The sequence below is a fragment of the Ambystoma mexicanum genome, chromosome 2q (genome assembly GCF_040938575.1).
Source record: "Ambystoma mexicanum isolate Mex_15411 chromosome 2q, UKY_AmexF1_1, whole genome shotgun sequence".
Classification (NCBI taxonomy): Eukaryota; Metazoa; Chordata; class Amphibia; order Caudata; family Ambystomatidae; genus Ambystoma; species Ambystoma mexicanum.
In genome coordinates, this window is record NC_090924.1 from 1265667370 (window position 1) to 1265739458 (window position 72089).

Sequence of the window (72089 nt, forward strand, 5' to 3'; positions counted from 1 at the left end):
GGAATAATAGGGCGCTTGAACTGGGGTGGAGAGGGCTGAACCCCCCCAGCCAGAGCAGACGGGGGCTCAGGGTCTGGGAACCCCATATAATGGGACACCTGAAGAAGAACATCTGCTGTGGCTTCCTTGTCCAGGTACTTGCCCTTGAAGTCAGTCGACTGCAAGGAATCGCACAGGCTGTAGGAAGAGGCATCTGAGCAGGAGGAGTTGGAGTAGGGGACATCCCCCTGCTATGATGAGCCTCGATCCCCTCCTCCTTCAGGGCCTTCTTAAAAATGCACAGGAGCCTGTCCTCTGGCATCCTACTCTCCCTCTTCCTCTTAGGATGGGTAGGGGAACTGGAAGAAGAGGAAAAAGACGGCAAAGGAGAGCAAGTCTCCACATGCCTAGACTTGGGACGTGCGCTTCCCCAGGGTCACCAAGAAGCCGTGGTCCAGACAGAAATAACACCAAAGGCCTACTGTGCCTGACATTAAGCGTGGAAAAAACTGGTTGCCTAGCCCTGGAGGCCAGTTGCACCTAATAACCACAGCGAGGAGGAAAGGAGAGACTGCATTCAGCGCCCCCCCTACTTACTTCCACCAGGGGTGTGATCACCCCGGCCGAGTGTAGACCTGCAGGGCGAATTACTGTGCGATGTCCCCGACTGGGGCGGGATTCCTCTACCACCAACCCTGGCTTTTCCGGTGGCAGTAGGTGGGTCTGGCCCCCCCCGCCTGACACCTCAGCAGGGACCCCTCTGGAAAATGCTCAGCAAGTGGCTCTGGAGGCAGCAGGAAAACAGAACAAATCCCCCCCCCCCCCACACACCCACCCACTATGCCGAGGGTGGGGGCAGAAGCGCACAGAGTACCTGCCCAAAGGTAGGAAAAAAAAACTTTTGGATCTTTGGGAAGGCAGACAGTTATGCCTGGAGGCGGGAGGTGGAGGGGCAGGGCCAGAAGCAATTAGAAGTAGAAAGAGTGTTCTTGTGTAGAGGTGGGACACCTCATTGATAAGTGCTGGGACGAGGAAGAGTGGACGTGGAGGTAGTGCCAGTTACTGTTCCAATGTAATTAGTGATGTCATCAGTGATGTGATCTGTGATGCCATCCTGCGCAACAAGGGGTGTGCAGTTATGGTGTCTTTAGCTGAATTTCAGATGTTTTGTTGCGTTAAGTTCTCACCTTAATGTCCCTGAAACTACATTTTTTCCTTGAATATATATAGATAGATGAGAACAGTCTCTATGTTATACTGTTTAAATGATACGATTGTGCATGTTATGTAACCTGATTGGGTTACTGTGAGACATAGGAAAAGTAGACCTGTAACGGAGGAAAGTAAAGTGTCTGTGCAAAACAAAAAAACTGGAATGTTTCGGGTATGCAATGTTAAGAGAAGGCATGAGACCAAAAAACGACCAGTCATTTTACTGGCTCCCTGCTCGACTTACAAAGATTAGCTCAAATCCTTTAAGGCACTCTATAAAGACCGAACGTATGCACCGACTGCTGCAAAAGAGTCATGAATATGTCTCAAAAGAGGAATGCAAAGCAGCGAAATACAACAACCCACTTTAAGTGCCTCAGCCCATTCTATCTGAGAAATGGAGCATTGTACATAGTGGATGCGTCCATGTCTTACAAGTAGAATGTGGGCTAGGCCAGGTAGCTGGGATAGGTAACGGGAGCACGGAGTGCAATTGGTGCCATGTTCTTTGAACAGGAGGGTCTTCATGTCATTCCTTATATGGAGGATGAGGATGGCCAGTCTTATCATCTATGGTAACTTGTTTCAGAGACAGGTGTCAGGATTAGTCAGGCAAATACAAAGGCAGCGAATATGGCAAGGGAAATGTGCACACCGGAACAACGACTCATGTATGCTAGAACCCAGGAGTGCAAATAGAGTGTGACATCAAAACTAATATATGAAAAGGGATGTGGGGTAAGCACCTGACCGCGAGGAAAGTCGGCAAGCGCCTTACCCCCAATTGCTGTTACAGGTACTGACAGCGCTAAACCCACGTGGAGGGCAAGCAATGACAGGATCTGTGAACTAACACTCTTGATGGTATCAAATAAGGGAACTAAAGAACTGTACTCACGAGGACGAGATAAACCTCTTGAATGTCAGCTAGCCCACGAATCCTGTTGGTGAAGCTGGGACCCAGAAAGGCTATAACAGCAATGGGAGAAGTAGGAAGGTCCAGAGGACAAGGGCTGTAGGTTGCCAGAGAGAGGTAGACTGCAGAGCAGGGGGCCCAAGAGGACAAGGGCTGACGGCAGCCGGAGTGAGGCAGGCTGCAGGGCAGGGGGCCCAAGAGGACAAGGGCTGACGGCAGCCGGAGTGAGGCAGGCTGCAGGGCAGGGAGCCCAGAGGACAAGGGCTGAGGTAGGAAAGCAGCAGAGTGTGATCAGCTGCACTGTAGCGGGTACGCAGGGCAAGGGCGGAGGCTGGAAGGCAGCAGAGCGTGATCCGCTGTAAGGTGGAGAGCCCGGCAGGGCAAGGGCGGAGACTGGAAGACAGCAGAGTGTGATCCGCTGTAATGTGGAGAGCCCGGCAGGGCAAGGGCGAAGACTGGAAGACAGCAGAGCGTGATCCGCTGTAATGTGGGGAGCCCGGCAGGGCAAGGGCAGAGACTGGAAGGCAGCAGAGCGTGATCCGCTGTAATGTGAGGAGCCCGGCAGGGCAAGGGCAGAGACTGGAAGGCAGCAGAGCGTGATCCGCTGTAGAAAACTAAATACCTAATAATCAAATGTGAAATAAATGCAGAAGTGCAATGGAAAACTAGGAATGGATCCCAATAGAAAGAAAGGATCAGGAGCAGGGAAAAACGAAATAACCAATGCAAACTTCTCCCTACCCCTCCAAGGAAAAGACAGGAAGCTAATCTAAGAGGAAGGCTAAGGCCTATTGGTTTACAGCAGCAAAGGACAGAGTCAAAGAAATATAGAACACAGACAAACTGGGCTGCATCCAAAAGGGGAAAGCACTGAGAAATGCTGCCTGTAAACAGAGGAAGACAAAAAGGGAATCAAGGGAGCAGAAATCAATTAACGCATGAATCAGAGATTCAGGGCGGAGGAACAAGAAAACAGGAACTGGGAACTAGGTACAAAGGCAAGGAGCAAGTAACAAGGGACTAGTCGCAACGGGAACACTGCAAACGATGACCAGCGCTGGACTGAAGTGAGACTGAGGCTTTTAAAGCTGTTTAACGAGCACACGCCTCAGGTGTGCTGACTGCTGCACCTGCAGCCACAGGTGTTGCCTATCCTCCACCCAACCTTGTCCTGCAAGGGTGGAGGTGGAGCAGTGGGCCAGGCATTCTGGGAAGCACAGTCATTTGGTTAAAGAAGCATGCTGGCTGCCAAAAACCTGGAATGGATCCGGAAGGGAAGTAGTTTGGAAAATAGGGATTTAGCGCTCCCAATTCATTACAGCACTGTGGCATTAGGTTCGGAGGAAATGTCCAGCAAGGAATAAGCCCCAAAACATGCCCCCAAGTGGCGGGAACGGGAGCGAAGGGAGCGAGTCGTGACAGTATACCCCCTCCTACGGCCCTCTTCGGGTGCCCGCCACCCGTACGAGACTTCTTCTTTCCATGATGGGAGTGCTTTTTCTTTGGAGGTGGCACTGACGGAAACGGTGACTTCTGGTGAGGAAGAGACTCATGGTTTGAAGAAAGGCATGAAGAACTTGCAGGACCTGGAGCAGAGTTGGAAGGTCCAGGAAACTCAGTCACTGGGAGTGGACCCTTGTAAGTCTTTGAGGAGGGAGGCAGGCTGGTGCAACTTGCCTTAGACGATGGTAGAAGTTCTGTTAGCCTTTCCGCCGAGAGCGGACATGCGGGAGGTGAGGAAGTTGCTGGCTTCAGGAAATGTTCATGTTCAGCCATTAGAGAAGGTGGCGGCTGAGGTAGAGGTTCAGATCTTTTTCTGTCATCCATCTGGGAAAAGGCTTGTGGTTGAAAATGATTAAGGTTTGACTGCACATATTCTACGCCTTGGATGCCTGGAAGTCCCATGGGTTGTACGAGGCTGGTACTCCTGGTGACAGTCGTGTAGCCACTTTGTTGCACGTTGGATACAACAGCAGGGACGTTTGGCATACTGATAGGAGTGATAGACACAGTACTTGGTATTTCAGGCACACTCGCAGAAGGAGCAATAACAGACACATCTTGAACTGCAGCAGTCATTCCCTTCCTTTGGCTACTAGCACCCAACTGGTGTTTCTTGGCGGAATTCTGTTGCACAAGTTCTGTAGGTAATACGCCGGTCTGCACCACCCCCTGTGCACACCCAGGTGAGTGGTTCTGACTCACCACTTGGTCCAGCTTGATGACTCTGAAGCGGGAGCTGGCAAAAGTCTCAAACTCTGATGCTGCATTTTTAGGAGGCTCTGATGCTAAAGTGAAGCAGTTGGGAGAATCGTCTTGTGGAAAAGGCAGGCATTCTGGTGCTCCTCCTGAAGCAAAAGAAAGGCAATCTAAACGTTCATCGACAGTAAATGTTTGGGATTCAGGAGGACTGTCTGGAGCCGTAGAAAATATAGCAGGATCTGATGGTGTAGACAGGTATACCTCTGATGTTGGAAGCGAAGCTAAGCAGGATACCGGTGTATCATGAACTGAAGGCAAACAAGCAATAAACTCTGGAACTGAAGACATGCACATATGATGGACTACCGGAGGCTCTCTGGCTGAAGGATGATCTTCTGGATGAGTCACTGTAGCTGAAGACAGGCAGGCCAGAGGAAACTTTGAAGCTGAAGGCATGCGAGTTGGAGCCATCTCGGTAGCAGAATCCAAACATGTCAGGGTCTTTGGGACTAACCCCGTGCATGGTGGAGGCTCTTGATTAAATGGCAGACATGGCAGCGGTTCATTGATTGAAGACACGTGTACCAAAGATGACTGCAGGGCTGTGGATTGGATCATAGAAGAGTCAATGGTTGTAGGAGGACACACAGAAGTCTCAGAAGTTGATAGACACATTAGTGGCTCAGGAATGGAGGGCACCTTTAGGGCATTAGACTCCTTGGCTCCAGTAACCAAGGACTGAACTGTACCCTTGCAGTCCTTTTCTTTAGTGGGTGACACAGAGTCTCTTTCTTTGTGGAAGTCAAAATCAACCAGTGGAATCACCATAGTAAAGTCTCTGTTAATCAGGATTTCGTCTATTGTCCATTCCTCTGTTTTAGCTTCTGAAAGAGGCAGATTATCAATCAACAGTTCAGGAACCGCCTGACGGTTCTTTGGTTCAGTATACTGTGGGATGAGTCCATCAGAACATGAAATCTGTACTGTCTCTGACTGTTCGTATTGATCAGAAGTGGCAGCAGGAAGAGTGAACCCAGAGGTAACATTGTCTTCCACATCAGCTTTAACATCTACTTCAGTCTCAGCAGCTGTATCAAGAGCAGGGCCTAAGCCTAGGGTAGTGACTGAATTTGTGTATGCCACCTTTGTGGATTGTGTTTGGAAATCAGAAGCTTGTATGTGTGCTAGCTCAGAATTATGACAAATATCATGGTTTACCAAAGTCTCTACACTCAGGGGCTGAACAGAGTTCACTTCCTCCACATCAACAGATAAAGTCTGAGGTGTAATCAGTAAAGAGTGTAAGGTTTTATTTTCCTCTCGTGCCGAAATGAGTTTTTGTCTTAACTCCTCAAGTTTAGCTCTTAGCATGCCCTGCATTAACTGTACATCACTATCAGTAGGCACAGGGGGAAACATAGTGGCATCAGGGCTGGATCCTGCACTAGCAATCTGAATATGCATCGATTGTACATTGTCCTCTACTGCTTGCAGGTTCTGTGATTTATAGTTTATCTTTCCAACTTGGTCTGTGTTTCCCTTAAGCAAACTATTGAAATTAGACCTCTTGGCATTAGGGACTACAGTATGTACCTGTGCAAAGGAGTATGCTTTAGACTGAGGGTAGAAAACAGAAGTTATGCAAGGAACCCCTCCATTCTTTATGTTTGTATCATGAAACTGTTCTCTCTGAGGTGAAGCACAACTGGAATCATGGGGTTCAACAACAGAGGTACTCTCGTATAATAAGTCTAACAGTGTGTTGTTTTCTGCGGCTAAGGCTTGTGCTGACATAGAATCGGGATCAAAACCAAAGATAGAACTAGGATCAGGCCATGTAGGATGTGCCATCCTATGGGAAAAACACTTTGCACGTAAATGCCCATTCGTGACAAGGAGTTCATAGGGGTCAGGACTAGTGATTGGTTTGTCACAGGTAGATGTAGGGGAAGCTTTCTGTACAAGCTTGTTAGAGGCCTTGCTGCCTTTCCTTCTTAAACTTGCCATATTCAATGGGAATTTTGGGCTGGTCATTCTGTCAGGATTAGTCAGGCAAATACAAAGGCAGCGAATATGGCAAGGGAAATGTGCACACCGGAACAACGACTCATGTATGCTAGAACCCAGGAGTGCAAATAGAGTGTGACATCAAAACTAATATATGAAAAGGGATGTGGGGTAAGCACCTGACCGCGAGGAAAGTCGGCAAGCGCCTTACCCCCAATTGCTGTTACAGGTACTGACAGCGCTAAACCCACGTGGAGGGCAAGCAATGACAGGATCTGTGAACTAACACTCTTGATGGTATCAAATAAGGGAACTAAAGAACTGTACTCACGAGGACGAGATAAACCTCTTGAATGTCAGCTAGCCCACGAATCCTGTTGGTGAAGCTGGGACCCAGAAAGGCTATAACAGCAATGGGAGAAGTAGGAAGGTCCAGAGGACAAGGGCTGTAGGTTGCCAGAGAGAGGTAGACTGCAGAGCAGGGGGCCCAAGAGGACAAGGGCTGACGGCAGCCGGAGTGAGGCAGGCTGCAGGGCAGGGGGCCCAAGAGGACAAGGGCTGACGGCAGCCGGAGTGAGGCAGGCTGCAGGGCAGGGAGCCCAGAGGACAAGGGCTGAGGTAGGAAAGCAGCAGAGTGTGATCAGCTGCACTGTAGCGGGTACGCAGGGCAAGGGCGGAGGCTGGAAGGCAGCAGAGCGTGATCCGCTGTAAGGTGGAGAGCCCGGCAGGGCAAGGGCGGAGACTGGAAGACAGCAGAGTGTGATCCGCTGTAATGTGGAGAGCCCGGCAGGGCAAGGGCGAAGACTGGAAGACAGCAGAGCGTGATCCGCTGTAATGTGGGGAGCCCGGCAGGGCAAGGGCAGAGACTGGAAGGCAGCAGAGCGTGATCCGCTGTAATGTGAGGAGCCCGGCAGGGCAAGGGCAGAGACTGGAAGGCAGCAGAGCGTGATCCGCTGTAGAAAACTAAATACCTAATAATCAAATGTGAAATAAATGCAGAAGTGCAATGGAAAACTAGGAATGGATCCCAATAGAAAGAAAGGATCAGGAGCAGGGAAAAACGAAATAACCAATGCAAACTTCTCCCTACCCCTCCAAGGAAAAGACAGGAAGCTAATCTAAGAGGAAGGCTAAGGCCTATTGGTTTACAGCAGCAAAGGACAGAGTCAAAGAAATATAGAACACAGACAAACTGGGCTGCATCCAAAAGGGGAAAGCACTGAGAAATGCTGCCTGTAAACAGAGGAAGACAAAAAGGGAATCAAGGGAGCAGAAATCAATTAACGCATGAATCAGAGATTCAGGGCGGAGGAACAAGAAAACAGGAACTGGGAACTAGGTACAAAGGCAAGGAGCAAGTAACAAGGGACTAGTCGCAACGGGAACACTGCAAACGATGACCAGCGCTGGACTGAAGTGAGACTGAGGCTTTTAAAGCTGTTTAACGAGCACACGCCTCAGGTGTGCTGACTGCTGCACCTGCAGCCACAGGTGTTGCCTATCCTCCACCCAACCTTGTCCTGCAAGGGTGGAGGTGGAGCAGTGGGCCAGGCATTCTGGGAAGCACAGTCATTTGGTTAAAGAAGCATGCTGGCTGCCAAAAACCTGGAATGGATCCGGAAGGGAAGTAGTTTGGAAAATAGGGATTTAGCGCTCCCAATTCATTACAGCACTGTGGCATTAGGTTCGGAGGAAATGTCCAGCAAGGAATAAGCCCCAAAACATGCCCCCAAGTGGCGGGAACGGGAGCGAAGGGAGCGAGTCGTGACAACAGGTTGCAGAGTAGGACAAGGCTTGTTTCCTAGGTTTTCCCTCTTGAAGTTCTTTGTTTCCATTGGTTGTGTTGTGGTCTCTGATAATGTGATCGTCCCCACAGCTGGTGAGTTTCTCAGTGAGGTAGACCGGTGTTTGTGTCCTGGCTGTTTTGTTGGTGATTTAGGCTGCCTTGAACGTGGTGAATGCTTGAAGGGATATCCAGTGCTGCTCCCTGAGAATGGGGGGTCATGGGGTCGAATTTTATTAGTCCAGCATGAAATCATTCTGTCAAAAATAAGAAAAGCATTCTTCTGTGTGATAAGGATAAGACAGAAAAACGACTACATACCTCTGAGTGAAATGCCAGAAAGAAATATGGTAAGCCCAGAAATCTCACTCCATCAAGAGGTGGCAGATTGTTCACGAGATAGCTCCACCAGGTTCCAGTCCAGAGAAGAAACAGGACTTTATGGGGCTAATTACTAGTATGGCAGTGTGGGAAAAATTGGCGGTAGTGGAATTACGGCCACTTTTCCCACGGTGCCATAATACGGGTATGGTCCTGGAGGAGGGTGGGAGGGGTTACCTCCAGCATCATGCTGGAGGTAAATCCTCCCACTGTCTGGCAAAAAATCAGCAAAATCGGTGGAATTACTGCAGCAGTAATTCCGCCGGCGGTACTTCCGCCGAAAAAGCCACACAGAATCCAATGGACTCAGAAGAAATGGGTATTTACTCTGCCGCCACCACTTGTAATCCAGCATTAATTCCGCCGAACAAAGGGACATAACGGTAATTCAGTTGGGTGGAATTCTGGTGGATTTACCTCCAGAATACCGCCCAACTCGTAATGAGGCCCACATCCTCTCACAACAACCCACCATTATAAAGAGACAAGCACCAAAACTAAAGCTATTGTTATCTTTATCAAACGAATGTGTGTGTGAAGCGTGTGGCTTCCTCCACCCCTGTCTCCGTGTACCTGTCCCTGAGTCAGTGCGATGTCAGAATGTGCTTGATGCTTCTCGGTGCTCCACCCAAGACCATTGGCAGTCATTTGTCTATGTGGTAGGCGCAGGTGCGTTCGCTTTGTATTAAGAGGCGTCGATATTAAGATTTACCACTTTTTTAGTGCTTGATAACCATGGGCCTCATTACAAATCGCTCGGTATGGAAACAACGGTGGCGGTAAACCCGCCGCCACCGTTGTTTCCATGCCGGGCGATCACAACTCCTGCAGGAGGCGTCCTGCAGGCGGACGTGGAAAGACAAGCACCATCACGAGATGGTGCCGGTGTTTCCATGATCCCCGTTCCCATTGAGTCCTATGGGACTCAATGGGAATGGGGATTAACACCATTCCGCCTCCGGAATTCCCGGGACACCAGGGTTGTAATGCCCTGGTATTTCCGTGAGTCACGGAGGCGGAATGGTAATATGAGTCTGGCGGTAACCAGGCGGTTTTACCACCTCGGTTACCGCCGGACTCGTTATGAGGCCCCATGTTTTCCTTTCTTCCTACCCAAGGACTTGTAGGTGGTGACTGCAAAGTCTACCCTATTGCTGAGAACTGTTTTTGTTATAACACTTATGCATCTGTGGAAACCTGATGCATGGGACGAAACATGCAGTCTAAGTTGTTTTCTTCCTGAACTTTGGAGTGTGGTTCAGTTGCTCACTTATCTATTTGGAATGTTGTCTTCACTGGTTTACTTTTAAGGTTAGTGATTTAATGAGATACAGTTTGTTAGATTTTCAACATGAAAACATTTGTAGGCAAAGTACCGGCATTGAAAGGTGTGCATTTCATATAGGGTCATTGTCGTGTTCCTTTTGAGGTGAGGTACAGGGGGTTTGGTATTTTTATAAGAATATCAGCACTTGTTTGTTTGCGCCTAAGCTCGTTAGGTGCGTAAATGTCCAGCAACAGCGAGTGTTTCACATGTTCATTGTTTGTGATACTGGAGCAACTTGTTGTGTTGCCCTTTGTCACTAAGCGGCCTATTGGTAGTTGCTGGGTATGTGTGAGTGTGTGAGTCTCACTTGATTTGCCGAATGTCTCACCCCCAGACAATTTCAGGCATCCTGGAACAGCCGTATCTCCCCACTCACCCTCCTTACTGTTCACTCTCTATACCTCTGCTCTTGTCACCTTGATCTCATCCTATGGCTTCTCCTATCAACTCTTTGCTGATGACATTCAGATCTTCTTCTCCTTTCCCTCCTTATTTTACGAGATACAGCTAAAAAAAGTCTGTATCTCTGCCATCAAATACTGAAGGGCATCTCACTTGCTCATGCGCAACTCCACTAAGACTGACGTTATCTACTTCCTATCCAAACAGGCTATCTTTTACTCTATCCTCTTCTATTCTTCTCTCCTGACTACCTTCCTCTGCTCACAACCTTGGTGTCGTCTTCAACCCATATCACAACCTCTCGCTCTTCAACTCCAAATCTGCCACTAAAGCCAGACTAAGTCTCCTCAACATCAGAAAAATAAGACATCTTCTTCCCTTCAACGCTGCTAAGCACCTAATCGCCTCTTTAATGCTCTCTCTCTCTGACTACTTTGCTGTCCTCACACTCTTCAACCATCCCGCTTCACCTCCACCTCCCAGCCCCTCATCAGCTAGGCTGGTTATTTAGGGGACAGAGGGCTAAGTATAAACTCATTCTCATCATCTTCAAAATTATGCACAGACTTGCCCCACCCTACCTATTGGCCCATCTCACTCCCTACCCTGCCCCTCGCTCCCTACAATCATCCTCAGCTCACCTCCTTGCCACCTCCCGTGCCCCTTGTTCTCCCTCCTATTTCCGGTCTCTTCCTCTCCTCGCTCCCTTACTCTGGAATGGTCTTCCTCTCTGCTCTACTCCCACTGTGTCTGTATTTAAATCAAACCTCATAGTACTTCTCCTTTCTGGAGAGCCGCATGCATAGCATTCTACACCAACACATCTCCCTGTTCTCCTCTCCCCAAATCTCTCCACGACAATCCCTCAGCACTTATCCTTCGCCCCTTCATCCTAAAACTTAAAACTTCCTCCACTATCCCGTTATGATATCACGCTCTACTGTCCTTGTACACCGGGTAAGCCGATAAGATAGCTCATCGGGTTGAGCGCTCACTGCTGCGATCTGAGCATGATCTGCAGGTCGCAGGTTTGAATCCTGGCAAGGTCAACTCAGCCTTTCATCCTTCCGAGGTCGATAAATGAGTACCAATTTCGGTTGAGTGATATTGTATGTAAATATGTGCTCTGTAAAGTGCTTTGGATTAAGGCGCTATATAAATAATACATCATTGTCATTACACGGTTCATGTTTCTACCTCGCCTGCATCATCTGGTCTTATATCCACATCCTCTCACCCATTGTTAAGGACACTGGTCCTCCGCTCAGTAAATCACTGTTAAACGGTTTTGTAAGCATTTTTGTGCCAAAAATACATTGCTTTATCTATAATTTTCATTAAATAAACAAGTAAATAAACCAATGTGGAAATGTGGAAAATGTCTCCACCGCCCAGTTGTTGTTCAGGTTGTTGCTCTGTGACTTGTATGGCTGCTCAGGAAAAACATCAAAGCATGCCCTGAGGTTATAGGGGCTATGGGATACGTTTGCATGTGTAAGGACACTTCTGGACTGTGTTTGTGCATGCGTGTTTGTGAGTGAGTGTTGCACCTTTATTCATATGTCTGCAGTGTGGGTATATGTGAGTCCTTTTTGACCGGGTGTTGTTCAGTCATGGTTGGCTTTTGCACAGCAAAAGCCGAGGTTGCAGGCATAATGCATTCCCCGGTGGCTGCAGTGAAGGAACAGTGGGTTGTCTAGGTTACATGGTTGTGTCAAGAGCATGGGACTTGTACATGTGTGCGTTTTTGTTATGTAGTGGGGCCTCTTTTGAACTAGTGTTGAGGTAAGCACTGGACGGCAGGTTGGTTGCAGTAGTGGAGGCTGCATTTGTCATCGGATGTCTCTCTGGGTAGCTGTTGGCAGTTCTGCTCTTTGGCACTACATTGGTAATCATATAGTATTGATTGTTGAATTTCTGCATGCCAATCTGGAAGATGTTGCAGGGGGAATGCATGCACCGGCTTGTTGGTGCAGATGTGTCAGGATGTGTTTGGTTCATCTCAGCAAACCAGATAGAGGTTGGTTGCTGCTTTCCTTTTCAATGTGCCCAATGTTCTGGGGGAATGTGTATGTGTGTGTGTGCAAGCAAGAGTGTGTGTGCTTCTGTGTTTGTGTGTGTGTGTTAGGATTCATTTGTTTGTTTTTGATAAAGGGGAAGAGGCGTTGCATGTGGCTTCCAACAGCCCCTGTACCTGTTCCTGAGTGAGTGTGATATCAGAGTGTGTGTGATGTCATGGATGGAATGTGCTCCCTTGAGTTTTCTACGCAGGAGTGCTGGAGGTCACTTACCTGAGTCCTGGGCACCAATGCATCCTCTATGTATGAAGCTACTTATCTATACAAGATACTAAATAAATGACTTACCTTACAATTTACCTGACACGGTAGGGTACTTCATAAATTCAACTGTGTTTCAGTGTTTAATTTGGAAATTGAGAAATGGAATAACAAGTTTTTCTTTCCCCTTTTTCGCTTTCATTTCCCTGCCTGTGCAAGAGGGAACCTGCATGCGTGAAAGCTGAAGGCCGGCTTTGTGCCAAAACAGGAGCTTGGGATGTTTAAGACAGACTTGCTTATCCACGCTTCTCCAGCATGAGGTCTGGCATGGATTCACATGCTCATGAATATTCCCCTTTGGCAGGCTCTTTGTAAGAGATAAAACAGTTTCACTTTCGCTTACAAACTGTATTTCTCCTTTAAAACAATCACTGTCCTCTGGGTCATACTGCCCCCATCCAATGACAGTCCTATCCCTAAGCCCCTCCTCTGTCAGCCATCTTCAGATTGTTACCATACGCTTCAGTGTTGGGAGTCCTCCAGTTTGCTCTGCAAGCTACTTCTATGTTTTTTCTTGTTTTCGATGGAAAAAGGTCCTATTTTTGTTCCAAAAGAGCCTGTGTGCTCTCTTCTCCATCTGCCGACAGCGGGGATCCGTTGTCGCTGAATTTCAGCGCTCCACAAGGGCGAAGATTGTCAAAGTTTCCAGAAGGTCATTGGGCCTACTTCACGCCCTCCGACCATGATGGAGGTGAAGAAGGACGGAAGATCCCCCTTCAAGTCCTGCACCAAGTGCGGGCTAAAGAATGTGTTTGTTGAAGACAAGCACCTGCAATGCCTCTACTGCCTGCATCTAGACCACATGTCTCGGTTTCTCCAAGAAGACGATGAAGGATAGGCACAGTAGACTGGCAGCATGGCTGAATGCCAAGGCCTCTGCTCCGTGCTCCGAGCACGGTCATGGCCCACTATGGACCGGTCGGTCGAGGAGCAGTCTTCTAAGTCCTTGGAGGGCACCTCATCCTTGGAGGCCCAAGACAAGGCCAAGAACCGCAAGTCCGTTCCACCGGGGTCGCTGCGTAAGTGGGTCCTGCAGTGAACAGGGCGCAATCAACATCACCCTCCACCTCCATTGCCAGCCAGCAATCGAGATCCTCCTCCTCAAAAAGGAAATCGTCCAACCTAGCTAAACTGCGGGAGTAGCCCGAGAAGCCGTGGACGGAGGAGAAGAATGCCAAACTGCCCAAGAAGGCCCAATCGGCACAGGATAAGACTTTGTCGATGATAGGGTTGGTGGCGGCTGCTCTCACAAAGGCTAAGGGGGCTGACCCTGTTAAGGCAGCCCCCGCAGCGCAGAAGGTATCCCTGCACCTGCGGTGCAAATCCACTGCAGTGGCGTTGGCAAAGTCTGCTGGCACACCGGAGAAAGGGACGCCATCCAAGGGATGTGTCGACGATATTGTTGCAGCGGGCGGTGGATCTCTGCAGCCTAGGGCATCACCACTGGATGAGGTGGAGTCATTCCATTCCATGATCGCCAGAGCCTCCAAGCTATTCCAGCTTGTGCCCGAAGAATCCAGGAAGAAGGGTTCTTGTACCAGAGGCACGAGGCCAAGAGTAAGACAATCATGGGGGTACCCCTTTTGGACGATGCGTGGGAGGAGGGCCTGGCCCTCTTGAAGAACACTTGCACAGCTCCGGCCAAACAGGATAGGCTGGAGAAGAAGTACCAGGTTCTGGAATCTGCAACAAGTGTGTGAGGTCGCAACCATCGCCGGATTCAGTGGTTTCAGTGGCCACAAAGAAACAGTTCGCTAACCTATCCTTTTCGTCTTCAGTACCTCCGGACAGCGAGGGGAAGAAGATGGACGCAATGGGAAGGAAGGTTATTTACACCACGGCATCCACCATCAAGGCGGCCAACGCACTGGTGCTCCTAGCCAGGTATGACAGGGAGCTGTGTTACAAGCTGGGTTCGATTTTGGCGTTCCTCCCCAATGATAAGAAGATGGAGGTGATCGCACTCTTCCAGGAAGGGGAGGTAGCGTCAGATCACGTAATCACAGTGGCGCTGGACATTGCCACACAGGGTTCCCGCAGATGGGGAACGATGTCTGCCTTCGTCACCAAGGCTGGATGAAGGCCACGAATTTCCGCCAGGAGGTTCAAGCGAAGGTACTGGACATGCCTTTCGATGGAGATAACCTTTTCATGACGGTCGTTGACACCTCGGAATAGGCCAAAATTACCGAACCTAAATTACCGACCCCACCAAAAGACCTAAAACACATACCACAAAAAGTTTCAACTACCAAAAGTTCAAACTTTTTGTGGTATGCGTTTAGGGCTATTGGTGGGGTCAATCAAAAAAAAAATAATAAAAAGGCTGGTGAGTTATCCCCTGCACCATCCCGCTCACTATACTATGCAGTATGGTGAGCGGGGTTTTAGTTTAGTTTAGTTTATTATTTGTATAGCGCAGCCTAACCCTGAGGTATCTGGGCACTTAGACATGGAGCATTTGTTACAGTTACAGTACAGTAGAAGAATAACAAAGAGTTGTGAAGACCAGGTTACAAAATGGTCAGCTTTACCGTTACAGAATATGCAGAGCGCAGAGTTGTGAAGACCAGGTTACAAAAGTGGTCGGTTTAGTCACAGCAGGCATACGGACCGGGTTACATAGTGGTCTGTATGTCTGTAGCAAGTGCAGTAGTTAAGGACAAACTGGAAGAGCATAGTCAAGTGCTGGAGCTACATATCGATGGAGTGCAAAGCTAAGGTTGCTGCGAGAAGAGCAAGTCCTTCACTTTGGATCTAAAAGACCAGAATGAGGGTTCGTTCGGCTCTGATGTCTGTGGGGAGTGCGTTCCATCATTTTTCTGCTAACACTGGGAAACTCGACCCACCTGCTGTTTTCAGGTTGTACTTGGGTATATTAAGGCAGCCCCACAGCTCACCAAACCGACAAAAGAAAAAAAAAGAACACCCCCCGCTCACTATACTACACTATACTATGCAGTATAGTGAGCAGGTGTTGCGGGGGACAACCCCTCATCTCATCGACCAAAAAAAAAATGAACACCCTGATCACTATACTATACAGTATAGTGAGGGAGGGTTCTGGGGGACACCCCCGCAGCTCAAACGACTGAAAAAAAAAAGAAAGGAAAAAAAAGCCGGGGGCTGCGGGGGTGCCCTCCACAACACTATACAGTATAGTGAGCAGGGGTTGCGGGGGAAAACCTTGCAGCTCACCGACCGAAAAAAAAAGCTGGGGGCTGCAGGGATTTCCCCCGCAACTCCTCGCTCACTATACTACACAGTATAGTGAGTGGGGGTTGCGGGGGACATTCCTGCAGCTGACATGACTAAAAGTAAAAAATAAAACAAAAAAGAAAAGAAAAGGGCCCTGCGGCGCCGGTTCCTGATCACGGAAGTGAGAGGGAACCGGTGCTGCAGGAATAAAGCGTGTCGGAATGAAAGGTAAGTAGGGGGGTGGGGGTGTTTTAGGGGTGTGTTGAGGGTGGGGGTGTGTTGGGGGTGTGGGTGGGGGTGTGTGCTTGTATGGATTTTGGGTTGTTTTACAATGGATGTCCGCATGGCAAATGTACGAATATTTTTGTATTGCGTGCATTTCCCGTGCAGTTATTTCCGTCGTGACCGTTTCAGTCACGGTAAAAAAAAAAAATTCATCACCTCTGCCAGGAGGGTAGATGAGATCCAGGCCCTATCCTGCAAACAGCCATATCTGACTTTCCACGAATCGAGGGTGGTGCTGCGGGCACAGCCCTCTTTCATGCCGAAGGTTCAGTCGGAATTCCACCTCAATGAGCCTTTGGTGTTACCTGTTTTTTTCCCAAAGTCTTCGTCACCGGCTGAAAGGGCCTTGCACTCGCTGGACATTGCTCATGCTCTGAAGTTCTACGTGACACACACAAAGTGTTTTCGGAAGACTTCTCAACTGTTTGTGAACTTTGGTTCGGTGAACCATGTGAAGGCCTTGTCCAAGGCTTCCATCTCAAGGTGGCTTTACGGCTGCATCACACACTGTCATCGGTTGGTAAACCGACCACTGCCTGACCGTCTGAGAGCCCACTCCACCAGAGTGATCGCTGCGACGACAGCATTCCTTTCTGGTTTGCCCCTGCTGGACATCTGCAGGGCGGCTATGTGGGGGTCCATGCACACCTTCACGAGATTCTACTGCTTCGACAGGGATTTCAGGGAGCAGTCCAGAGTCGGCCAAGCAGTGCTACGCAACCTGTTCGCTTGAGGTGAGTCTGTTCCAGAGGTAAGAGTTGATTTGATCTGTTGAGCCTTGCCACCTCCGTGGGTCTGTAATGTTGTACTGCTATGTATTCGTTATTCATGAGCATGTGAATCCATGCCAGACCCCATGCTGGAGAAGGAACAAGTTACTTACCTGTAACTATTGTTCTCCATCATGGGGCTGGCATGGATTCACATGCAAACCCTCCCTCCGTCCCCTCTGCAGCTCTTCTTGCTCATACTGCACCTTTACATGCTTACCAAATCTGAAGATGGCTGCCAGAGGAGGGGCTTAGGGAGAGGACTGTGATTGGATGGGGGCAGTATGACCAGAGGACAGTGACTGGTTTAAAGGAGAAATACATTTTGTAAGTGAAAGTGAAACAGTTTTTTCTTTTACAGAGGATTCCCAGCCTGACACCGGGGAATATTCATGATTCGATTTGATTCGATTTGATTTTGGAATTTATATTGCGCATATCCATAGGAACCAAGCAGCAAGCTGCATCTAGGCGCATATCATATCAAGAAAAGTCACAGCAGTGTGATGCAGGTATTTTAGATTTATGTAACAGATAGGTTTTCAGTTTCTTCCTAAAAACAGCCATGGATTCGGTCTGTCGTAGGTGAGATGGGAGTAAATTGCAGGCCCTGGGGTCGGCCATTGAAAAGTGTCTGTCACCCCAGGTGGTTTTAGACGAGGGAATCAGCAACAGACCTTGATCCATGGATCGCAAGTTATAGGTCTTAATTTTTTATGATAAATATAAGAGTGCCAAATCGTGAATGCACCTAAACACAAGACACAATAGTTCAAATTGAATGCGCTGCTCGACCGGCAGCCAATGAAGACATCTGCGGAAATCGCAAACTGGTGATTTCCATGGTAGTGAAAAAATCAGACGTATTGCTAAATTCTGGGCCACTGCCAGGCGTTTTAGCTGATATTCAGGACTACTTACCATGACCATGTGAATCCATGCCAGACCCATGCTGTGGAACAATAGTTACAGGTAAGTAACTTGTTCCTTACCTGTTCCTTCCTCTACCTTTAACGTATTATTACTGCAATTCTTACCACATATTGAAATAACAACTTAAAAACTCTCTGAACCATGTACTGGTGAACGTAGACCAATGCCACCGTTCAAGCTTGCAATATTTAGTGGGGGATGCTGGAAGGTAGACGCACATGATTAAGAGGTTAAAGAGAATCAGCATTTAATTCAGCACAGCACATGGTGCATACTTCACACCCAAACCTGCACGGTGCACTCACTCACTAATGACCAAGTCTCACGTAAACATGGTGACCTGTGAGGGCCCTTTAATTGCACCTTGATGCTTCAAATAAGTTGACCGTTTTAGTCCTTATAACTCTTCTAACCACCTGTACCCACAAAAGTTGTGAAAAATCCTTGAGTCCTGTGATTGCATGAAGGCTCATACAAAGCCTGAGCTCCAAGAGGCACCCTGAATTCCCTCTGTTTCCTGAGGCCCCCAATCTGTAATTTAAGGCCCAAGGTGTGCCATTTAGGGGTAGCAACCAGTGCCCCTATAATGCCGCTTGCAAGCCCTGTTATTTTGGCAAGTTTGCTACTGGTATTACGAAAGTTAATATGCCTTTTTTTGTGGGTTGTCCCAACCACTGCCTCTTAACATGCGGCAGCCTTTGGATTCCAGAAAGGATTGTTTGAGAAAAAGTCCAATGGCCAATTATGGGGATCAAATGTTGTGTGATGTGGCACTTCTGTGATTTCATTAATGTCGCAGGGTGTCTGACGTCACTCCAACTACCCCTATCATGTTGTTGAAATTGCCTCACTGATTATACCAGCAGGGCAAAATAATACCAATATGTAGTCTTTCTGTCTTGTCCCTTTCTGCAGCTATGCCCAGAGGGTCGAGGCTCTTTGCCTTCTCATTCACCTATTACTATGAAGGATGTGTTAGCCTGGGTCTTCCTTCACCATGTTTTAAGCACGGGGTAAGGTGGGACCTTGGAGCACACCACACACTTAAGCTTTCCCAGCACAAGTCAACAGTTCCATTTGCAGCTAACAGGACCGTTGATGGCCAACTCTCGTTTCCTTGAAAGTCTCTTGCCTTTTAGGGCCTGATGTATTCAATAACAAAACAAAAGTTCCTTCAACAAAATGAAAGTTTGTTTCCTGGTTTTGCTTTGGGTGAGGATTCCTCACCCCTGGGTCCCTCTCTTCTGGGTGCTGACCCTTGTTCCTTGGTGTCTTGGATGATAGGTTTTCACCCCTCTGATCTTCCTCTTCCAGGCTTGAATACTATAACAGTTCCTATGGATATTAAGGCCTTTGGGGTTGTGGTTACCTTGTCCCGCGGGCCTCATAGGATTATCAAGAAAAGCAACAAACAAACACAAAGTTCTATTCTATGTATTTCTCAGGTGTTGGATTTACCCCTGGGTCTACCTTTTCCAGGCGCTGATCATTCACAAATGGTATTCTACAAATCAAATAATAGTTCCTTCTCTTAATGGACTTTGGGTGAAGGCTTCACCCCTGGATCGCCCTCACTCGGGCTCGGACCCCTCTCGACTGCTAGCCTCCCTCCACCGGGTTCACTATGGCTCTTCCAGCATTCGCTAGTCGTAATGTCTTTTTAAACAGTTCCAGTGGACATCCCTCGGTGGGTTCACCTTTGTCAACACACTGTTTCTTGGGACTTTGGACTTTGCTCCATCTCGTCAGCATCCTCTTCCGGGTTCACACTTGCCAACTTCACATTCACATTCGTTTTCAATGTTTGCGGGATTCACTTCCCTTGCTTTCTCACAGTTCATAGGTCAAAGGCTTTCGACTGTAGGGGGATTTTGCTTGACCTCCTGTATGACCACTTTGACCTACCTTGGCAGCTCTCCTATGTCCTTCTGCTACCTGTAGTTTTCATTCAAATGGGGATCGACCAGAGTCTTTCGAGTTAGCACCCACATGGTGCTGGTTCCCCCTGCAACTGGTCTCCCATCAACACTTTTACAGTTCTTTGAACTTAGTTCAACTTGCCACTTTGCATTTCCCTCACTCCCACTTATCAGCGTTGACACGCGCCATGTACCGTTGACATCTGTTGCAGGACACGTGGGCTATTGTCTTCGGTTTTACGATTCTCTCTGCAGAGGTTTCCCGGGTCTGCATCGAAAAGGGCAAGGTTGTGTTTCTCATTGTCAGCCTCTCGATATTCGCCGCCTTTCTCCTCCTCTTGAATTGCCGGACCTGGATAGCTGTCTTGTTGTGCGGTCTGCTTTGCTCGTACTGTGCTCTCTTGCTCTACCTTTTATCCCTGTGGGGAAAGGAAGAGCTGTCAGGTGTGTGTAATTTAAGTCAATTGCCTGACTTTGCCTGACCCTTGTGTCAGGACATGTCAGGTAAACAGTTTTATTACCAGTCCGTTGTCGGTTATGGTTCATGTAAAAAAAAGGGAGGATTAGAGTGTTTGAGTATAGGCGGGACAGACAGGGGAAGAGGTGTTATATGAAATTATAGTGTTTGTACCAGGGGGTTTCATTAACTTAGAAGGTGAAACTTATAGGATTTGTGAGACAGACGGGAATGATCGGGTTTACTATCTTGAAATAAACAAGGGGATTGTGGGAATGGTAGTGTTTTGTCCTAGTAGACTAGGTGTTCGGAAAAGAATAACCAGAAGGATGTGGAGATGAAAGGATGGGGAGTATTTGAGTGGAAAGCAATAGAAAAAGGATTCTGGGAGTTGTGTGTTTTAAGTGCAACAAGGTTTGAGTTCCTAGGGTATCTATCAGATACTAGAGGTTCGTGGGATTGGGATAAGGAAGATCTTTTGGGTGAAAGGGAGGTTGAGGTGGCACAACCTATACAAGCTTGAGGAAGCTCGTCTTCCTCGTCCCTTTCTTCGGCATAATACTGTGTCTCACTTTGGATATTTCTCCAAGCATAACCCCGGTCTCCCCTACCCAGGTGTCCTCCACCCCCAGGAACTGGATCCAACAGTCATGGCCGTGTCCTGGCCACCCGAATAAGGGATTCCTGGGCTCTACAGGGGGAATATCCTCTGGTTTCTCACAGCATACATAGAAAGAATGGAGAAAAAGACTTTCCCCATATTTTGTCCGCATCTGTTTATTATCCACAGCCAATGGGACTGCATGCGTTAAGAGGAAATTCAGGTCTGAAAGAAAAAACATTCGGGAGGCTATGCTGAACCTCACAATTTATACTCAAGGGAATGGTGTATTGGGCGGTGCAAACAGGGCTGGCCTGCAGAGCTTAAAAAAATAACATTCTGCTCTTTTCTCTTTCTGCCATAGGCATGCTTCTGGACCACTGCACACATGAAGTGATTTTGGGAATGAGGAATGGGCCAACCAAGTATTTCATATATTATTATTATTATTATTATTATTATTATTATTATTATTATTATTATTATTATTATTATGGTATTTGTTCAGCAGAGACCTAGCTTCGGGAAGCAACTGAGCACTTTACAATCATAGGGGGAAGAACACAGTGAGGGAAGCAGAGAAAAAAGTAGCAGGGAGCTAACAGGGGAGGGTAAGGGTGAACAATTGGAAGCAAGGTATCCACAAGCAACCAGGGGGGAGACACTAGGGAGCACATCACCGATTCTCAGGTAAGGTGGAAAGTGCAGAGTGTGTGGACCTAGGTGTTAGGGGGGAGCTATTCCTTGAAGGGGAAGGTATTGATCTCTTTCCTGAACTGTTGAAGTGATTTGGCAAGTCTGATGTTGATGGGGAGGAGGTTCCAGAGTCTTGGAGCTTAGACAGAGAAGGCCTGTTTTCTGGTTCTTTCCTTCCTACACCATTGCAATGCAAGTATGGACATTTCCCTACTTCTGGTGGATTGCAGGCCTCCAGTGAAGCTTAGTTTCTCAGTGAGGTAGCTTGGGGACTTCAGGATGACAGCCTTGTAGATGATGGAACAGGATTTGAAGATTATACAGGCTTGCAGTGGGAGCCAGTGTAGTTTGATGCAGGTCGGGTGATGTACTCGAATTTGCAGAGTCCTTTAATAAGTCTTGCTGCAGCATGTAGGACACTTATCAGGGTTGCTGGTGTAGTCACTGGAAGGCCTTCCAAATGGGCATTGTCACCATCTAGGTTGGACAGGACCAAGCCATGGACAGTGGATCTGAAGTTCTTTTCTAGGATGAAGGGCTTGATTTTCCCCTGGAAAATGAGTTAGAACCAGGCCGTTTGTGTCTTCCTTGCTATGTCCTGTATGAACGTGAGGTGTCTGTCGATGTTGAACACAAGGGACTTGGCAGAGATGGCCAGCTGGGCGTGAATCCCTTGAGGTTCATAGCAGTGAGCCAGGTCTGGATGTCAAGGTGTTCAGTGTTGTTGGTCAGCAGTAGGATTTCAGTCTTGGGTGGGGGGTTGAGCTTCAGGTATGCACTAGACATCCAGCACTGGATCCATGTGACGCAGGCCTTGAGCCTGTGGATGTCTTTGATGGAGAATATTTTGATGTAGATCTGTGTGTCAGCTGCGTATTGGTGAATGTGGATATCGTGCGGAGGTAGGAGGGTTCCGAGCGGTTCCATGTAAAGATTGAAAATCACAGAGGACAGGATGGATACTTGTGGGACTCCACAGGTGATGGGAAGAGTTGGTGATCTGAAGAATCCTTTTGTACGAACTGTTGGCGATTCGCAAAGTATGATTTGAACCTGCTGAGGACGATCTCACTGATCACCATGCAGCGATATATAGCAAAACCTAGTTCCAAAGGACAGCAGCGTGCTTTACAGAGAGAAGATATTGTAGTAGGAGAATTTTAAATTTCAGGTGCTGCACATAGAGTAGTATAGTTTGTGGGATCCACCTACAACCAGATTACAGAAACCAGGATGTGATGAGGAACACGCAAATGTGATAATCCCATACGGCAAGATGTGCAGTCATGCTCTTTACATAATAACATTAAGGTAAACACTTTTCATGAAGAAATGGACATTAGTGGCCATTTTCCACATCCTGGGTTGTAAAAGTGATGTCTAGATCCAAGGTGCAAACGTTTTATGTTCCACTTTTGCACTGCTGGGGGGTTCATTTAATCTGGAGGAGGGGCACGGAATTCAATATATGCTTCCGCTGCACGTTCCGCCTCAACCTTTAAAAAACACATGGGTTTGCACCAGCATGGGATTGTCGTGCAGGCTTAAAACCAGTGGATTTCCATGAAATCCGCCAGTTTTTTGCACATCTTAAAACAGGCAGATTCCACAGGAATCCATTGAAAATGCGGTCTGCCAAGCATAAATGCCAGGTGTGTGAAAAGATGTAATTCTGTATTCTGTATCGGTTTAATATTTATAATGGGCAATAGCCTATTAAAGGATCCACTCGTAGGATTAGTGTCTATATATATTTGATTTGAATCCATTTTGTGTTGGTGGTTTTGTCCCTGTACCCCTCTCAGTCAGCAGTGAATCCACTACTAAATACTTTTTTCACAGAGCACATTAAGGGCCTGATTTTTCTTAAAAAGTGCAAAGTCCCTGCAATTTACTCTGCATGTTAGACAACTTTGTGCCCACTTGTACGCAAAAGTATGTTTTGCACGCTCCACATATTCATCGAATTATAACCTCAAAGTACCCTTAGGCGCAAACAAAATTGAGTAGTGCCCAGAAGGCCCACGACACGCCCCCACGCAAACCAAAACCAACATATGCCAACCTTTGCGCCTATCTCATCGCAATACTGTGGGCTGTCGCCCCACAACCAAGGCAGCACCCCGGAGACACTGTGTACTAATCCCTGTAACCCAAAACTGTACCCCGATAATCTGTGTACCATTTTGCGCAACTCAAGGCAGTACCCGGTAAACCTGCGTACGAACCCCCGTAATACAAGGCAGCACCCCACTAATCTGCATACAATTACCCCTAACTACAAGTAGCACATCAACTACATGCTGTCACCCCTAAATTAATATGTTAACGTTAACTTTGCGTGTTGGATCCTATGCGCATAGTGCTTTGTGGCGGTGAGTTAACAAGGTTTGCGTATGACTTTTTACTGAAGTCGTGTGTTGAAATACATGAATTCGGTTGCATTTGCCCTTGACTGGACGTGCAATTCGTTTGCATGGCCCATCCCTCAACACACCCACATTATTCCTTGTTCTTCCTCATTTTGCTGGGAGAATGGGGAATATGCATGTTCCGCCCCCTATGTATTTCTATGCTTAGCCCAACCCACACTTTTTGGAGTGTCATGTAAAGCACTCGACTGCAAGCAAAGACGTGACGGCCCCGCAGAGTCCCGGAAATACAAGCAAATTCCGATCGGGAAAGGACTTTTGTGTTCTGAAAAGAAAAAAAAGTCCCTTTTCAGCATGCAAAAAATTCCATGAATCAGGCCCTAAGTCTTAGGGGAACCCTGGATAGATTACATGCATTTTTAGGGGGAAACCTGCACAGATTACATAGGGAAACCCTACACAGGGTACATTAAATCTTAGGGGAAACCCACCCCCCTTTTAGTTGCCTGTACTAGTTGACCTATAGTTAATGAAACATTGAATAATAAACAACTTAACGAATGAACACAATCTACTTTAGAACGACTGATTTAAAATGATTGTATTCATTGCTAACTGAGAGGGGTACAGGCACAAAAACACCACAACAAAAATGTATTAATAGCAAGCAAAAGCCAGGTGGCATTTACACACTGTTTTCAAAAGTAAGGCATAAAGGTGATTTCGCCTGTTTGCACTCTGTTCGGACCAACAGCAGGTAACAGCTAACGTTGGTGCTCCCCCACCCCCCATCCAATAAGCACTTATTAAAAAATGACTCCGTAAAAATGATTCCTAGCACTTGCATGGTAGGATTGTCACAAGGCCAATATAACCGTTTTTGTTGTTCTGCTTTCGTGATTCCCGCGTCCCCCTCTAGCCTCCTTTCTTGTCTTGTGGAGCCTGGAAACACTTATGTATAGACGCCATAAAAATGCCAAATCAATACATAAATACATAAATAGCAAGTGAGAAGCTGTGCACGCAAATGGCACAGATGGCAGCAGTGATTTGCGCCCTGTGTATTCTGCTGGAATTCGGGGTTGCTGAGGGCAGGAGGCAAGCCCTGCTCTTCATCATATGCCAGCTGGGTAAATAACGTGCTGAGGCATAAGAGCACTTATGAACTGTGCCCACGGTAAAGTTATTATTCTGCTAAGAGCAAGTGGTACACAGTGAGCTAGCCAGTTGGTCAACACACTTAGCAATGTACACAGAAAGTCAACCGCAAAACGTCTTCTCTGGCATGAGGCAGAGAAAAACATAGATTTGGTGCTCTTGGCTATAAGCTGTCCCTAACCTCCTCTGGCCAATGGGCACCTTCGAGCTTTTACTCGTGGTTGGACAAGCAGAGGGGTATGCCATGAGTGATCTCAGGAAGTGAAATCAAAGAGACTGTCAATGTCAGCAATGTAATTGATTGGGTCATTGGTGACGCAATGTGTGATGTCGTCAGTTAAGACAATGACAATGGCATTGGTGCTGTCACGAGAGATCAACGACGCTGCCATTATGAGGTGTGACACTGAGTAGGGCATTGGTGATGTCATATGTGATGTCATCCGTTTAGTCATTGGTGATGTTGCACCTTATGTGAGCCGTGTGGTGGCATCTATTGGGGCAATTGTGATGTTTTCAGAAATGCATTTGTGGTGGTGCATGACGTAGAGCAGCTGGCTTAACTGACTGTTTTGCATGGTACCTTTGAGTTACCTTTTGATTAATTAGTACTCTGTGTCAACACACATTGATGTCCTTTGATTAATATATGTGTTATGCCTATCCTATTATTGTGTATCTTGGTATGTGGATACCAGCCTGGAAAAAGACCTGTGGTCGCAACACGTGTCCGCTGTGTTATTCCTATTAAATATTGATTTATTTCATATCATTTGTACATGCATAGTGTGGTTGTGTAATTGTTGAATTGTTTGTTTGAATTGTTTGGGCTCTGACGGGCCCATGGGATCAGAGCTCACCCTCGAGTACTTTAAGACGAGATAGCTGCAACTTGAGATGGTTGGGGTGCGGGGAATTCTCTTACTCCAACACCAATCAATAAGGACAATTCATTGGTTTGGCAAAGGGAAGTCTGTTTAATGACGAGTACAAAAAACAGGGAAACAATACGAAATCAACAGTGATGCGATCCCCCGTCTTGCTCCAACTCCCGAATTCTTCATTCAGACAGCAATAGTTATAGCGAATTCCCGTCATCATTGACGTGTAACACTCAAATGTTTGTCATGCAATTCTATTGGTTAAAAGGATAACTTAAGTATAGGTACTATATCTGTATATGGTAACGGAGTGTGAGGATTGGACAACTCTTATCGGGTGGGCGTCTACGCCCATCCCTCTACATCACTCGTGATAGACATCACTATAAGTACGACGTCTCATCGGTTCTACTAGCTATAGGACCCTAGATGATTTGGTCAATTGTGATTGGGTCAGTTACACCCCTAGGCATATTTACTGGACACCCTGCGCATAGGATCCATCTTGACACAACCACCAGCTTCAGTTACATCCATAATATTATTTAGTTGCAGTTTAATAATCATATAAAACCTTGAGAAATGGCACCTCATAAGAAGTGGAATATTGAAGAGACTAATCAGAAATGTTGATGTAAGAAAATTGTAATAAAAGTTTGTAAGAAACTAGAAATTACAAATAAAAATAAATAAATAAATAAATAAATAAAAAATAATCATATTATTCTCAAAAAAGTTCATTCAGCTTTCAAAGTATATTTTATTATTTACAATTTCTCCCACTTTGTTGTTTAATATGCCTCTCTTTGGATCACTGTTAAAGTTCAACTCCAAAGTTCCATTCACCCTGAAGTTCAACATATAGTGGGTTCTCTTGCATTGTTAAAGTTCACTTTAAAGTTGAGTGTGTATTGGTTTAACTTAAATTCAAAGTTCTGTTCACTTGAAGGTTCAGCATATATGGATTTTACTTGTATCAATGTTTCATTCATTTCTGAGTTTGGCACATGGTGGTTTTATTTGAATGTAATTCTCCATTCACTTGTAATCCTCATGCGTAACAGTTCTGCTAATTTATAACGTTTTTATTCATTTCGGAATTCAATAACCATGAAGATATATTTGTTAAGGTTTTCATTCGGTTTGGAATTCAATAATCATGAAGATGTAACTGTTAACGTTTTCATTCAATTCATCCTGTTGTTTCAACTTTTTGTAGATTGCCTTTTATAATGTGCCCAGCACTCTGAGACCTTCAAAAACGTGCTTTTGTACAGGAGGGCGGAGCAACCTCTGACGGGCCCATGGGATCACAGCTCACCCTCGAGTACTTTAAGACGAGATAGCTGCAACTTGAGATGGTTGGGGTGCAGGGAATTCTCTTACTCCAACACCAATCAATAAGGACAATTCAATGGTTTTGCAAAGGGAAGTCCGTTTAATGACGAGTACAAAAAACAGGGAAACAATAGGAAATCAACAGTGATGCGATCCCCCGTCTTGCTCCAACTCCCGAATTCTTCATTCAGACAGCAATAGTTATAGCGAATTCCCGTCATCATTGACGTGTAACACTCAAAAGTTTGTCATGCAATTCTATTGGTTAAAAGGATAACTTAAGTATAGGTACTATATCTGTATATGGTAACGGAGTGTGAGGATTGGACAACTCTTATCGGGTGGGCGTCTACGCCCATCCCTCTACATCACTCATGATAGACATCACTATAAGTACGACGTCTCATCGGTTCTACTAGCTATAGGACCCTAGATGATTTGGTCAATTGTGATTGGGTCAGTTACACCCCTAGGCATATATCTCCACTTTAATTAGCAGCATGCAGAATGTTCACCCAGATGCAGTGTGCCCCACGATTCATCCTGCCTCCCTTCCATCAATCAGTACCTTTAGGCCTATGTATCAATTAGTTGGCTGGGGTTGGCCTCGAAACTGTAGCTTCTTATCAGGAAAAGCTATGGCATCCTCTGGTTTTGGGTGACATCAGACGGTAGTACCTCTTCGCGCCAGGCTGGTCACGTGTTAGTACACCGTGAATCTGCTTAATTTTCCCTCTATTTGCATATTTGATTCTCCCTTCGGCCTCGCCACCTCCCTAGGCCTCCTTATCTCCATAGACTGCTATGCTCTTAAGTTTCGATTCTTCGAAGTTGCCGCTCTCCTCCCTTCCTTGGGTTGACCTCGAATTCCCAGGCATGTGCTGCTTCTTGCTAAATTTCGATTCTGCTCTTTCATCTGGCTTTGTACTGGTATATGAATCCTGGCCTGTTTGTCCCCTACCATCCTGGGCTTACTTCTGCTTTTGTAAAATTGATTCGCACTTGTATAATGTGCTTCTTTGAGGTAGATATATAGTTGGCGCTTGCCACTCTATTCTTCTATTAAGCATAGCAAGCAGTACCATTTCCTTAGCTTCTTGCGTTCCAAGCCTATTTACAGGCGTTAGCTAGTTGCGTATCTTCATCCTGTTTTATGGTTACGTTTCTTTATAGTTCAGCATCGTTTCTCCTTTTAAGACCATTACATCATTATTCCTTACATTTTGTCTTTACGTATCATCTTTTGATTGTCGTTTCGTTCATCTGAACGTCTATCTGGGCCCTTATGTCGTCACCAATTGCCTTCAATTAAGGTCCTTTGGGTCTCTTCGGTGACAGTTTGTAAGTAGTCTTCATTTTGTGTCAGCTGCTGGTACGGTTGTCTCAATGGGTACCGTGCTGCCCATGGTTGTTTGGTTATTGGCACTTCAACAGGTATTGCTCTCCTGATGGGCACTGGGCAGAGCCCTAGTGCTGCTTTCTGTTGGTTTATTTGCTCCTCATACGTCATATATCTCGGCGAGTATGTTCCTGGTATTTCAAAATGGGTGGCTGGAGTACAGGCAAAATCTGGGACCTCCTCTACACTCGCCCCTCTGGTCGGTTCATCGACCACTTCTGCTTCCTCCTTTGGATTCGTCTTGCTTGGTTCTTCTGTATCCATTTCTTCATCTTCTTGGTTTGTACATGATGGTGTGAAGGAGTGTCTCTTGGGAGTCCAAATTATTTTCACTCCTTTCAAATTTCCTGCTATTTTTACATGCTCGTCTTTGTTCCAGGTCATTAGCTGGGACTGACCATTTGGGCTGCAATAGATCCATTTTCCTTCATACTTTCTTTGTTTTCTGAGATACACAAACTTTATTCCTTCTGGCGCATATTCGCTGGCCCATCTTATTTCTTCATCAGTCAAGTCTCTGGGCTTCCATCCTGGTTTGACATCGATCATGATCTTCATCCCTATGGCTTTCTTCGCAGTTTTCTGGCATTGTGATATTATTATTTTGATAACACCAAATCCTAAAAGTACTATCAAAAGCAGGGCTCCCAGAAACTTGAATATATGTCTGCCATCCATTGTGGGATCCATGAGAATAGTGTTCCAAACTAGCTATCATCATCCACTTCGTCAGTTTCATTGATCATCTGGTTCTGCAGATTTGTCAGCATGCTTATGGCTTCTGTTAACATTCCATTTTCTTCGTCATGGGAAGGTATAAATGTGTAACATGCTTCTCCAATTTTTGCACAAACACCTCCATCCATCGCTGTGATCATGTCAAGTACATATCTGTTCTAGAGAGTCATCAGTCTAATTGCTTTTAACTCTTCCTTGATTGCGTTGAATCCTTTTACTGTCGAGTTGATGGTCTGCAGTAATTCCCATCTGGTTATCTGCAACCATTTAGTGTTTGCTCCAACTTGGAATCTTGGCATGAGGATTGTTGCGAACACTGATGAGGTGAGACTGAACAACCTGTGTTCATATGGAATTGCATTGAATGCTTCTTCTGATTTGTCAGAAAAGTAATTTTCTCTGTTCACTCGAGTTGTCAGTTCCACAGATCTCCTTTTCCTCAGGTGAGCATCTGCCTTCGGGAAACTGTCAATATTCAGGTCACCTTTCGGGATCACTAGTGCTGGAATGTGGATGTTCACTATTGTGCATATGCCTCCCCAGTTTTTCTTATGTATGCTTTGGATCCACACGCCGAGTAGTGATCCATAATTATTGAGGTTCCGTGAGTCATTCCTGGAGCTTCAAAAATGTGTCCGCAGTTCTGATTCTCTCCCATCTTCCTTGTGCCGTTGTTCCTGAAGCACAATTTTGGGCTTTCCAGTGGCACTATCTGCAAGGGTCCTCCTCTGTCTTCGACCCATGTCAGTAATCTTGTGAGTTTTGGCCATAGAGGGTTGCACAACCTCTGTGAGTTTTCTATTGCTTCTTTGCAAGCTCCAAGGACCATCCATGCTTGGCAGATCACCACTCCTTCTTCCCATCTGTTTGGTGAAAACACTGTTCCCCAAATCTGCATTTGGCCTCTGTTTTTCCTTGGATGTTTAGTCTCGGGTTTATTTCCCATCTTATTCCTGCTCCTTTGACTTCAGGATTTTCATACCTGATCACGTGATTTCTAGTATGAGCTCTATTTCTCGTCTTAATGTCCTGGACGTAGCCACATTCATCAGGGTAATCCGTTTTCAGCCCATATCAATGAGGCATCCCTTCCCACAAACCGTCCTCTGGTGTTGCACATTGCTATGTGTGACATTGTGCTGTCGGGACATCAATTTCTACAGCCACGAAGATCTTGGATTTCCCCATGCTGTATGGTAGAAGTGTGCAAACGAAGCACTCTCCTTCTGATCCTCTTCTTCCGACTTCTTTCATGTGTTGGTACCAGATGTTGTTTCCTAGATGTACTGTGCTGTCCAGGTAGTCATTCTGTTCATTGTTATCTTCGTGTGGGCTTCTCTTGATTCTTAGTGTCTTCCTGCAGTAAGCTTTAACTACATCTCTATACGCGTCTGTGTGACTTTTCCTTGCTGGAGGCCTCTCGGGCATTCTGGTCCATGGAGCAGGTTTCTTTATCTGCATCGATGAGGTAGGTGGAGGTTTTGCAGTTCTCACCTTCTCTACTTGCATTCTTGTTCTGCCCTCTATAAGTGCCTTCATCAGCCACCAGCCTGTCACCAGCCCAGCGTATGGCTTCATCGTGGGCCTGGTACCTGTTCCGTGTGTTGGAACTTGTGTGCTTGTCAATACAATCTCAGCGGTTTTATTTTTCAGTTCCTCCTGCCGTTTCCAGCAAATTCTCCCGAAACCGCTTCTGTCTTTGCGAGGGCTTTTGCTATGTGTGCTTTAGTTGGCTTTTCACTTGATTCTTTTCGATCTCTCTCATTGTTTACTGGGACGGGTAGTTTGGTAGGCAGTCTTGTGCTCTCTGTTGCCTTTGCTTGAGGTTCTGCGGCCATTGACACTCGCCCTGGTTTGTGTACATTCAGTGTGTGGGTGCGTGTAATTGTCTGTGCTATGTTTTCATTCATTCCGTGCTGACCCTGTGTCCAGCTTTTGTCTTCATTTGTTACCACAAGTGTGTATGTATCACTGCTAATTACATTAATTTTCAGTTCATTTGCCTTACCATCAGATTTCCTCAGGACTGGAATAACTATATAGGGTCTGGGTGCTTTTGTGGGACTCATGCGTAACCCATCAGGCGGGTGCACTGAAATTGGAACGTTTCGTGCACCAATAAAAAATGCAGTTCTGATTGTTAAAGTTAGCAATATAATGATACCCACAATTCATAGATACATAATAGTGCGGTAAGTCAAACGGCAGCATTTCCTTCCAGAGAAGCGAGGGTACCCCTCTGCTTGTGGGAGGACCAGGTTACTGTTCTGGGACCCATCTTGATTATTTATTCAATGACAATGTTATTGTTTTCCCCCAATTCGATATTGTTCTTGAACAGTTTGTGTCATAAAGTGTCTGGTGCTTCACAAGTGTCCCCCCTCTTGCGGGTGACGATTGTCCCTTGATACAGGATAAAGTTCTCTTGCTAGACTATGGAAAAAATAGATTAGACTAATACTTTGGTGATTCACTATTACTGTGCATGCTCAAAGTAGGTGAGTTCCCAGTCCACCCCCGAATCTGCTTCAGTCCTGAGGACATGCTGGACACTGGTCACTGTGAAGAAATGGGAAAATGGAAATCAAACAACAAAAGGTAAAGTTCTTGTTCTGCTCCCTCGATCTGTCCCCCGGCAGAATGATGACGTGCTTGACTCTGCTTCCTCGATCTGTCCCTCGGCGGAACAATTCACTGGAATCTCCTCAGATATTCCCTCTCAAAGCTGGACAGTTCCACTTGCAGCATGATACCATGGAGGAGCGTTCCCATCTGTGCGACGTTAGCTGGATCTCTGATGAATGTGAGAACGTCAACCTCGATAGGTCTCCCCACCATTTCTGGAAAGTCAGTGACTAGTCGAAAGAGGACATTATGTGCCATACGGCTGTCTGCAGGTGACAGGGACATTTGTCCTGCCTTTCTGGGTTCAGGATTACAGGCCCTTCCCTTGACGTGAACAGTCCTTGCACTTTCCTGCCACGTAGATTGCGACTAAGTAGCTCAGTTTGTTCCACAGCTGGCTCAAATGTTCAGAGTTTGCTGGATCTCGAATAAAGGTGAGTGTGTCTGTGGTTCTTCCGACAATAGCTGGGCACTCCTCTATTATGCGAAAGAAAAGCGTATTGATGAGTTCCTCTATAATCGCCTGTGGTGGAAGCATTTGTGTCCTTATCACTGTATTAAGGTAGTACAATGAAGGCTTCCACGATGACGGTAAGTAGTTGCCAGATCACTTTCTTGTTGGCAGGATCTTGGATAAAGTCTGTGTCACTGGTGACCATCCCTACCAGCGACGAATATGATACCAATACTAAATGGAAGTAGTTAAGCACGTCCTTTGTGATGTCTCTACTGGGGGACACCATACGTGCTGCCAAACAGAGTCTTGGTATTGGATGATTCAGGATACTGTATTTTGCTCTTAAGGTAATAGTCCTTGATCACTGCTTGTTAGGGTCTTGTTTCTCAACACTGCTTAAGTGTGGCTTGGTTTACAAGTTCGTGTCAGCAAACATGTTGTGGCTTACATGCACAATTTTCTTTTTCACCCCGCAACTAGGATGCACAGAGTGTCCGTTTTATGTCCTTATCCCCTTTTTTGCTTAGAGGAAATGTCCAATTTAAGCCACAACTTGCAAAAGGGTTCTTTTGTCTTGGCTTTGCTGCTCATGCAGCCTTCTTCCTCATCATGTATCTCGTCTGCACGTGCTGTGGTTCTTCCCCGTTTTCTGTTGTTTCTTCGTGGTGGGGTGCAGCTAGAGGGCTTTCTCCGATAAAGGGCTTAATGTCATTGAGAAAAATCCATGCTCTCCTGCCCTGCAGTTTTACAGCTGAAGGAGTGCAGTCCTCCACAATGAAAGGACCATTGAATCTTGGCTCGTCCCACTTTTTTCTCGTATGGTTTTTTACCAACACGGCATCTCCAGTGAAGATGAGTGGAACACGTAGACCTTGAACTGCATCTGTTTCAGTGTCTCCTGCTGTGTTTTGTGCTGTGCTGCACCCTTTTCGTCGCCGCTGCAATTGGTCTGAAATTACAGTAAGGCTGGATGTCATGCAGTTCAAATATTCTTGTATTTCGGTTCCCAGGACCTCTTGGGCTGTCTGGGCATCACATCTAGCTCTGTCTCGAGGGGTTAGGGAAGTATTCATTTTCCTTCCTGTGACTATCTCGTGCAGCGTAAGATGATGGTCGGAGCCTGGTTGGTTCTGGAGAGCATACAGTGCCAATGGAAGGCAATGCAACATCACCTCTTTAGAGAAAGCTTCAACTTGGCTATCCTTTCCTTTAACAAGCTGTCGAGCCTCTCACAAATACCATTACCTTCCAGATGATACGCCAACGAGAACTTGTGCTTTAAACCAAGCAACAAGCTAATCTGTTCAAAGACTGCATTTACAAAATGAGTCCCATTATCTGATCTCATCACTTCACACCCCCCCATCTAGGGAACACTTCTCTTACTAGGAATTTGGCCGCATAGTTAGAGTCTGGGTGTGTACATGGACCTGCTTCTATCCATCTAGAGAATGGACACACCACTACAATTAAGTATCTGTACCCGTTACACATTTGAATCATGTCGACATAGTCGATATGTAAGTGCTGAAAAGGCCCATTTGGCCGGGGAATGACTCCTCTCATTACTTTTTATGTGTGCCCAGCTGTGAATTGCTGGCATATTATGCAGTTCACCATAAAGAATGCAACATGCGCTGCTAAATTCAGTATAAACCAGTCTTCTGCGAGCGTTGCTGCTAGATTCTCTTTTGACATGTGTAACGGGTAATGCAATTGCTCCAATGCTATTTTTAGAAGGGCTACATGCATTACTGGTTTACTAGTGCTGCTTTGCCGCCACAATCCGTCAGAGTGGTTCAAAGAACAACCTCGACGTTTCCACAGGTTCTTCTCGTCCTGCGGTGCCTCCCCTTGAAGTTCCATTAATTGCGTCTGCCCCAGATTACTATAGGCTTCGGGTGTGGCACGTGCCACCATCATTCTCTCATGGGTGCACGCCACTTCCACTTCCATGATCGTCTCACTTTTGGAGGCCATACGCTTGGCTTCTGTGTCTGCTGCGTGGTTTCCGCGTGACACGAAATCTGTCCCTTTGGTGTGGGCGGCACATTTCACAACCGCTATGCCCACTGGGAGCTGTAGTGCCTTAATCAGCCAGTCCAATAAGGCTGCATGCTGCACTGGCGTGCCGTCTGCTCGGAGGTAGCCCCTCCTTTTCCAGCGTGCTAATCCTGCGTGCACTGTGGACGTCATATAGGCAGAGTCACTGTATACCGTAACTTCCTGGTCTGCGTGATTCTCAATGGCGATTATCAATGCCAATAATTCTGCGCCTGCGCTGAATGATGAGATGGTATTCGTGCACTGACGAGTACTCGAAATTCTCCGTTTGCTATGTGTTTCATTATGGCAACGCCTGTATATCTTTGTCCGTCTTCTTGGTCGATTCTTGAAGATCCGTCAATAAAAACGATCTCTCCTCCCGCCAGGGCATTTTCTTTCACCCTGGGGATGTCATCATAGAATTCTTCATAGTTTGCACAGTCATGTATCGGCTCTCCTTCAGTGACTGGCTCAGCTAGGAATGTAGCTGGGTTCACTGTTTTACATCAAACTATTTTGATCGATGGATTAGATATAATCACTTCATAGGCAGAAGCTCTTTGAGATGTCAATGTGCCCTTTGGTTTCTCTAAAATGGCGAATAATGAGTGCTCGACGTATAACGTCGTAGAACATCCCATCACCATGGTTGTCGCCTTCTCTATGGCGAATGCTGCGGCAGCTAAGCTTTGTTCGCATGGGAAGTGGCCTCTCATTACTGGGTCCAGATTCCCACTGTAATATGCCAGGGGCTTGTACCCCAATGAGGTTCTTTGAACGAGTACTGCCGTCATAACGCTGCCATCTGTGTGTGAAAACAGGTAGAATTCCTATGCATTATTAGGAATCCCGAGAACTGGGGCCATACAAATCGCTCTCTTGAGTTCTGCAAACCCTTTTTCCATCGCTTCAGACCATTTGATCTTTTCCTTTGTCCACTGCGCCTTCTTTAGGGCCTGGAGCAAGGGCTTGGTATACGAGCTGTAATCGAAGACCCATGTTCTAACATAGTTGCACAGGCCTAGAAAGCTCTACATTTGCTTTATCGTATGTGGCTTAGCCGTGTTCAAGATGGCTTCAGTCCTTTCTGGGGTCACTTTCTTGCCTTCATGTGAGATCAGATGGCCTATCTATAGCACCTCCTGTTGACAATATTGTAGTTTTTCCTTATCAACCTTATAACCTTTCTCAGCCAGTATAGTCTTATCAACCTTATAACCTTTCTCAGCCAGTATAGTCAATAGCTGGACGGAGACGTGCCTGCATTGCTCCTCTGTAGTGCTGCAGATTAAGATGTCATCCACATACTGCAAGACGACACTTTCTAATGCAATATTGCTTAGGTCCATCTGTAGGACTCTGTTGAAAATGGACGGGGCCTCAGAGTACCCCTATGGCAACCTCGTGCTTTTCAGATGCATTTGTCTGCACGTAAATGATGTCAGAACTTGTGAGTCACGGTGCAACGGGATTGAGAAAAAGGCGCTTTTCAAGTCAATCACTGTGAAATATTTTGCCTCGATGGGTATATTACATAAAATTGTGGACGGATTAGGGACTATAGGGAACTCAGCTTCAACAATATCGTTTAATGCTCTTAAATCTTGGATTAAATGCCAAGACCCTCCCTTTGATTTCTTGACAGGATAAATCATCGGATTACATGGTGACTCTGACGTCACTAAAATGCCCTGGTCCATCATAGAGGAAATTGTGTTCGCGATTCCGCCTCTCTGGACATGGGATATTGGTTTCAGTTTAATTTTCAATTCTCCCACCCCCTTCAGGAGGCCTACGTCATAGGGTCCTGTAGTCCATACTGAGACAGGCACCTTGGCCATGTCGTCATCAAAGTATTCTGGATGTATCAGAGCCAACATCATTCTGTGAGGCACTTCTCTTTTGATCATTTTTACCCAAAAGATGAGACTCACTTCCACCCTTGTCTCTTCTGAGTCCGATTGCTCTTCAAACAGATCGTCATCGGTGACGTCAGTCACTCGATACCCTTCTTCAATGGCGATAATCGTGCACCATTGTCTACCTTCATCATCGTAGCCTTCGACCAGTGCTACTTTCCCTCGCACTGCTGCAGCATGTATCATCAAGGGAAATACTTGTCGCTCCTCTTCATGCATAGTTACTCTCGGTCTGAATGGAGACTCATCAGGGGTTCTCATGGTTCTATCTGCAAGGCCTGGTACTCCTGCCATAAGCACATGCATGTCATATGCGAAAACTTCTGGCTCTAATGGTATAGCTCTCATGGCAATGTGTCCTGAGTACGCCCTGATCATTTCGCACACGTTTGAATAATGCATTCCTCGAGTGGAGCGTACTATGCCCTCCTCCGTGAACGAGATTGTCATGTTCAATTGTGTCATTAAGTCTCGACCCAAAATGTTTCCTGGGGTCTGACGTGAATATAATAAAGGTACATTCATCTCGCACTCTCCTACGGAGACTGGGAGTGCATCTGTAAAGGGAACTCGACTGTGAGCTCCTGTAAAACTCTGAGTATCTATGGCCTCGCCGGACAAGGAAAACTTGCCTTCATGTATGCACGAGCATGTTGCACCCGTGTCAACTAAGAAGGAATATTCTTTACCCCCTATGATGACATTCACCCTCGGTTCCCTATTAGGGTCTGGAGCCACTGATAGGATAGAGCACATCAGGGTTCCCAGTGAGCTGTCCTAGTTCATATATAAGTTCGGTCCACTGTACACTTGTGGATTCTCTCCATTCCCTGGGTTGCCTCCCCTTCCGGAGTTTGTGCCCTGAGACGTTTGCGATGGTGCCTGTTGAAAAAGCCGTTGTGGCAAATTCCCCATGTTCGGGGGTTGAACCCCTTGTTGCGCACCTTGCTGCATGCCTGGTGCTTGCTGCTGCACTGTGTGATTCTGTGCACCACCCTGTTGTGAGATTGCAGGTGGATTCGCCGTGCCTGCTCCCATTCCTTGGCTATTCTGTCACGCGCTTTGACTTCTACATGTGCGTGCCAAATGCCCTGTCATTCCACACAGCCAACATATTGGCGGCGGTCGGATTATTTGTCCGTTTGACGCATCTAGGCTGCACGTTTGCGCGTTTTGAAAGCCTCCTTGATTGCTTTGGAACCCTCCTTGATTACTCTGCCATCCTCTTCTTCTAAATCCTCTTCCCCTTAGGTACTGTCCTAAGTTACCCTGGTTATTCTGCTGTGGGTCAGCCACCTGTTGTATGTTCTGTTCAGCTGGGTTAGTTAGCATGGCTCCTTGAAGAGCATACTTTGATAATTTCTTTTGCACCAGCTTCGCTTCCTCACCCTTTCGAGTTGCCACCTTTTTCCGATTCTTTTCTTGCAACAATCTACAGTAATGTGCAATCGTTAACTGTATTTCAGCCCAAGGTTTAGCCTCAACCCCCACCAATTTCTTGAGCTGTTTCTGCACTGGTTCTGGCAACCCTTGGCACAATATGTGGCAAAACACCAGTATAGATTTCGTCCAAGATTCATGCGTTTCGAGCACCCACGCATCTTGGAAATTCTGGATATAAATCAACGGATTTTCTGACTCCTTCATTTTTCGAGTCTTTATAGCTCCTATATCGAAAGTGTCCGGGTAAAGCACTCGTAGCGCTTTCCATACTGCTGCTCTGCAATTATTAAATGGTGCTCCGTTGTGTGCAGTGTTAATTATGGTTACACCAGGGTACCCTGCCCGTGTCCACACATTGTCTGCTCTCTCACCAAGTATGGCAATCAGGAGACCTTTAATGTCCCCTATAGCTAACGTGACACCCCCTGTAATTTTTTCTAACTCGTGTATCCACTTCCCGGCTGCCGATGTCAGCATTGGAAGCTTTTTTTTCAGGTTTTCTCGCTCCATGTGTGACCATGGAATATATTGCGGTCTTGCTCCCCCCTTTTCTAATAGCGGAAATTGGACTGCGCAGCCTTCTTTCTCTTCCCCCATATCTCTCCTGTCTGTCGCTGGGGTACATTCCCGCATCACTGTCTGCCTGGCAATGGCCTCAATCTGTCCACGTAGGTGGGTGCTGACACCCCCCTCTAACCTGTAGCAGACTCTGATGTCCTCGGTGCGGACTCGCTAGCGTTTGACCATCTTACCCCTTTGTCCCTTGGGGGCCAGTTTTCGCACCGTCTCTCTCCTTTATTTGTCTCGCACTCCGTCTCCTCTCCGGAGTCGGACATTGATTGTTCCCAATTCAGGCAACTCCTTGTGTCATCATCATTTTGACTCATTTCTAGTCTGTCCAGGGACAGTCTCCTGTTCCCACTACTTCGGGTGACATCCTCAGTGTCATACAGCTGAGTGCTTTCCAAGCACTCGTCTTCCCTTTCTCGGGATATTTGTTCTAACCTCATTTCATCATATATTTTATCGATCATCTCCCCGATGCTTCTGGTGTCAAAGTCATCTTCAATACTTGCCCCAGTCGTGCCTGGTACTGAGTCGTACGCAGGATAGAATTCTTCAATGTCTTCCCATTCTACAATAGGATCAGGTTTTTTAACTTCCCGCACCAGATATTCGAGATCGCGTGCCCTCTGTCTACGCTTACGTTCAATAACATCATCAAATTCTTTACGCTTCCTCGCCTCTTCTCTGTCCTTATCTTCTTCTCTTCTCCTTTCATTTCTACGTTCATCTGCCCTTCGAACTTCCTCATCTGTTCGTCTCCTTATCCTTTTTTCATGTACCCTTTGCTCTTCTTCCAACCTTAGCTGTTTCTGTCTGTACTGGTCATAGGCTGCTTTCTGTTTGCGATCGAGCTGCTTTTCTTGCTCCTCGCGATATAGCTGTTCTCGTCTCAGCCTATCTTTCCTTCTATCCTCTCGTCCCTTAACTCCTTCTCCTTCTCCCTTCTCTGTGCCTCATCTGACTTCTCTTTAGGTCTCACATCATCACTTCCTTTTCCATCGAGTTTAAATAATATTTGTCCTCCTATCCATTCGTCTTTTGTGAATGCTATCTCATCAGTTCTGCTTTCATCTCCTTTCCATTTCTTTCCCTCTCTCTCTTTATCGAGAGATGCACTAATCTCTGCCTGATCCTTCCTCTCATCATCGCGTCTCTCCTGGTCCTTCTGTTTTTTTTCGTCACTACTGTACGTAGGTGACTCATATGCAGGATTGCTATACCCTGTGGCTGCCTTAAGTTCTCTTAATGGGTAGAGTCCCTCAGGCTTAATTCCCTTGGTTTCTGTTTCAGGCAGTGCAGGTGGCGTGGTAGGCGTCTCACCTCCCTCCGTGCATACGTTTAATATCCAGTCAGCAGGTGGCTCTTCCTCCTTCGACTGTTCGAACATTTTCCAACGTTCTAGAACAGCAAGGCGTTTCTCTAGTTTCTTGCCTTTATATGTGGCATGCAAGTAAGTCGTCATATGCTGTAGGACGGCTTTTGATTAAGACCCATTTTGTGGCCACGGCATAAACATCTTGTGGGCGGTAGCCTTAACCCACTCAGTGCTATATTTCTTAAGCTTGGGTGCATCTTTCGGCAGTTGTTTACATAAGTGTGCTAATGGAGTAATGTCTTCCATGCTTAAATCTGTTTCTCACAATATTTTCATGCAACTTCAACACCCCCAACAATATGAGCGAGCACCAAATACCGCAAGCTCCAATCCAATCTTTTCCCGCCAAAACATTTGTATCACCAATTTACTCAAGAACATCAATTCGTGTGCGATTCCCTCTCAACTATAGAATTGCATAAAATCCTAATCGGTTCTAAACAACAAACAACAAAATTCCTTACATGTGACACACAACAGAACACGTACGACAGACACTTGACAGACTAGACAGACACCAGCTGGACAGAAATATCTCTGCCTCTAATTTGTACCACGACATGGAGTTTAAACAAACTCCATTCACGACATCTTTAAACGTGGTGGTAGCCTAATCATCCCCTATTACATGGGGCTCTGAGTTCATGTTTCTTCTGACCGCTACATTAAAGCGCAGGAATAAGGCGTATCCTCTCTCTTTCTCTCAGGTGTCCGCCCTGGTATCCTCTCTCTTCTCAGGTGTCCGCCCTGGTAATCTGTTTCTTCTCGGGTGTCTACCCCGGTATCCTCTCTCTTCTCTGGTGTCTACCCTGGTAACCGCTATTTATTCAATTATTCTTGAGTCATTATCCCCTTATATATATATACAGTCTTCTCTACTTCTGATTATTTTGTTTTTTCCCACCTCCCTCACCTCCCTTCACCCACTGCTCGCATCGTTCCTCTCTGGACCCTCGGGATCACCGCCTCTGTTACCGCCGCCTTCAGTCTTTCGCCTGATCCGCTGCCCATAGGAATGGAAGGGTTTATGTTTTTTAAAATGGGTCCATTCAGACCCACTGCAGTTTTGGATAAATTTAAACTATCATTGTCCATGGGAAGCTTCACAGTCTACTCGGCCAAATGGCGAAGGACTCATGATATTGCCGAAGATCTAGAGTTACTTCGTGTCGACGGTCAATAGGTGACTTATTTTAATCAATAATCAATAATTGATGGTCAAGTAACCATCCTCTGCTACCAAGGGTACAGGAGGGTGGAGCGACCTCTGACGGGCCCATGGGATCAGAGCTTACCCTTGAGTACTTTAAGACGAGATAGCTGCACCTCGAAGTGGTTGGGGTGCGGGGATTCTCTTACTCCAACACCAATCAATAAGGACAACTCAATGGTTTGGCAAAGGGAAGTCTGTTTAATGACAAGTACAAAAAACAGGGAAACAATAGGAAATAAACAGTGATACGATCCCCCGTCTCGCTCCAACTCCCGAATTCTTCATTCAGACAGCAATAGTTATAGCGAATTCCTGTCATCATTGACGTGTAACACTCAAAAGTTTGTCATGCAATTCTATTGGTTAAAAGGATAACTTAAGTATGGGTACTATATCTGTATGGGCTAACGGAGTGTGAGGATTGGATAACTCTTATCGGGTGGGCGTCTACGCCCATCCCTCTACATCACTCGTGCTAGACGTCACTATAAGTACGACGTCTCATTGGTTCTACTAGCTATAGGACCCTAGATTATTTGGTCCAATGGGATTGTGTCAGTTACACCCCTAGGCATAAATCTCCACTTTAATTAGCAGCATGCAGAATGTTCACTCAGATGCGGTGTGCCTCACGATTCACCCTGCCTCTCTTCCATCAATCAGTACCTTTAGGCCTATGTGTTAATTAGTTGGCTGAGGTTGGCCCCGAAACTGTAGCTTCTTATCAGAAAAAGTTATGGCATCCTCTGGTTTTGGGTGACATCAGACGTTGGTACCTCTTCGCGCCAGGCTGGTCACGTGTTAGTACACCGTGAATCTGCTTCATTTTCCCTCTATTTGCGTATTTGATTCTCCATTCGGCCTCACCACCTGCCTAGGCCTCCTTATCTCGACCTTCACAGGGCAGGCTGCTATGCTCTTAAATTTCGATTCTTCGAAGTTGCCACTCTCCTCCCTTCCTTGGGTTGACCTCGAAATTCCCAGGTATAAGCTGCTTCTTGCTATGGTTCAATTCCGCTCTTTCGTCTGGCTTTGTACTGGTATATGAATCCTGGCCTGTTTGTCCCCTACCATCCTGGGCTTAATCCTGCTTTTGTAAAATGGATTTGCACTTGTATAATGTGCTTCTTTGAGGTAGATATATAGTTGGCGCTTGCCGCTCTATTCTTCTATTAAGCATAGCAAGCAGTACCATTTCCTTAGCTTCTTGCGTTCCAAGCCTATTAACAGGCGTTAGCTAGTTGCGTATCTTCATCCTGTTTTATGGTTACGTTTCTTTATAGTTCAGCATCGTTTCTCCTTTTAAGACCATTACATCTTTATTCCTTACATTTTGTCTTCGCGTATCATCTTTTGATTGTCGTTTCGTTCATCTGAACATCTGTCCGGGCCCTTATGTCGTCACCATTCGCCTTCAATGAAGGCCCTTTGGGTCTCTTCGGGGACAGTTTGCAAGTAGTCTTCATTTCGTGTTAGCTGATGGTACGGTTGTCTCAATGGGTACCATTCTGCCCATGTTTGTTTGGTTATTGGCACTTCAACGGGTATTGCTCTCCTGATGGGCACTGGGCAGAGCCCTAGTGCTGCTCTCTGTTGGTTTATTTGCTCCTCATAAGTCACATATCTCTGCAAATATGTTCCTGGTATTTCAAATTGGGTGGCTGGAGTGCAGGCCATATCTGGGACCTCCTCTACACTTTCTTATACAAGCGACCACTCTGCTACAAGGTATTCTCAATTGTTCAATAGTTAACAAGGATTCAGATTGGAGGCCATCGAAAACGTATTTTATCACACACGCGACCACTCCGATAAACAGTAATCCTCTGCGTAAGCTCAATCACTTGCATACCAGTGTTTCCTCTTTCATAGAAACTCACTGGTTGCGTCCACAGGTTTTCCAGCAGCATAGATCACTCGGCTGTCTGTTCTCTACCCCAGGACTCCACCTCCTGCCCCTCAGGCACTCCCGTGTCGGCTTGTGTCCACAAGAGAACAAGCAATGCAAACACCAGAATAAGGGACAGTCTCTCTGCGTGGCTCCCTTTCCAGCGTTCGATCGGTCCCACAGAGCCCCAGCTCCCGGGCTCCACTTCCATGAACTGTCAGCATGCTTCCCAGACACAGCTCCCTGCTGCTTCTCTTGTCGTCTCTGCTGCTTCAACACCATTGCCACCACCTCTCCTGACACCATTTGATTGGGGTTCCTTTTATACATCTGCAACCCTTTAACAAGCTGCAGGTGCGAATGTGCAATTTGCCCTGCCTGGCCATCATTAAGGGGACATGCCTGACCTCTACAGCTCTCAGCAGGCCTCTTCCTCGTCCCAGTACTAGAGTGGTAAAAGCACCAAGTCTACATGACTCCTGGTTGCTTCTTCTTTGCCCCAGTACTGTGAGTGGTCATATATGAGGAAGTCAGGGGAGTTGACGCACAATAACCCATGAAGGCAGGGGAAGGTTTGGGTTGGTCATAAGTAGGAAAAGGGACTACCATGTCTCTCCCAAGGGCATCTCACTCCCAGTCCTCAAGGACCCTCCACCCAGATGATCCTCGCTCACTTGTCCACCCCTAGGGTCAGGATCCAAAAGTGATGGTATTTCCCTAGCCACCTGCGCAGAGGACCCATGGAGATTAGGAGTGACAATACCCTCAAGTTTTATCACAATGCTCTGCATTACTCTTTTGACTCTGGTAAGTTGGTTGACCTCACACTAAAAGTTGGTAATAACATCCCTCCCTCATTATTGCACATTGTGTTGTAACTTGAGCTTGATCCTCTCTGTCTGCGTGATACATCCATCTCTGCTTTTAAAGGCACATTCCCCTTCTTGTTTCAGTTGCCACTAGACTAGTACAATATTCTGCACCTACATGTAGCAAATTTACCTGTGTTGTGGTGGCGAGAGCCACGTCCTGGTGCGGCCTCCCTGATGCAAAATATGGACACAGAGACATGTTTGTACTTTCAGGCTCCCGTCTTCATGATTGCTCTCGTGACACAGGACTGCCCATTTTATTGGCAACACACCATGACTTGTTACGCCATGGCTCACTTAAAGGGGTACACATTACACTCCTCCTTTTTCATAATCAACAAACAAACAAGTAATGCACGTGTAGAGGAGCAGCTGAATCTCTCTACAAGAAGTCTCCTTCCAGTATGTTGGGAGCCTGAGATTTTGCCATGCTTGACACCAGCAGTTGTGACCATACCACAGCGAATATTCGAGAAAAGGTATCCACTGAGAAAACCATACCAGATGTTTCGCACCTTGAAACACTTGTGTATAGGCGCGTTAGAAATGCCATATCATATCATGCCCGAAGAGATGACAATCTGAGGGAGGAACCCCCCAAAGGAATATGAGAAAGAGCGAAAGAGGAGCTAGTGACATCACAGGAGATAAATTTGACGACCTGAGAAGACTGGCTAAAGAAGAAAACATATGGACCTTATAGAAACTGATGACGAAATTAAGAATCAGGTAAAATGTCAGATGCAAAGAGAAGAGTGTATGTGTGAAAAGCATTGTAGAAACTACAAGCCATTCAATAAATGTCCACATGCAGCAACGCAAGTAGACTAAGTGGTTTCAGAAGCTGGCTATACGTAATGAATAGACTGCAGGCCGAGCCGCCATTGTATAGAAAATGGACATCAGTGTCATCTATTAGTAAGCTCAGACCCACGGAGAATAAAGGATCGAGGGCTGTGTCACAGAAAAGAATTAGCTGAGATTGCGGTCTTGAATGGTGAACTCTGGTATCAATGTTGAAGCAAGCCAAGGCCGGTTATCTATTCTCAAGGCAGCAAACGGGAGAAGCTGAATTGTTACGGTACAAAGAAAGAACACCATTCATGCCAGGTTTTATTCAGTTAAGAAATTGAATTACTGCAAAATGGACCGGATCGTGATCTCCTGCCACCCAAGGATGGAAATAGAGTTGGGCATTGCCTTCCAGAACTATGATTGTGTGTGCTCACACTCCCTTATATTCTCAGAGATATGGATACTCTGCAAGGCCAAGTTCAAAGACAATTTTCATGGGAGAAGGCATGGGTGATGAGAGATGTTGGACTAATTGGGTGGGGAGGCAAAGTCATGTCCATCTCCTAGCACATGGGTATGAGCTTACGTGCTGCTAAGTGAACCGAATGTTCAAGAGTGGCACGAGCGTGTCAACCAATCTTAGAAGTACATATAACAAAGGGCCTTCTAGTTTGATAGCCAATGAGGTACCGTGTATTTCATAGTGTTAAAGGTGATTTGCACTAGAGGATGGTATAAGTTGTCCACCTGACAGTAGATATCCAATCACAACCCAACTGTTATAGAAAGTATACTTAGATGTTCCCCTTGATCCTATCACAACCCGTCCTAGGTTTTTCTTATTTGCCACGTAATATGATGTCATGTATGACAAATCTTTAGTATGTAAGCGTGTTTTTTATGCGTCTGTTTATGTCCATTGTAACTCCCTGTTTTAGATAATTGATATTAAAACAGAAAATACTTTGCCATCTTCCTGAGTTTGTTATGTTATTTGGTGTAAGAGTTACTCTGCCTCCCATCCACTGCATGACACGCTACCCAAAGGGCAATATGTTCACACTCAATACCAAAATGGGTAGATATCACAGCAACGTAAATCAATCTAGTTCTAGTCCAAAACAACGGCTCCTGGGATATGGCCCTGGTCAAAGGAGACCCACTTTAAAGTCCTGCAGGTAACTTGGTTGTTGGCGGCGCTCTTGCTTGGGATAACGCTTCTCTCCATCCTCGACCAGAACTTCTTTGCCCCTTGCGGCACCTCCACCTTGGTCTGTTCGGCTGTCCTCATCGCCACTGACTGGGTAGAGGGCCTCCTTGGTCAGATTTATCACTGCCAAATCCTAGCCATCATGGAGGACTCTCTGACCTCCTGTCCTCACTTTACCTCTGCAACCTCGCCAACCTCCTAAAGAAGCTGGAGTTCCTTGTGAATGTGGCTTGGTAGTCAGAAACAGTGATTACAGAACCTTTTTTGCGTCCACAACACTGAACGGGTGCGGCTCATGTGGGAGTGACAGCTGCCCTCTCGGGGTGTCTGAAGCAGATCAGAACCTTTACCCCTCTTCCAGAGGTGGCTCTCAATCGCTCTTCTCCTCCTGTCTAACACAGCGTCATTGTCCATCACACTCGGACTGCGAGGCATGTGATCTGATAACGGCGCTCTCGGACACTGTTGGAACAGTGCTTCTGCTGGGGTGGTGCGCACTCAGACAGGAACTGGTGCAACGCTCTCTGTTCACATTCTCCTTGTTCATGCACAATTCAACACCTTATTGAGCTTGCGCCTCAGCCTGACCACTTCGCCATTTGCCCTCCATCAGATGGGTGTCACCTTCCGGTGTGTGATGCTTCCCCCTTAAGGGATGCACGCATGCGATGGAGTGACGTTGCACTCAGCCGCATGCAGGATAAATAAAGGGGGCGTTCCCGGCCGGGCAGAGCGACCGGGGAGCCCGAACTGAGCAGACGTGTCCTTGTATGTTCTGTGGCAGGTGGGGGCTCACGAACACCCATGAGGCCGTGGGGAACTACACAACAGTGGTGACGAGGCACGATTGCATCCCGGGCCAGGCGGTGAACTCATCCGCAATTTCTTTTTCTTTTGAAGATAGTTTCACCGTCTGATAATGCCGAAGGGGAGGATGCAAACCACATGGTCGGCGGCCATTTTGTAATCCGGGCCTAGGAAGGTCGCGGCTTTGTTTCGGAGTGTCAGTAGGCCTTCCAAGGCCAATTTTTGGAAAATCCAGCAGCAGAGAGCTGCTACCACCACATGAAGTGGTTTCGATGAGAATTTCACCAATTTTCATTGTGTTTCATCGAGAGGAAGGTGAGGATCCAGGGGATACCTGTCATTATATTGGGAAGACCTGGGCCCATCTGGCTCAATTTTTGGAATCTTCACCCAGATGGGTGTATGAACTGTGCACAGTGGGTGGCACCTCCTGATGGGTGTTTTTCTCGGTCTCTCAAATTCTGCTGAGCCTGCTGCGTCCTGGGGAGAGAGAGACATCTACCCTGAAAGGAAAGTGGTATGAGTTGCAGCCTTTGTGTGTGTTAACAAGGGTGCTTGTGCGCTCAGTGCCATGGATGGTGACGGACAAGCGGCGCCTCAACTACAAGCGGATCAGAAACAACCTTCCGCAGTAGGTCAAGTTCAAGCATCCCTGGCCATGGTGGCGCAACATCCACAGGGGTTGAGATCCCCAGGTCTCCTCCCACAATGCCTGAGTTTGATATCTCAGGTGTACCGTCCAGCTTGGGGCCCCGCTGGAAGATGTGGATGGACACACTTGAGATGTACTTCAGGGCCACGATGGAGACTAATGATGACAGCAAGCTGGCTACCCTGTTGTACTGTGTAGGGCCCACGGTGCATGAGGTATTCCAGCCCCTTCAACCTTGCGATGTCTCCTACGGTACAGCGAAGAATGTACTCCATGATTACTTCCTCCCATTGGCATACGCGGACTATGAGAGGTTCCTTATGGGGGCAGCTCACCAGAAAGACGATGAAACTCTAGACACTTTCTATGGGAGACTGCAGAGGTTGGCGGTGCCCTGTGCGTGGGTCGATCCAGAGACCATGATCAGAAACCAACTAATCCAGGGCTGCGCATCTGTTAAACTATGCAGGCAAGTCCTGAGGGAGCCAGGAATAACTCTCCCCCGCATCCTGGAGCTGGAGCGATGCCAGGAAGTCTGTGAACTACGTGCCTCCCGCATGGATGCTGGAGTTCGCCCCAGTAAAACAGAGGACATCTGTGCTGCAGGCCGTGGCAGAGGAGCTAGACGCTCTGGGATGAATCCACGTGAGAGACGGTCTGGCCCAGTCAACTCATGCTCAAAATGTGGCTATGACCTGCCCCACCCTGCGGAGTGCCCAGCGGCGAGAAAGACCTGCGGCAGGTGTGGGGGTGCGGATCATTACGCACAAATATGCCAGGCTGCCACCCCAGTGGTGGTCCCACGAGGTCCAGTGAGGGCGGGCTTCTTCAGACAGCAGCGCCCATCGAATGTCACCCAGATCGACCAAGCCGAAGATAGCCCAGCTTCGGAGGACAAAGAAGAAGACAAAGAGAATGTCTTGTTTGTTTCCAGTGTGGCTGTTCTGAAAGCAAAGACAATGAGACAACCTCGATGTCTGGTCCAAGTGAATCAATCCCCTGTCCCGGTCCTGGTGGACACTGGTGCATTGTTGAATGTCATGGCTCGAGAGCACTACAACGCCATGGGATGCCCGCCCCGCCTGACAACACCAAAGGCATGCATCTTCACCTTTGGGGGGGCAGACCCAATCCCACTGGATGGTGCATTTGTTGCAGATGTGAAACATGGTGGGTCAGCGATCAGAGCCCGGTTCTACGTCACGCCGGTCAGCAGCAACACCTTGCTGAGCTGTGCAGCGGCAGAGGGGCTAGGCATCATAACATTCGCCTACTCATTCTATGTCGATGACATTCAGGTGCTGCTGGAGAAACAAGAGGCTCTCTTTGAGGGGATCGGGCGGATGTCTGCTGAGCCAGTGAAATTGCACATTGATGATTCGGTACAGCCCATTGCCCTCAAACACAGAAGGGTCCCATATCACCTCAGGGAAATGGTGGACCAGGAGCTGGACAACCGCGTGAAACTGAACACAATCGAGAAGGTGGAGGGCCCGACACCATGGGTGTCACCAATTGTCGTTGCCCGAAAGCCGAAACAACCAGACTCTGTCCGGATCTGCATCGATATGCACCTACCCAACAAGGCCATAAAGAGGGAGAGGCACCTAACACCCACCACCGACGACATCATTGCAGAGCTCCAGGGTGCCTATTTCTTCTTGAAACTTGATCTTCGTTCCAGATACCATCAGGTGGTGCTGCATCCCGAAACCAGGTATATCACTACGTTCACAACTCATCCTGGCCTACACAGATATAAGAGACTAAACTTCGGGGTGTCCTCAGCAGCTGAGGTGTTTCAGAACATCACCCGTAGGGCGCTGGCAGACCTGGACAGCATATTAAATATAAGTGATGACATCCTGGTATTTGCCATGTCTGAAGCGCAACACCTGGTCAAGTTGGCAAAGACATTCAAATGCCTCCAGTCGCTGGGTCTTACTCTACACCGCGACAAGTGTGAGTTCCTGAGGACGACCATTGAGTTCTTTGGGTTCGTTTTCAGGGAGTGGGGTGTGTCCCCTGACCCGCGCAAGGTGAAAGACATTGTCAAGGCCCAACCCCCGGAGAATATCTCAGAGGTAAGGAGCTTCCTAGGGATGGTCACATACTGTGGCCGTTTCATAAAGAACTTGGCAGCACGATCTGAGCCCCTTCGGGCACTGACCAAGAAGGACGTGACCTGGCAGTGGGGACCGCTGGAGCAGGCGGCATTTGAGGATATCAAAGGAGCGCTCACGGTGGAAGACATCATGGCGTTTTTCGATCCAGCCTTCCAGTCAGAGATAGTGGTGGACGCCAGTCCGTTTGGGCTGGGAGCGGTGCTGACCCAGGTAGATGCCAATCAGGAGGTCTGTCCCATCGCATATGCGAGTAAGGCACAGTCAGAGACGGAGCCGAGGTACTGCCAGATCGAACGGGAAGCACTGGCAGTGCTGTGGGGTGCCGCCACTTCAGACTGTACGTGCTGGGCCACCCAGTGACGGTGGTGACAGATAATAAACCACTGTTGCCGATACTGGCGGGTTCGTCCTCCAAGCCACCGGCAAGGATAGAACGTTGGATGCTGGCCCTCCTGGAGTATGAGGTGTCACTGGTGTACAGGCCAGGCAGTAATAACGCCACAGACGATCTCTCAAGACACCCTTGGGAGGATCGGGCACGGCACAGTTCAGGTACGCGCAGGAGGCCGACGAAAACGTTCAACTTGTGGTGGAGGCAGCCACGCCCAACTCCGTACTGGTGAAAGAGCTGGAGCAGGCCTCAGCGGCATATGACTGTTTCTAGATCCTCAAGGCAGCCATCCAACAAGACTTGTGGCGGATGGTAATAGACTCGCTGGCAGCACGCACACAGGAGGCCAAGTCAGTACTAGAGCAGCTGTGAAGGGTGCAGGGTGAGTTGACCTTCACAGAGACTGGCCTACTGCTGAGAGGAGACTGCATTGTGATCCCGCAGAGCAGAACGCAGATGATTATGTTGGCCCATCAAGGACACCAAGGTTCGGCCAAAACCAAAGTACGCCTACGCCAGAAGGTCTGGTTCCCGGACCTCGAGCGGTGAGTGGAGGAGTTTGTGGCCTTGTGCGTCTGGTGCCAGCGGCTTCCCCTGCACAGAAAGAGCCTGAAATAGAGACTATGCCACAAGGAACAAAGCCATGGGAAGTGGTCCACACCGACTTTGGCTCCACATCAAGGCGCACGCACTTCCTGGTGGCGGTGGATGAGTGGTCCCCCTACCCGGAGGTGGAGTTCATGGAGTCTGTGGCATTTGACAAGGTGGTGGTGGCCATTGAGAAAATCTTCACCACGCATGGGCTGCCCTGGGTGCTGTGTTCTGATAATGGCCCACCTTTTCAGGGCAAAGGTTTTGCCAGATTGATGGAGGAGTATGGCGTGTACCACCGGAAAGTGACTGCGTTGTGGCCAAGAACAAATGGTGAGGAGGAGAGGATAATGCAGACTCTAAACAAGGATTTTCGCATTGAGCAGGGGCAGGGCAAGTGCCTGGAGACAAGTTCCTATGTGGGTATAGCACCACCCTGCACACGTCAACGGGGGCGGACCCAGCCAAAACCATGTTCCAGAGGTGTCTGCGGGACCTGCTGCCAGAAATCAGGGAGCGGGAACCTGCTGTCATTGACAACTAGCAAGTTGAGATGGAGCGAAGTGAAAGGACGGTGCAAGAGAACATAAGGAGAGGACTGGGACCGCAGATGCTGGCTCCTGGGGATGAAGTGCTGGTGAGGAACCGGCACCCTCAAGGAAAACTGTTCCTGACCTATGAGCCGGCACCCTTAGACGTGGTGGTGGTGAAGGGGTCCATGGTGACCGCCTTTGATGGATCTGTGTCCGTGACCAGGAACGCCAGCTTATTCAAACGGCTGGGTGAGTCAAGGACTGAAATGTCACCCAGTGGGCAAATGGTGGAGGTGCCTGACGAGGGTGGTGGCTCGAGGAGCTTACCAGGATCCCCAGCCTGTGAGCTGGCGAGTGAAGGGACTTCGACCTGGGACATTGGCAGGAGGTACCCCCAGAGGACTGAGCGAGGGAAACCTTCCTGTCTCACGACTATGTACCTGAACAGTAACTATAAGTGGGAACTAATAGTATCCGGGGAACCCGGGTGGTTGTTATTAAAGGGGTTCCGAGGTTTCTGTGTGCTGTGAAGTTTCATGTTTGGTCGCTAGTTCTCCTTTATTGAATCGTTTGTTTGTTATGAAAAAGGAGGAGTGGGATGCTACCCCTTTAAGGGAGGCACGCACGCGGCAGAGTGACGTTGCAATCCGCCGCATGCAGGATAAATAAAGGGGGTGTTCCCGACCCGGCAGAGCGACCGGGGAGCCCGAACTGAGCAGACGTGTCCTTGTACGTTCTGTGGCAGGGGGGGCAGACGGACACCGACGAGGGCGCGGGGAACTACACAACATGGACTGGAAATTAAGAACAGTGTGGGGTATTGAGGCAAGACCGCCGCCCATCCGGCCTCGTGTTTTTCAGCTCTGCTATGTTTACTAAAATAAGTTCAGCTGCAGCCTATGAGCAGCGCAGAGGCTGGATTTGGAACTAAATCACTGCGCCCGGGGTGAGCAATTTAACCATTAGACCGCTAGAGTGTTGCTTCTGAAAGGAAAACTTCAATACAGATTGGGTGCGAAAGCTCTGCACCTTTTATACTTTGTCATCTGCGCTCTTGAAAATCTCCTCTTTCAGCTTTTTTTTTGGAGGTGGTTGGGATTTTATTGCTGAAAGGCAAATACATCTATAAAATATTACAGGTGTTGCTGAGGGGGTCGCCCTGTTGCACCCTGGCTCCTGCTTTGGAAACCATGAGGATGCGGGTGGCACCCTGGCTCCTGCTTTGGAAACCATCGAGATGCAGGTAGGTGCTAAATTCTGTTTTGGTGCCATGAGAAGCTGCATGGAGGGTGGCACTGTCTCCCGCTTTTGTGAGCTATGGATACAGAGAGGTGAGCCCTGTCCATACAGATTAATCTGAGGGTTTTATGACTAGGAGCATTCATTGATCCGGGTCCTTCATGTATAGATGTTCATGCTGACCTGATATATATCGCGGATGCAATAAAAAAAAGTCAAGAGGAGATTTGCAAACCAGATTGTTAAATCAGTCCTGTGGATGAGCCGAGATAATATTGTAGTGTAAAACAAATACTAGCTTTATATCCGGCCAGGTGTTTTTATGATTATTGATTCAAGTGAATGTAAGTATAAGTCTGGAATGTAAGGATATTTATTAGCTCTGACTGGGTGAAAGATACGCGTGTCAACTATTTGCATTATAATCATAATGGCCTTTGTAATGGTCTGCTGTGCTTTGCATGATATGATATGATGGTTTATTTATATAGCGCCTATCCACAATGTGTTTCAGAGCGCTTCACGACAAGGGAGGGAACAAGGGAAAATACAAAACATTCTTACAGGCCATGAACGGCAGGAATCTGGAAAAATGATGTTACTGACCACGATTTCATGAATTGTGTCAACAGTAGCCCATTTCGGCATGTGTGATAAGCTTTGAGCCCAGTAATGCACAGGCTTGGGCATAATTACGGGTTTGGCGGTATTTCAGCGGATTTACCGTGGGATTACAAGTGGTGGTAAGGCAGTGTCAATCCCCATTTAAGGCATAGTTATGGCATACATTTTGGCCTGAATCCCAATTTACTCCATGGGGATTTTGACGGATTTACCAGAAGCGGTAATTTTGCTGCAATAATTCGGATGATTTTTTGCAGTATAAGAGGAGGTTTTACCTCCAGTGTTTTGTCCTTAATGAGGACCAATGGAGTGAGTCTGATAGGCACCAGACACGTGGTAATTTTTTTTGTCATGGGTTAATTTTTTAAAAAATTTTTAACAACTTTATTTAAATCAGTTGCAGTATAGTAAATATAGGGCCTGATTCATGGAACATTTTCCTATGAGATTGCGCCATTATAAAACACTTCCATGAATCAGGCCCATGGAGTGTTAAGACACGATTACAGCAATGCATATTATTGACTAGATGTCATTTGATGTACATTGTAGACACATAAATGTGCATCTTTTTTTATAGTTTTTCTTTTTCTTTTGTGTTTTGTAACATGCCAACTTACAACACTGCTGTTTCAAACAGTCCATGCATGTCTCTGTTGGTATCCAGGGTGGCAGTGTTAGGCCACTAGTAATTACTCAGCCCACCGGGGAACAAGCATTGCAAGTGGCGTGCTGAAGAGGAACTGCTGGGCAATGTTGGTATTGCTTGTTAACCCGATGCAATTATGCAATGTTATGTACGTGTGTTCATTGTCTAAAATCGCATTGGAAAGACGAGGGTTTCCATGGAGACCACTGCCTGCTGTCTCAAGCAGCCAGGCCCTGGCCAACTGACCCCACCGGGGTAAACAAGCGGGGTGCAGCAGCGCCACTTGAAGTTTTTGGATAGATTTATAAATACAGATAAAAAGCAAAGAAAGCTTCGTGGAATTCCTGAATTTAGCCAAACAGAACTAAATGCCCATCAATTGTGCATGCCGTACATTCTGTCCTGCGTTTGGCACGCCTTCACTGCACCTGGACGATCACATGTCAGACACGCTGAAAAGGAACGTTCTGCTGTGGCGTTGAGATACGATACGGGTCAGTGGCCCAGCGCAGACTTAAGTTCTGTGATAGGCCCCGGCTCGAGCAGCGGCAAAATAAATAAGAAAAAAAAGGTGTGTGATCAGTCCAGAAGTAGCTAACAGGGGCCTAAACATCTTGCTCACATCCTGAGACCAAAAGTATTAGGTTTTTAGATGACATCACATGACATTTGACGTAAGGGCGTAGGAGGAAGTGAAATCATAAGTTATCGAGCCACAAGGTTCTAATAAAGGAGTAGAGATCTAATATTCTGTCTCACTTTTCATTACAACAAAAACATGGTCCTTCTCTGTTTAGTTCTGAATTGTAGCAAGGAGGCGAGGAGAGGCGGGGTCGAGGAACTGACGCACATTATGATTCGTTTCATAGGTCAGTTTATGCGCATTATAAGCCTTTCCTACTCTATATTGCTTGCTTTATACTAACAAATCCTTCCACACCAGTGGTGGTGTTAACTAACATACTATAGTGCCATGAGAGTGGTAGTATAGTTAGGGTCATATTGATTTTTACATACAGAAATAAAATGTGAAAAGGCTTTATTCTGTAACGTTTGTTCCCCTCCATGAAAGTCACACCAAGTGTGGGAGGCCACTGCGAACATGCATGTGTTATTTGGCCTTGTTTCATCAACGTTTTTATGCGGTAAGGCATTGCTGAAGCAAACAGTTTTTTTTCAGTGAGGAGTCCACAGAGGCTGAAAAAAACACTTATTAGCCCACAATATCTCACAATTGTCACCCTCGAGTTTTGAGATTTTTGGCACGCACCTCAGCCTCAGGCTGTAGTAGTGCATGCCAGTAAAGTTCCAAAAATCTGCAGTAGCCAAACTCGAGATGTTCACTTTATGAGGCCCAAAAAATATATGGGTATCAGAGCCCCCACAGTAGGCGTTGAAGACCAAACAGAATTAGAAATATACCGCAACATTCTCAAAAACATTTGCCAGCACACGTGCATGCACCCCTTTTCAGTCTTGTGCAGCATCCAAGACAATACAGATTGTGTACAAGAATACAAGGACGAGGTGTGATGAAGCGTACAAGAATACAAGGACGAAGTGTGATGAAGCGTACAAGAATACAAGGACGAGGTGTGATGAAGCGTACAAGAATACAAGGACGAGGTGTGATGAAGCAACCAGCCATAACAGTCTCGTATAGTGAGAGCCATTGTAGCTGGTGCCATAGTTACATTATTTAGGGAAGGGACTATGTAAAGCTTAGCAAGGCTGTCATTGAGGTATTCCTGTAGAACGGCGCATTCTGTCGGCGTGTGGGAGTATATCCGGCCTGGGGTATCACCTGATCAGGCACTAGCTTGATTTTGCAGTTGGACTTTTGATGCACAGGTCACGGAATATCCTCCGCATCAGAGAACACGGTACAGTAACCATGGTTCTCTACTGGTACTCCCAGTAGGGTGCAGAACTGATGGATCTGGTCTTTTCCTGGTTTTTGGGTTACCCAGGAGCTACATAATGGAGCTGAGCAACATTGGGTCCATCGATCAGATCTGAAGATCACTCTTTGGGTGGCCCAGTTGATGAATGGATTGTGATGCATCAACCAGTGAAGGCTTAGGACTATATGATAGGACCGAGATCTGATCGCGTCCAAAGATATCTCTTCCATGCGTTGGTTGATTAATAAACTGAGCATGGTTGTTTGTTGATGTATCAGTCCGAAGGAGAGGGGGTGCCATCAATAACTTCCACCCTTGTCCATACCAACTTTTCTTTTAACGTTATTCAATGGTTTTGCACAAAGACTGAATCAATCTAGTTGCCTGATGCCCCTGAATACAGAAGGGCAAAGGCATGTGTCGGTGTCTGAGAGGGCACCCATTTAACCTGGGTGTCTAGTACCGAAGGATGTGCAGCGGGCATGGGAGAGACAGATCCTTTGTCTATTAGGGAATGATAGTCAATAGCTTCGGGGCTTTGGGGGCTGTTGTTGATTCCCATTTGAGCCCCTGGGTGAAATTCGTGTAGTGGGATGACCTCCTTTTTGTGTTTTACCCAACCTTACTTCTGCCACAACATGTTCCACAGACCCATAATGGTTGAGTGGAACTGATGCAGCTGGAAACACTCTGAAGACCCCTCACGGAGGCTGAAATAAAACAGCGTAATTCTCTTCGCCTATGCCTGCACCACCCTGGATCCAGGAAACAGCGTCATTCTCTTCGCCTATGCGTGCACTCCGGTGGATCCAGGAAACAGCGTCCTTCTCTTCGTCTATGCCTGCACCGTGGTGGATCCAGGAAATAGCGTCATTCTCTTTGCCTATGCCTGCACTGCGGTGGATCCAGGAAACAGCGTCATTCTCTTCGCCTATGCGTGCACTCCGGTGGATCCAGGAAACAGCGTCCTTCTCTTCGTCTATGCCTGCACCGTGGTGGATCCAGGAAATAGCGTCATTCTCTTTGCCTATGCCTGCACTGCGGTGGATCCAGGAAACAGCGTCATTCTCTTCGCCTATGCCTGCACCGCAGTGGATCCAGGAAACGGCGTCCTTCTCTTCGTCTATCCCTGCACCGTGGTGGATCCAGGAAATAGCGTCATTCTCTTTGCCTATGCCTGCACTGCAGTGGATCCAGGAAACAGCGTCATTCTCTTCGCCTATGCCTGCACCGCAGTGGATCCAGGAAACGGCGTCCTTCTCTTCGTCTATGCCTGCACCGTGGTGGATCCAGGAAATAGCGTCATTCTCTTTGCCTATGCCTGCACTGCGGTGGATCCAGGAAACAGCGTCATTCTCTTCGCCTATGCCTGCACCGCAGTGGATCCAGGAAACGGCGTCCTTCTCTTCGTCTATGCCTGCACCGCAGTGGATCCAGGAAACAGCGTCCTTCTCTTTGCCTATGCCTGACCGCGGTGGATCCAGGAAACAGCGTCATTCTCTTTGCCTATGCCTGCACTGCGGTGGATCCAGGAAACAGCGTCATTCTCTTCGCCTATGCCTGCACCGCAGTGGATCCAGGAAACGGCGTCCTTCTTTTCGTCTATGCCTGCACCGTGGTGGATCCAGGAAATAGCGTCATTCTCTTTGCCTATGCCTGCACTGCAGTGGATCCAGGAAACAGCGTCATTCTCTTCGCCTATGCCTGCACCGCAGTGGATCCAGGAAACGACGTCCTTCTCTTTGCCTATGCCTGCACCGCAGTGGATCCAGGAAACAGCGTCCTTCTCTTTGCCTATGCCTGACCGCGGTGGATCCAGGAAACAGCGTCATTCTCTTTGCCTATGCCTGCACTGCGGTGGATCCAGGAAACAGCGTCATTCTCTTCGCCTATGCCTGCACCGCAGTGGATCCAGGAAACGGCGTCCTTCTTTTCGTCTATGCCTGCACCGTGGTGGATCCAGGAAATAGCGTCATTCTCTTTGCCTATGCCTGCACTGCGGTGGATCCAGGAAACAGCGTCATTCTCTTCGCCTATGCCTGCACCGCAGTGGATCCAGGAAACGACGTCCTTCTCTTCGCCTATGCCTGACCGCGGTGGATCCAGGAAACAGCGTCCTTCTCTTTGCCTATGCCTGCACTGCAGTGGATCCAGGAAACAGCGTCATTCTCTTCGCCTATGCCTGCACCGCAGTGGATCCAGGAAACAGCGTCATTCTCTTCGCCTATGCCTGCACCGCAGTGGATCCAGGAAACGGCGTCCTTCTCTTCGCCTATGCCTGACCGCGGTGGATCCAGGAAACAGCGTCCTTCTCTTCGCCTATGCCTGCACCGCAGTGGATCCAGGAAACGGCGTCCTTCTCTTCGCCTATGCCTGACCGCGGTGGATCCAGGAAACAGCGTCCTTATCTTTGCCTATGCCTGACCGCGGTGGATCCAGGAAACGACGTCCTTCTCTTCGCCTATGCCTGACCGCGGTGGATCCAGGAAACAGCGTCCTTCTCTTTGCCTATGCCTGACCGCGGTGGATCCAGGAAACAGCGTCCTTCTCTTTGCCTATGCCTGCACCGTGGTGGATCCAGGAAACAGCGTCCTTCTCTTTGCCTATGCCTGACCGCGGTGGATCCAGGAAACAGCGTCCTTCTCTTTGCCTATGCCTGCACCACCGTGGATCCAGGAAACAGCGTCCTTCTCTTTGCCTATGCCTGCACTGCGGTGGATCCAGGAAACAGCGTCATTCTCTTCGCCTATGCCTGCACCGCAGTGGATCCAGGAAACGGCGTCCTTCTCTTCGCCTATGCCTGACCGCGGTGGATCCAGGAAACAGCGTCCTTCTCTTTGCCTATGCCTGCACTGCGGTGGATCCAGGAAACGGCGTCCTTCTCTTTGCCTATGCCTGCACTGCGGTGGATCCAGGCATTACCTGGGGTCTGGAGCACCCGAGTAGATTACTATACGGGAGAATTCAGATTGGGGATTTCCCATGATTTTCTGCGGGAGCCCTTGCGACATGCATCTTGCTTGTACCAGGACTAGAATCAAATATAGACAGGCACGCAAGGCCCATAGATGTTTTGACTCTGTTCCTGACCATCATCCATACATTTTTCCTGTCCTGAAGAAGGACGTGTGTGAGGTTGTATAATTACCTGAATCTTACAATAAGCACCTTGTAGATACGTAGGTGTCAATTCACTCCTTCGCCATGTTTTAAAGCGTAATGGCGCAGAGTGCTTATTAAGGCAGGACCCACTGGCTTGGTAGACCAGGATAGGGACCTGGTGCATTGTTCAGCTCCTGAATTCAATAACTGTCTTTTACTTTTCGTTTTAGTCAGTGTGTTTTTATCAATGTGAGCATGTGTTTGGCATAAGTGTTTGTATGAATGTCGATGTATGAATGGTGATTGTAGTGTGTGTCTTCCTGCAAGGCGATTCACATGTGTTCCATTGATTGTCTGTACCCATTGTGAAATTGTATGAAATATATTTCAATAAATCTATCTTGTTAGTAAGTGATTGCATTGTATTGCATAGCTTTTCTTGTAGTTTTCAGTATAAATTGCTTTCGAAACCTTACTGGGGTCGCTTCATTTTTGTGCAGAGCTGATCTTGGGGCCTGAGACCCCCCTTCTCCCCGCCTTTCGGCCAAGTGATGGTTGATTCCGATGACCTGATCAAAGAATGGGTGGTTTGAGCATGTGCACCAACTGGCCTTTGTTTTCTTCCCTTAATCTTCATTGGAAGAAGATTCTCTGGGTTATTTCTGGCTACTGTTAGTGGCTAGTTGGTGGACTCTGCTTATGTAAGCCACAATGTCCTATAGCCCTTGTTTAATGTCTACCAGTTGATTCTGGGCTTTCGAAACCAGGTTCAGGGATTGGAATACTTCGAAGAAGGTTTTTTTTCAAATTGCATGAACTGTTCTGGAGAGGGCTGTCGGCCGATACATAGGGAGCAGCCCAGGCGGATTGGTTACTTTGCAGGTGTAGTGAAGATGATGTCGAATGGCCTGGTTGAACAATCGGGTATCATAGGTACGATACCGGTAAGAGAGCAAGTAGGCCGGCTAGCCAACAAGCAGGCAGGTCACAGACCAGGAGTGGGCAAGAGACAGGCAGAGGACAGGGAAAAGATATGTTGGGGCTGATGACAGGCAAATAGCAACAAAGGCAAGGCAGGAACCCAAAAGCAAGCAGGGAACAGGGAAGGCAAGGCTAATGTCCGGTAGCTGGCTAGTTGCAGGAAGGCCAGGCTGGAGCCAGGTGGCATGCAGGGAGGAGGCTAGGCAAGGCAGGATCCAGCATCAAGCAGTGAACCCAGAGACGTCTTTAAGGGAGGGCAAAAGGGGCACTTGCCCCGGGCCCCCACCTTGGAGTGGGGCCCCACAAGGCTGCATGATCTTTTGAAGTAAGTTTCCATTGCTGACCAACATAAATGGCACACGTTGGGATATGTTATGGCATTCTGCTGAGGTTAAACCTATTGCTTGTCTTTTTGTTGACAAGAACTTTCTGCTCTGATTAATTCAACCTCTAATGCTTTCTGTGTTCACTGTAGTATACATAGTTTGTGCATTCACTATAGCACACCTCCTGTAGCATTCTCACCTTTCTCACCTTTCTATGGGGACCTGCTTGATCATGTGCAAAAGCCAAAGTTAAAATGCATACTGATAAATTTGAGAGCTGCAATGGTTCAGAAGATAGCTTAGTCTGTTTAGCAGTTATTGCAGAGATGTCTGTGTTATATGCAAGATTACACAGCCAATTCCAGGGAATGACAGCTCATCCTTTCCTATGTCGGAAGTCGATAAACCTGCATTTATATGTACTTTGTTTTGCAGCACAGCAGGTGCTATTATCGGAAATGTAACTGCAACAAATAGCAGTTGCTATGAAAACAAAAACCATTGTATGGTGACGGTTTAGAAATCAGAAATTTGTTTCTTCAGACAGGTGGTTGTAAAACCTATGCAGCCACCCCTAATTATGAGCATAAGTGTTAAACTGGAGAGGTGATTAGGTAACCAGATTCAAGACTGTGAAACCAAGGCATTAATTCTTGTGACCTGGCTTTGTTAGCAGATGATGGGGATATCCTGGACAAATCATTTTATATCACTGACAGTGCTGTGCTGTCTTCTGTGAAAAAAGGTTTGCCACCTCACATGCTGGTGGCACTGTTTAGCCCATTACCTGATCTTTCCTTTTAAATAGGCCATTTGAGTGCGAGGGGTTCTACACAGAAGAAAGCGACCAGATATTGCAGGCCTCTGGCAGCACATTTTAAGGTCTGCTCATTTGACACAAAAACGGTTTTGCTTTTTTGTACTATTCAAAGGCTTATCTGCATGTTTGTAAATAACAATTTCACAAGGCTGTGTTTTTAGCATATTTAAAGCTTTAAAATGCAAAAGAGAAACCCAGATAACATCCTTTAAGATCCCAACAATTAGACTGCCAGTACTTTAATACTTCCCTTGATGATAGAGACAATGAAGCTAGAATCATCGTCATTTTGCATAATATGCTTCTATAAAACTTTGTTTTTAAAAAAAGGTCATGTTGGGTTATGCGATTTGTGTACTTTCCATGTCACTTCTATAAAATTGGTTTGTCTTAGTTCATGGTAAGAATTGGAAAAGAAAATGGCAGAATTTGCAGAATGGGTCCGAATCCACCAATGAGTGATCCTCATCTCATTTAATCTCAGATTGTCTACTCTGTTAAAATGATCAGTGCCATAACCTTTTAAAAATGGCACCCTTCAGAGTTATTTTGTTCTCAGGGTGTGGTCTTCAAAAAAGCCTCACACGTGCTTTCAATGTCTATAGTGTGACTTCCCCTATAATAATAGTGAGAATTTATATGTTGCACACCACAACCACTTCTTTCTTTGCTCTTCAATGGTAACACTACTTGAAAAATAGTCCCTTTTAATCTCAGTCTTAGACACCTTCCTAGAAGCTTCTAATCGTCATTCACTGTCTATTCTATGAAGTGTGTAGCTTTCTTCTTGCTTCCAATTGGTCTCCTGTATCCATGTTTACGCACGTTTGCATTATGTGAGGCGGCTAATCTGAGTTGTCTATCCTAGATTATGTGCACCATTTTCACATGATCTGTGTCCTGCACTCATGCTATGGCCAGTATACATCCTTGCGGCTGCTAGTGATGAAAAGTGTCCTGTACCTATGCTACAACACAAGAACCCTTATCGTGGACTGCTAATGTTGTCCTTGAAATGCTACTTCTTTATCATTCTGAGTACAGCTAGAAGGAAGAGGGTAATGGGACTGAAAGGGAGAACCTATGCTTATTCAGCGAGGTAGCATATCAAGCTATGAGTGAGGATCGCGATCGGGGGTGAGGGGAGGGGCCTGAGTAGATAGTCAGACCCCTTAATTTGTTTTTGTTTGGTGGAGGGGGTCCCCCACAGGTGTCCCTGCCCCAGGCCCCAAAAGTGTTAAGTTGGCCCTGAGTGAACCAGGTAAGCAAGGCTAGGGCCTAAGAGCGGCATGAAACAGAAACTCGGTCAACAAATCATGGACCAACTGAAAAGCGTTAAGACGTAGTGTTCAGTTCCAGCATAAGGGTTTAAATAAGAATGCAGCCATCAGAACGAGGTACTGGATGGTGGCACCCATTGCCATGAAGTGGGGGCACGCTGGAATCCTGGGCACGCTGGAATATGATAACGTGCTCCTGCAATGCTGGAAGAACGTCTGCAAGATGGCGGTGGCCACCTGCGCTGGTACCCACTGTGTGCTCGCCTGCCATTGACCTCACGCCAGCAGAAATGGCAACGTGGATTGATGCACCAGCCTCTCCGTGTACGCGCATCACAGGGGTCCAATACTGGTTGCTGCTTTCTGATTCTTCTGTCTTGTGATGTCCTACCCAGAGTGCTTTGTCTGCAGGAATTGGGGCAGGGGCACAAGACGTTTGCGAGCCCTACTTGTTGGACTATTCTCTTACGGGAAAATCCTCTCCAGACCACTCTATTCCATTACATTCCCCTTTCTGCCAAAGAGTCTCAGTTAATTACCACCCTGGTGTGATTTCCTTTGGCCTGGAAGAATCTCCCTTTCGAAGCACTGTACCGCTCCAAGTCCAGTCTTCTTGAGAAGGGAAACCCCATTTCCAGGGAAGACAAAGGCTTATGCTTAGGCAGACAAACGCAGTCCTAGCCAATAAATATAGACAAGTCCCTGATCATGAAGGTCACAAGTAATCCAGCCGATGATGACATTACATCCATAGGTTTTTAGCAGTATAATTGTCGAGCCCCAGAAACCATCATTTGAAAACAAAACATGCCTTATGTTTAGATTTGCTGTCTGCCACCAAATACTCAGGCCCACAGTTGTGTACATTAATTTAGATGCAGGACTCCCAAGGCATATCTTTACTGCTGTTCGTTTAGCCTCAACAGCTGCTCGCAGGAATGCACATGTGATCTTGTGACTGCCATGTTGCCAAACCACAAGGCAGTATCTGAGAGCAGTCAGTAGACAGGCTCGGCAGAGAAATATGTGTGCACTCTGCTTTTTTCACATGGAGCATTATTAAAGGGGAGTCTGATTATCAGACCTCACTTTCAGAGACAGAGCTACCCACATCATTTTATCACTAAAAATAAAAAAGCTCAGGCTATTCTGCCCCCACAGATGCCATTCTGTCACACCATCACCATTGCCTATGACGGAGCGTGTGTTTCTCTCCCTCCCATTTTCACTAGGGGCAGCCTGCAGGGCAGGGCTATGCCAGACACATTTATTAGGCATTACATGTTGGATCTGAGATCCAGGGACAGCACATTTGGTAAAAAGGTCCTAGATGGTGCCTCCTTGTAAATACAGAAATACATTGTGTACCCACAGTGTTTTTGCAGTACCTACGGCTCAGTGTTTTGTTCTCTTTCGTGTATACCTGCCCAGCATGGTACTTCCTCATTTTGTAATTAAGGGGACAAGGACGATAGATACTGGTGTAATGTCCTGATTAGTTACCGGTTATCTTAATTACACCTAATATATCATTTTATACCAGTCAGATTCCTTCCCTCCTGCCCGAGGTGGAGGGGAGATATCCACTCAATTACATATTCTTGGACAAACACAGAGTACTGCCGAGCATCATGAGGATCTTCTTTTGCCCATCCCGTAGAGAACGAGCCAAGCTGGCCAATGAGAACAAGTTCTGTTTTATTTGGTTTTAAAAGAACAGAGTGGCTGTCCGGAGCGGGGATGCCCCTCATTTTGTTGCGAAGGGGACAAGGAAGATGCAATAAGTGTAACCATGATTACCAGTAAGTTATCAGGACTTTGCAACCATTCCAGTTTCTGGCCTGTGACCATTTCATAGTAGAAATAGTAAACGCTCTATATATGTAAAAACTGTTTGACGGATTAACTTCCGGGGTACCAGTAGTACAGGGGTGAATATCGGTTTCTAAATCCCCAATCAGCACCACACCTCTAATACACTAGAAGGGATCCAAAAAGATTACAATAACAAGCAAATTATAAACCTCCTTGTCCAAGTTTGGTAACATGGACGGAGCGGCAGGCTTATATCAGAGAGGTCATGGGTCGTTAGTTGCAATACAGCGAAAATACAATTATTACCCAATGATAAAAGGGTCTGTCCAATCAAGGCTGGATGAAAAATATCTACTTTATTTATATCACAACAGACAGTTCTAGCAACACTACGAAATACAACCCATCCTCTATAGGAATGTAGAGGACAGACAGTTCCAAAGAAGGAAAAGGGATGCACTCTAAATACTGACTGGAGGGTAGTCCGTATGGTTAATAACCACAACAATTTAACGTTTCTTGGCTTCAGCACAAAGGGAACAATGGGTCATAATATGTCTCTAGGGGCCGTCTGGGAAGGACCAGGGGAAGAACCACAATGTACCTTGTGCTGTAGATGTTGTTGATGCTCGACAGGGTCGAATGGCCATCAGGGTGCTTTTCAGGCTTCTGTTACAGAGTATGAGATGGGAGTCAGCTGCGGGTATCAGGCTGCAAGACGATTCGGCGAGCGAAGGTGGACGAACGGCTGCAGGCTGGACTGCACAGTGGCTCAGGGTCACGAATCGCTGTCTCAGTGCTGATCGGCAATTCTGAAGCACTGGTCGAGACGTCTCAGATATCTTTAAGCGATGGCGGCTTGACCACGGTCAGCGCTGCCATCGGTTGAAGAACGAGGAGCTCAACTGGCTCAGAAAGGTCCTTTAAGGTGGGCTTTGGTAGATGCTCGTTGAGGCACTTCTCCAAGCTTCTTCAATGGGCTTGTGTTCAGGGATGTCATTTCACCAAAATGCCAGGGGTAATGGAAGTGCATGACCCTTGACCTCTGATTACATCACAGCCAGTGATATTGTTTGACCCCCCACCCCAAAATGACATCACGGGAAGCATTGGAACATGTCCTTTTACCCATTGACAAAACAGGAAGTGGCATCGCATATCATTGTTTCTAGGTACACTACAAAAAATATGGTTACTTTATCACTGTAAAGTGATATACATTTCATACAAGAATGGATCACCGTATGTATCGTTAATATCAACGCATATAGGCCCATTTACATTACTGTGAATGTAAGCAGACGTGCAAGGCCAAACAATAATGATGTGTTATTATATAGTACTGACGCTTAAGCGCTTCATATAGAACAAATATACATACAATATCACCCAACCTGTGTTGGTACTCATTCATTTATCAACCTCAGCAGGATGAAATGCTGAGTTGACCTTGCCGGGAGCCGAGCCTGCAGCCTGCAGATCACACGCACATTGGAGCAGCAAGCGCTCAACCCACTGAGCTATCTTGCCGGCTATAGCTATCAGAAAACCAGCCACAGCACAGAAGCCTCAATAAAAAAAGTGTTTGTAAACATTTTCTTTTGGGGTAGCAAGGGAGACGATAGGGGTAGCCAGGGGGACCTCAGGGGTCGCAGTTGTGTCCCCCGGCAACCCCTAAATGACGTCCCTGCTTGCGTTGTCCTTTAAGGAGGCTGGCCCACAGCTGTGGAGTGTGTTGCAGGCAGCTGCCTTGTCCGTTATTGTAGGTTCAGAGACCTTCAAAACCTCCTATCCAGGGGAGGGATATTGCCTCCCTCTTTGGATATCCTGGCCTTCCTTCACTGGCGGGAGATGTAGGACAAACTGTAACTTCAGCCAGGATCGGAGGTTGAGTTCTTCTTTGTTACTTCAAATGAAGTCTTCAGGTGATGCGCTAAAAGAGGAGCTCAGCCCTCTTTTAAAGCCAAGTGGGCCACAATGATTGGTGTAGGCTAAGCCTACCTTACTGTACCAATCCAGGGGTCCCTACCAACAATCTCCTGTATGTGTGAGGTCATAAACAAAGTCCTTTGCAACAGGAAAGGTAAGAGGGTGCAAAAAGGAACAAGGTATGCCCCATAACTAAAATGACTGAATCCTGCTTTCAGCAAAAGAACTCTAGCCAAACTCTCTTGTGATACTAAGTACCACCTATCGTTCTGTTTGTTGTTGATCAAAGAGTCTCTCTGGTTAATGGTCCGCTCTATGTGGTCCCTGTTAGAGCGGCAGGTCTCCCTTGCAGCTGCGGTGAGGCCAGACTCTCTGGCTCCTGCAAACCATATTCCCGTACCTTATGAATGGAGTACCACTAGCAGGGTGGCTTCCTGTAAACAGCAGTCCTAGTGTCACAATCTAAGTCACTCTGCTCACCCAGCTGGATCCTTGATAGAGGTTTCCAACTTGCCCCTTCAACGTGATCTTTCTTGTGGCTTGTTCTTGTATGTCCTGCAACCCTCCAATAGAAAAGGTCTGTCCCTGTTAGAGGCCACAATGCCCACCTGATCTGGTAAAGGACAGACAAAATGTACACCCACAGGGACAGCCTAATAGGCGTAAACCCAAGATATGACAGAGCAGATCCCCAACGTCAAGATGATGATCCCGGTCTGGCCTGTGTTCCACTATTGAATAAGATGGAAACTATATGACAGTAACAGTTGTAGTATAGATGATGAAAAACAACATAGAGGAGCAATGTGAATGCTCCAGGACAAAAAGGTTCAGGGGGTGCACCCAATGATAGAAAGAGGAGGGCAACTGACAAGAGAAAAAGCTGCAGGAAACGCAGGAGGCAAGAAAAGCAGCACAAACAAATAGATGAGCGAGGGACCAACAAAAAGGCTGCAGGAGGCGAGATATTACTGATAGGGAGAACCAGTAATCGTGAGGCAGAAATGCAAAAGGAAGAACGCTCCAAGTGAGCGAAAGAGAGGACAAAGGAAAGCACAGCGTCTTGCAACATGCAGCGTTCGGAAACCCGATACGTTATTATCTGATGCGGGAAGACGCCATATTGGAGAAAGCCTAGAATGTTAACGTTCTGGTACAACGCTGTGGCACATCTCAATGGCCGCATCTCCAGGGGTGCCACAACTTCCACAGAGACCGAGCCATGATGGTATACCCCCTCCTATACCGGGGATACCAGGTTTACCAGGATGCTGCAGGTGGATGCGTCTAAGTAACTGAGGAGCATTTATATGGTATACGAGTTCCCAAGATCTTTCGGAAACAGAGTATCCCTTCCAATACACTATATACTGCCAGTTTCCTTTATAATACCTTGGGTTACAGATCTTGGAAACCTCCTATTCTTCTGGTTCTTCAGTCTTCAGGAGATAACACAGAATGAGGAGTCCATCTTCTCAAATACTTGTCAGGTAAAAAAGAAGAATGTGTCATGAGCCGTCGGACACGCCCCTTCTGGACCTCCTGGTCCTTGACACATCAGGGCTTACACTCCGTGCTACTTCCAACATGGCCGTTACAGCACCAAACGCTGCCTCCCAGCCTTTACGTCCGATGCTGCACGTTCTATAAAGTAGCCCGTGCGTCTCAACTCTACTGATTGCTGTGGCAAGACGTGTGCTCCGTAAGTTCGCTTTCACGGTACTCTGTTTATTCCTGGTTCCCCGTCCCTCCGTCTTCTATATTCTCAACCCTCCTTTCCTGTCATCCTTCCGGACTCCGTGTACCCGCCTCTGAGTACACTTCTTGTTCCCTGGACTTCCTGGACGTTTCCTCGATCCCTGACACTGAAGCTGAACGAACGGTGGAAGCCGACAACGGCCGAGCGGGGTTATATAAAACCCGAACCGTAAAGAAGAAGACTCCTCCCAAAGATACCGGCAAGCAGCGAAAACAGGTGAAAAAAGGGGAAACCTGTGACAGAATGAAAGACGGGATGTACCCGTTGTAGCCTTTTAGGTAATCAAGCTTAAAAGCCACTGGATTGATATTGGCAATTATCTCAAATGGTCCTGAATACTGAGGTGATAACTTGAAAGGTTGCACCCATCAAGGAAGATATTTGGTAGAAAGCCCCACATAACTCACCACATCCCAACCGGGAACTTCTCTTCTCTGCTTATCGGCATACTCCTTATTCTTCTGCTTATTATGTTCTAGGTTTTCACAAGCTAGCCTATGTGCTTGGGCAATGTCATTAAGAAAGGTATCCAAAGATGGCATTTTGGAAGGTGGAAAGGCAGTAGCTGAAAGAGATGTAGGATGTATTCTGGGGGAGCAAAAGAAGGGACTCATCTTAGTGGCAGAATAAACTATGTTATTGTAAGCATATTCTGCAGTGGGTAGTAGATCTACCCAATTATCTTGTTTGGAGTTGATTGTAGAGGAGGAGCCAAGTGCCTCTACCGGAAGTCCCTCCCACATTCTTCCTATATGTTGGAAGATGGAAATTGCGACATGCACGACGCCAATAATGGTCCCTATGCCACGAAGAATCCTTGAAACAAGGTATCCATTGAGAAAGCCCTATATGATGTACCCACAGAGAAATGACAATCTTTTAAAGGAGGTTCTGGAAGAAGCGTGAAGATGAATGAAAGAGAAGACTGGTGACGTCACATGGAGCAGACATGACGCACCCAGAAGAGATGGCAATCAGGAGAGTATATAAACCGTATTTCTTTTTTTTAAAAATTTTAAGTGTGTTTTGGTTGGCTAGCATCCTTTTCACACTAACATATACAAAAACACAATTTACTCTTGTAATAGCATACACATTAAAACTTCTCATAAAAAAGAATACATTTCATGCCATTACAATCGTAAAAATACAAAATCTAAAATCAGCATTACATTCTATCATCATTGGTTCTCATTATATTGTTTCATACTTCTTCCCAGACATGCATTGCCGCTGTTGACAACACTGAGGAATCGTCTCCAAACAAACTACTCCAGAATAGGTCAGAGGCAGGGTTTTGGTACTTATCGTAAGCCCGACCATAGGTGCTTTCCAGCATTTCACATTGGGTTAGCACAAGCCTAGCCGATTCAATCGCTTTCCCACAGAATCTACACAACATATTCTATTTTGGAATACTTCTCCAAGCCTCTGTATTTTCCAGCACTCAAGCCTGATTGTAAGGATGAACCCAACCATAGCAGGGAAATGTCTTTTTATTAAATAAGGCTTAGGGCTACTTTTTCCAAAGGATTTTCTAGAGTATTCACTGAATTTTGTAAGGAGCAGAGGTGTGTCAGGGCCATATCTGTGTCATAGGCCCCAGCTTTTGAAGGGATATTTGCTAGGTTGAATCCCGAACATGTATCAGGAATTTCAGTGACTCCAATATCAGCCAAGCATTTTCTCACTCTGGTATCCAGAATACTAAACCACTTACTCGACTCAAATCTGCAGGCATGGCGGAGCGTGAGTAGGCTGTCCGGGCCTGCCAGAGCATATTTTATCTTAGCCCATAAGTTGCAGGATGCTACATACCATAACATACCAAGAGAGGGAAGACCCAGTTCTAGTCAGATAGCCTGGATAGGCATGCCTTGAGGTAGATTTAACATGGAACGTAGTATCTTTCGCTCTAATTTACCCACTGCTTCTACCCACTTCCATGGAAAGACTTCCAGGGCGTACATAATCGTAGGCACTATTGATGCCTTGTATGCTAAAATCTTGGCTTCTAGGCATCTCCCCCCTTAAGAGTCAATCACCTTTCTTAGCACTAGCCATTTGTTCCAGGCTTTTTGGGGTGCCTCCTCTAAAATAGCAACTGCTGAGAACATAGCCCTAATGGCTATGACCATCGCACTCTAAGGAAATCTTTGCCATTTTTAATGAGCTCATCTCCCCCTGCCCCGAATACACCTGATGAAATAATCAAAGATGAAGCCTGGTGTGCTAGTATCCAAGCTGCCATGTTACACAACATTGATCTTCTCCAAAAGAAAATCAAGGACCACTGCAAAGCCTTACCACAACAGACAGGGACCAAGCCTACCAACCCAACACCCGCCTCGTCCAAACCCCCCATACCTGATTTCTCTTTCAGGGACGTCACTGAACTAGAAGTTATCAATTTACTCAAAAATCTCAAACCCTCCCCTTGTAAAGGCGATATATGCCCACCCACGCTCGTCAAAGACTGCACAGACTGCTTTGCGCCACTTTTCACGGCCTTCATCAATGCGTCCTTTAAATCAGGCATTATCCCGACTAGCCTCAAAGAGGCCTGGGTCCGCCCCTTCTTAAAAAAACTACTCTTGACCCCCTACACCCCAACAACTACAGACCGATAACTACAGTGCCATTCCTTCTGAAATTACTGGACAAACCAGCCCATTGCCAAATCCAACACTTCCTGGAAACCCACTCCATCCTAGGGACCAGGCAATCAGGCTTCTAGAAAGGACACAGCACCGAAACAGCCCTGGTGGATGTGAAGAATCAGATCACCCAAATCATGGATAAAGGCAAGCCAGCCCTACTGCTCCTCTTAGATCTTTCAGCCGCATTCGATCTGGTCGATCACAAGACCCTCACCTCACACCTCACACAATCAGCCAACTTCTCTAAAGAATCGGCTCTCTGGGTCACCTCCTTCCTTGAGGGCAGAGCCATGAACGTCTTCTCGGACATAGCTAACGCCACACCCACCACAATCCACTGCGGAGTCTCTCAAGGTTCCTGCACTGCACCCACACTCTACAACTTGTTCACTAAGCCTCTCTTTGACAAGCTTGACTCACATGGTATCACGTATAAGAATTACGCAGACGACACACAAGTACTTCTACCTCCCTCAGGATCATACCACGAAGACGCCAAGCCACTCCACACGATTTACTCCATCATCCAGGCTTGGATGGCGGTTAATGGCCTCTATCTTAATGGAGACAAGACTGAAATCATGATACTAGGTCAACAGAGCACCCTAGACAAACTGGATAAACTGTACGCCAACTTCTCCATTGACAACTCCATTATCCCCTATACACAGCTGTCAAGACACTGGGAGTATTCCTAGACTCCTCACTATCCATGACCAGACAAGTCAGTGCAATCACGTCCTCATCTGCGCATACCAACAAACTAATAAATGCCATCAAACCATACCTCTCAAAACCTAATTTCCTCTCAATAGCCAGAGCAACCATTGGAGCCAAACTGGACTATTGCAATGCCCTCCTAGCAAGCACATCAGAAAAAAACCTCAACAGACTACAAGTCACACAGAACAACGCTCTCTGTGCCACTCGTAGTATCCCAAGAAGAGAGCATATCTCCCAGGCCAGACACTCAGCCCATTGGCTCCCGGTCAAAGAGCGGATCACTCTCAAAATCCCCACCCTCACACACAAATGCCTCTCTCCGCCCCTTCCTACCTATCAGAGACCATCTCCAAACCCCCCTCCTCACGTCCCACGAGGACGCAATACACCAACATACTCCATGTCCCACGCATCAATAGAGCCAAAGCCGGTGGCCAAAGCTTCCCCTACATTGCTGCCAAGTCCTGGAACGCACTACCTGCAGACATTAGAGCGGAAAACTCACTCCAGATTTTTCGAAGGAAACTGAAGATCTCCTTCCTTGAACAATAATATGTAACTTTCGCTAACCTATGTAAATATACTTCACTGTAAATTTGTACAAATGTCATACTTGAATCTCTGTATTACTCGTGTATATGCAACTACGATATATCTGTAACAAGCGCCACAATGCCCCTGGGCTGACGTGTGCTCTACAAAGCCGAATAAATAATAATAAATAATAATAATAATGGTGACTCCTAGGTATCTATAGCTGCTGATGGTTTCCACTTTCTCTCCACCTAGCCACCAGTAGCTGGGTTTGTTAACTGATACACATTTCCCAAACACCGTGATTTTTATTTTATTGATTTTGGGCTTCATAGCTAGCTCAGAGGCAAAGACTGAAAGGGCATGAAGAGAATGCTGCAGTCCAACTTTTCCCTTATCAAAGATCACCACATCATCCGTTTAAGATATGCATACCAGGCCCTTCTTCCCATTTTGAGGTGGTGAGTTCAGTGCTACCCCCAGTCTTTTGGCAAGAAGGGATAGGTAGATATTGAAAAAGAGGGGTGCTAAAGCGCACCCCTGTTTCAATCTATTCCAAGTTGGAAAGAGCTCTGGTAGAACCCCATCCTGCGAGAATCTGATTTTAACCACTGTGCCCTCGTATATAGACCTTATAGAATCTGATGGCGAAGTGAAGAATTGAGCAACATTTCATGTGCGAAATGAAGATTGCACATGCGGAGAGCACTGAAGAAAATGCAAGTCGTTTTATAATTGTACAGATGTTGAAACGTAAGTAGGCTAAGTAATCCTGAAGGCTGGCTATACGTAGTGAATAAGGTGGTGCCGCCATTACATATATGTTTATAGAATCTGGATGTTCCATACCGTGTTTTAGAAAACTAGGACCCCATGAACAGAAGGGCTGAAAGTTTGGCACAGTAGAAGAAAACAGCTGACGATGAGGAAAGATTTGAGAA